This window comes from Salvia splendens, chromosome 18, assembly GCF_004379255.2.
Source record: "Salvia splendens isolate huo1 chromosome 18, SspV2, whole genome shotgun sequence".
NCBI classification, from domain to species: Eukaryota; Viridiplantae; Streptophyta; class Magnoliopsida; order Lamiales; family Lamiaceae; genus Salvia; species Salvia splendens.
Window position 1 is genome coordinate 5,384,743 of NC_056049.1, and position 71,299 is coordinate 5,456,041.

A 71,299-nucleotide genomic window follows, 5' to 3' on the forward strand; every position below is an offset into this window, starting at 1 on the left:
TCTGCAACATCGTCCTTGCCATCGACGCTGTTGCTAACGACTCAAACGCGGTGGCCGTCTGTCACGCCCGCATTTTCTAAGGATAGAAAACACGGTTTATCGCGACTAGGGGAAGATTAAAGAAGCGGGGAAGAAAGGGGAAAATAACAGAACTCGACCATAGCTCGAAACAAATGGGAATATTTCGAAAAAAATCAGAGTATCATTTCAACAATCAACAACTCCCAATGAAAATATCTCAACTATACACGAACTCAAAAGAAACAATATTTAGCATCACGATCAGATGTGATTGTCGCTGGAACTCCATGCAAGCGTATAATCTCCCGTACATATACCTTAGCCAACTGGTCGGATCCATAAGTAGCGCGAACCGGTACAAAGTGGGCAGATTTGGTGAGACGATCTATAATCACCCAAATCACCGTGTTCCCTCGCTGGGATTTTGGCAGTCCTATCACAAAGTCCATTGCAATATGTTCCCACTTCCATTCCGGAATCTCGAGGGGTTGCAATTTCCCATAGGGCCGTTGGTGTAGCGCCTTTACTTGTTGACATGCCAGGCATCTCTCCACAAATGCCGCAACATGCTTTTTCATACCGTTCCACCAAAACTGTCTTTTCAAGTCTTGATACATTTTGGTGCTCCCTGGATGAGCAGCGTATGGGGTTTCATGTGCTTCTCTCATGATTTCCATCCTCAGGCCTTCATCCTTAGGCACACACAACCTTCCCTTGTATGTGAGACCATTATCCGCTGCCTCACGAAAATTTCCGAGTTCACCCGTCCTCACTTCTGAGCGAATCTTTTCTAGTAACGTATCTCGCCGTTGAGCTTCTACAATTCTGGCTCTTAAGTCGGGTTCCATCACCAACGTGGCTACTATCCCTTCCACAGTCTCGGGCATTCTCACCACTTCCAAGCGCATCTTACTGAACTCTTGGATTATACTCTCCTCGATAGTAAGAAAGGTGGCCAGCTGAGATTGAGACTTCCTACTAAGAGCATCGGCCACTACGTTTGCTTTTCCCGGATGGTAATTTATACCACAATCGTAGTCCTTCACCAACTCGAGCCACCTACGTTGGCGCATATTCAGCTCCTTTTGCTCAAAGAAGTACTTTAGACTCTTATGGTCCGTGTATATCTCACAACGGACTCCATAGAGATGGTGTCTCCAGATCTTCAAAGCATGCACCACAGCTGCCAGTTCCAAGTCATGCGTCGGATAATTCAGTTCATGGGGCTTCAATTGTCTCGATGCATATGCAATCACTTTCCCCTTCTGCATAAGCACACATCCCAGTCCCACCTTCGACGCATCCGTATATACCGCATAGTCAGTCTCTGGCTCCGGCACAGCTAGGATTGGTGCGGTGGTCAATTTCTCCTTCAACAACTGAAAGCTCGCCTCACATTCTGGCGTCCAAATCATCTTGACTCCCTTTTTCAGTTGTTGCGCCATTGGCCTTGCTATCTTCGAGAATCCCTCGATGAATCTTCGATAATAGCCCGCCAGTCCTAAAAAGCTTCGGATTTCGTTTTGTGTAGAAGGTGACTTCCACTCCTGCACCGCTTCTACCTTGGCCGGATCTACACGAATTCCATCTGAAGTTACTACATGTCCAAGAAAATTTACTTCCTTGAGCCAAAACTCGCATTTACTGAACTTGGCATATAGTTTCTCGTCCCTTAGAGTTGCTAGGACGGTTCTCAAGTGCTCTTTGTGCTCCTCCTCGTTCTTTGAGTAAACAAGCACGTCATCGATGAAAACCAGGACAAACCGATCCAGAAATGGATGGAACACGCGGTTCATAAGGTCCATGAACACTGCCGGGGCGTTCGTCAGTCCAAAAGGCATTACAACGAACTCATAATGACCATATCTTGTTCGAAAAGCTGTCTTGGGTACATCTTCTCGCCGAACCCTCAGCTGATGGTACCCAGACCTCAAATCCATCTTAGAGAAGACTCCTGCCCCTCGAAGTTGGTCAAACAAGTCGTCTATCCTTGGTAGTGGATACTTGTTCTTCAGCGTTAGTTTGTTTAGCTCCCGATAGTCGATGCACATCCTCATCGTTCCATCCTTCTTCTTTACAAACAACACTGGTGCTCCCCATGGTGACACGCTAGGTCTAATGAATCCCAATTCCAGTAGCTCTTGCAGTTGCACCTTAAGCTCCTCCAACTCTTTTGGCGCCATTCTATAAGGTGCTTTGGATATTGGTGCCGATCCGGGCTCCAGATCGATCGTGAATTCTACTTGCCTGTCGGGTGGGGGTCCCGGCAATGCATCGGGGAAGACATCGGGATATTCACTCACTATCGCCACATCTTCTATCTTCCTGTCTTTCTTCTCCTCCCCATTCAAATAAACAAGGTACGCTGGACATCCCTTCCTCATCATTGTAGTGGCTTGCAGCGCAGAGATAATGGACTTGCGTCGGCTCATTGGGACTCCGTGAAACTTCATCGGCTCTTTTCCGGGGGTTTCAAACGAAATTTCCCTTTCTCTACAATGAAGGGTAACGTGGTTCTCCGCTAACCAATCCATACCCAAGATTATGTCTACGCTACCCATCGTCATTATTTGCAAATTATAAGCCACTAAACTGAGTTCACCTATTCCAAAGTTCACACATGCACAAGATCGGGATATATCTATAGCCCCGCCTACCGGTGAGGTCACACTCATAGTGGGTTCGGTCTTAACAGTAGGTAATTCCAAAGTATCCACACAAGACGTTGATATAAAGGAATGCGACGCACCTGTATCAAACAAGACAACTATAGGCATATTGAGAAGTGTGCCCATACCTGCCAAGTTTCCTTGCTCAAAGGTTTCTTTCCCGTTTGCCGGCTGTTTCCCCTTCAAGGCGTAGGCCCTTGCTTGCGATGGTAATCCTTGGCGGCGTTGTTGCGGTGGAGGTGCAGGTAGTGCCTGGGATTGTGGACGGAAACCTAGCTGGTTCTGTCTCGTTCCCGTTCCCCTGTTCTTATTTGGGCAGCTTCGGAAGTAATGGCCACTTCCACCACAGTTGAAGCACCTAGGGTCTCGACACTCCCCGGCGTGGTACTTGAAGCACCTTCCACATTGAGGGTTCCTCGGCGGAAAGTTTGCCCTCGGTTGGAAAGTATTCTGTCTCCCGCCATTGTAGGGTGGGTTCCTTATGTGTTGTGGCCTCTTACCACCATACTGAGCCTGGTCACCATCCCACCTCCTCTTCTCTTGGTGGCCCGGCTGAGCTTGTAGAGGTGTCGCGTTTGTTGTTGCCACAACTCTTGGCTTAGGGAGTGCATCTTCCACGTCCAGTGCACAAGTCAAGATCTCCGAGTAGGAGAGTTCTCCTCGACAGGCCAATGCGGCCTTTATCTCATCTCTGAGCCCGGCCCGGAACTTCACCGCCCATTTCTCATCGGTGTCCATCAACTCGGGCGCATATCGTGCCATCTGCGCGAGGGCTCGGTCATACTCGGTTACAGTCATTCGGCCTTGGCTTAGTGTGTGGAACTCTACCACCTTTGCCCGTCTGTACGTCTTTGGAACATACTTGTTATCGATCTCTACTTTAAACTCCTCCCATGTTAGCGCCTCCAGGCGGGCAGGATTCATAGTTCTTTGCCGAGTCTCCCACCAGTAATCGGCAGCACCTGACAGTTGAAAGGTAGCACCAGCAATGCGCTCCCTATCTGTGCACTCCATGACCCTGAAGATACGCTCGAGGCCGCGTATCCACTCTTCCGCTTTGGATGGGTCTCCTTGTCCGTCAAATTTTGGGGGATTCTGCCTTGAGAACGTAACTATGAATCTTTCTTGTTGAGGCGGGGGTGGAGGTGGTGGTGGTGGAGGTGGTGGAGGTGGTGCCTCCACGTTGGGTCCTTGTCGTGGTTGGCGTGCACGTCTTGGCGGCATTCTGATTCAATATCCAAAAAGTGTTACTACAATTCTCATCCAAAATTACCACTTTCTCAAAATTTTCTTATAAAATCTTCATGTAGTATAAGATGCAACACATAGGATATATATATCAAAATCCAAATTCTCATTAAAAGAAAGAAGGCCAACATTGTTCCCAAGAGTAGATCGTACTGAAAGCAAAAACTGAAAAGACAACGAACTATTCTAATTCTAGACTACGACTCTATCATCCTCATCCATAGGCCCTTCCTCCGGGTCTTCGTCGTCGTCCTCCTCGGAGTTCCCTGGCAGAGCCTCCTCATAAACATCTTCATACCCTTGTTCACCCTCGTACATGCTCACATACTTGTCCTGATACACGACCCTCTCTTCCACCTCCTGTGGGGGCTGCTCCTCTCGAGAGTCCACCAGTGCACAATACACAGCTTTCCGAAAGCCAGCCATGTCACCCACCATGTCATCGGTAGCGGGCTCATGCCACGTGTACCTCCTCGCCGTTCTTTCGGCCCACTCCTTCCAGCTATCGGGAAGCAAATCTATTAGCTTCTCAATGCCGTCATGCTCTGTCACTCCGAACTCCTGAGCTGCCCTCCAGAGGGTGTCGAAGTGTGCCACGAACTCGATCAACGGTACGTGATCCTTCTTCCGGTACACTCTATAATCCCTGAGCACCCTCTGTGCCCTAAGTCTATCGCGATCACTCCGTCGCGCGGTTCGGAACATACGCGCCATCTATAGAAAAACAGAAACAACCGCCTCGCGTATAAAAACAGAGTGCATAACCGAAGAAGAGAGAGAGAGTGTGTGCAGACGTATCGATGTTCTAAATCCAAGCCCGCTGGTGTTCAAAGGCCAAAAGCTCTTATCTATCATAGGTCCAAGAAGCACTAGTGAAATTCTATCACGTCTAAGTTCAAACATTCAAAAGGCCAACACATACTCACATAAAAGCTCACATCAACATTCACGTCATCATATCATCACACATCAGCCACATGCTTTCATATAAGTTCATCATACATCAACAGTTCATAACACCATAACAGTTCATAACTCAAATAATTTCCAACTTTTCCACATCACTTTGTACCCTTCCACATGTCTCAACATTTACTTAAACTTTACATAAAAATCATCTTCAACACCAAAATCACAATTTCCTCCACTTCCATATACTTTCCAAAATTTCGAAATTTTCATTACCTCATTTCAGGTTGAGTGCGATGAGTCGGATGTTGAGCCAATGACACTTTTGAAAACTTACTCCAGTCAGAAAAAGAATTTTTTGGGTCCAGAGCAGAAAGAGAAAACCTGGCTTTGATACCACTCTGTCACGCCCGCATTTCCTAAGGATAGGAAGTACGGTGGACCGCGACTAGGGGAGGAATAAAGAAGCGGGGAAGAAAGGGGAGAACAGGAATATTTGACCCAAAAGTATTTATTAAAAAGAAGTTCACTTCAAACATTGTACTAAGAAGACATTTCTAAAGTTAATGTAAACAGAGTTAAATAAAAACAATGTATCGGATTACAAAGCAGCGGAAAAGACCAAAAGACAGATGATGCCGGGTATGACGACACGACACCATCCAAAAGACCAAGTAAAACACTCATTTGGCTTTCACTGCTCAACATCCGTCATCCCCATCGCCGCTCAACCTGCACATTAAGAAAACAACATGCAGGGCTGAGTACTTATTGCACTCAGTGGACACACGCCAAAATCATAGTTTGTCATGCCACATCAGTGTAACCTTGGGGTTTTAAGTGTAAGAAAGTAACCCAAGTACACAAAATATATTTCATAAATTCGACTGCGCAGTCATTTTCAGATATTGCCACCCTTATTCCCACTATCATACACTATCTGATCCAACCATGACAAGGGGCGTGGCCACACCCCAGGTCAACTAGACCGGCCAACTTGCTCTCAGATGGCTCCCGGTCTCGTGTACACTAGCCTGAGGGTTCGCAGCCCAACAGACCCGAATTCGATTAAACATATGTGGTAAACCACTTCAGATAGGTTTCAAAACAAAACAATTGGCAAGACAAACAGTTCACCTCCATAAACATTTCCGGAACAAAGTCCGTATTTAAAGATAACCCACATAAAAGTAGGGTAGAAAAGCCCACCTTGATTTATTTATCTTTCAAAAAGGGTGATCTTTTACGAGGAAAGTGTGGTTGAAGGGAACTGTTTTAAAAGCTAAGCAATCGAGGTGGGCTTTTCTACCCTACTTTTATGTGGGTTATCTTTAAATACGGACTTTGTTCCGGAAATGTTTATGGAGGTGAACTGTTTGTCTTGCCAATTGTTTTGTTTTGAAACCTATCTGAAGTGGTTTACCACATATGTTTAATCGAATTCGGGTCTGTTGGGCTGCGAACCCTCAGGCTAGTGTACACGAGACCGGGAGCCATCTGAGAGCAAGTTGGCCGGTCTAGTTGACCTGGGGTGTGGCCACGCCCCTTGTCATGGTTGGATCAGATAGTGTATGATAGTGGGAATAAGGGTGGCAATATCTGAAAATGACTGCGCAGTCGAATTTATGAAATATATTTTGTGTACTTGGGTTACTTTCTTACACTTAAAACCCCAAGGTTACACTGATGTGGCATGACAAACTATGATTTTGGCGTGTGTCCACTGAGTGCAATAAGTACTCAGCCCTGCATGTTGTTTTCTTAATGTGCAGGTTGAGCGGCGATGGGGATGACGGATGTTGAGCAGTGAAAGCCAAATGAGTGTTTTACTTGGTCTTTTGGATGGTGTCGTGTCGTCATACCCGGCATCATCTGTCTTTTGGTCTTTTCCGCTGCTTTGTAATCCGATACATTGTTTTTATTTAACTCTGTTTACATTAACTTTAGAAATGTCTTCTTAGTACAATGTTTGAAGTGAACTTCTTTTTAATAAATGCTTTTGGGTCAAATATTCCTGTTCTCCCCTTTCTTCCCCGCTTCTTTATTCCTCCCCTAGTCGCGGTCCACCGTACTTCCTATCCTTAGGAAATGCGGGCGTGACACCGTCTGGGTCGGGAGCTCTACCGGGACCGGAGCTTGGGTTGCAGCGGTCGACGATGAGGTCGCGGTCGCCTTCCCCTTGGCCTTCGCAGCCTTGACGCCGGGAGGACGCCGGACGGACACCGGTGTGCCGGAACTCCCTTCATCCACATACGTCCGGTTGAGGTCAACCGGGTGATTGCCGCTGCCGCTGCTCGTGTAATCACCAGCTTAAGTGGTCTTCGTCCTCTTCGGTGCACCAGTGTGCAGAATTCCACCTTGGAACTTCTGCTTGTCCCTCAAGAGCGCCCAGATGGCCTCGTGCTTGAAGTCGGCCGTACATCGACCGGTACGATAACAGCGCTTTAGCGCGCACGTCGCTCGAGCTCTCGCCGCTCCCCTGTGACCTCGTGAACTTCTCGAACTCCGCCGCGTACAAGTTCACTTGCTTCTTGACTTGATCCCAGTGCTTGGGGAGTTGCTCACGCTTGCGCTTGTACGCGGTCGGCGACTTGACCGAATTGTAGAGGTCCGTGATGCGTTCCCAGTACGCGATCTGTCGCTGGTTGTTCGCGAATATCGGATCTTCCGATATATCTACCCAACACCGGGCCAAAGTGAGAGTTTCGTCGTCGTTGTAGTTCGTACGGCCGGGGGCGTACTCATCGCAATCACCGGGAGGCGGCAACTCCTGCGCCCGTAGCCGGTTCCGCTTCTTTCTGGCTGGGGCGGAAGCGGTCGCGGCGGGGTCAGGATCGGCCGCGATTGATCGGTATTTATAAATGAAATCGAGTGAAATGAAATCGCGTGCCATCGTCCGCGGTTGATCGTCCGTGGTATTTATAAAAAAATGAAACCGCATGCCATCGTCCGCGGTTGATCGTCCGCGACCTCCACAATGGGGCGGACGATGGTCATCGTCCGCGCTATCCTCCGCGACCGAAGTATAGGGCGCGACTATCGTCCGCGCCCTATGGCGCGCACCCGCAATGGGTGCGGACGATGGATGGCGCGGACGATGCGCGCCATCGGGCGCGCCATCGTCCGCCCATTGCGGATGCCCTTAATTTGTGCCTAATTGAGCACCGCAATTAGATTAGTCACGCCTTTTTACGCTAATTTTGCAAATACACTGCATCATCAACAAATATTTTATCATAAACTATTCATATTAACTCGATATGACTATTTCTTTCATTGTGGTTTGTATTTTACCCATTTCTTATTTTAGAGTGGGTTAGGCATATTTTGACTGCTAATTGCTATAATAACACGTCCCAAATCTTAACCTAACTCAAGCTAATCAAATCAATGATAGTATCCATCATAGTAATGTAGTTCATATGTTCACATAAAATAGTCATAGAAATTGCCGGACCTTATTAGAGAGAAAAACTTATTAAAAGTAGATATAAATTTATTTTAGTGAAAGACTAAATTGGAAAATCGAGACTATTTCATGGAAGAATGTAGTATGATATGGTCTCCCAAATTCCATTATAATGTTTCTAATATAAGCACGATAAACCTCAATAAGAAAAATTATAAATCAGTATAATAACAAGATTAAAGACAAACGATTAGGAGATTGTTAATAATGTGGTCGGAAAGATAGGGCCACCAAAAAGTTATTTTCTAAGATGTTAATTTGGGACTATAATTAGTTAGCTAAGTAGGTGGTTTAGGTTACGAGGAAATTATTCGAAAATTGCAACACTATTAAAGTCAAAAGTAGAGTCCCTTTTGCTTGTGTGTGTTCCATAACACGTTCAAAAGTCCATTCCTTTAGGTGCAAATGCCGACCTAAATCGTAAATTAATTTGACTTCTTAATTAATACTGCTTGTAAATTTTTTTTGTTAACGAAAAAGTGAGCTAACTTCACTTGAAAATATTATCGTAATCAAGTGTAACTTTCCGTCGAATGAATGAGGAGTTTTGCTCTTGGAATAAAATATCTCCGACTAATAATTTATTTACTTTCATTCAAACATCATAATGAAGTGGCAGGCAAAATAAACCCACAATCATTTTCAATACTTTTTGGTATTAATATATTTTATGCAATACATGCTTTGTAAATCTAACAGACTATTAATGAAGGGATTCTCATTGAAAATTAATATATAGATGAAATTAATCAAAATACAGTACATTATCTTTTCTTGTTCTTATTGGATCTAGTATTTTGAATTAACCTAGCTCTTCAGTCTTAAATCGATATAAATTTATTGTGATGTGAAAATGATGCAAAACTTGTCCAAAATTTGTCGCTTTTAGCCGATCCACTTATAATGAATATCTACAAAAAAATGAAAAACTTATTATTTAGTCTTTTTTATGATTACTTATTTTTCCCTTTCCTTAGAATACCTAAAACATTACCACATGATCAAATTTAAATACTCCTAAATAATTTCCCAATAACAAAATTATTTTGAACCAGATAAATACACACACGTGTTTAGGAGTGTGATCAATTGCTAACTATTTAAGTTGCTAACTATGCTAACTTATCAACGCAGTGTAATAACAATGTCAACACGATGAAATTAAAATGTCAACACATAATTTTGTTGAACTTCAATATACTGTGTTGATATTATGTGTTGACATTTTAATGTCACCGTATTGATATTTTTAATACACTGTATTGATGAGTTATAGAGTTAGCAACTTAAATAGTTAACAATATATATATAACACATCGCCACGTGTTTATATATATAAAAAGTACACATAATTTATGATTGATTAAAGCTCATAATTCCACAAACCAAGAACCTAGATTTCGTATATAGAAGTTTGTCATTATCACAAAATCTTCACTGTCAATATACAGATTTCAAGACTTTGTTATCAAAATTGGTACTACTATTCAAGAACCGTTCCAATTACTTTTAAAAATGAATTTTGAATATTTTTACTATAGGGAAAACTATATCAAGATCTTAAAACAAATCCATGATTACAAAGTCCCTCAACCATTGAGGAGAAGTCTAGTCCAAATAAGCGGATTAAAAGTAACAAGCTGAAAAATATTAGCCAATCTATAATCTTGTAGGTGAATTTTAAGGCTTGACATAACAAATAATCAAATAAGAAACATTTATTTAACATTGTAAGCTTTACAATCATATTGTAAGCCCACTAATCAAATAGTAAGATTTATTAGTGGGCCTTGCTCTATTGTGTGACAAGTAGAGGTCTGCCTAGCCCACACATGTACATTTTCGACCCAAAACTATCGCCGAGGCCTATAGCATTAGCTTAATAAACATCACACGATAATCTCCTGCAAATCATGCATACAAATGAATTGCGCCAAATAAGACTTGGCTACGAAAATTGCAGTGACTAATATTAGAAATATTTAATTATAAATTATCCTACAAGTCTAAACTTTAAATTAAACATTAAAACATATCTATGCATTATAAATTTGATTTATCACAATCAATTTCACATATAAACTATCAAAAAAAAACAATTTTGAGATTTTTCTTCATTGGATCATGATTTTGTGAACAATGCAAATTCATTTTATATTATGCTTTTTTTTTTAATTTCATTTTATATTATGCTATTATAATAAACTGTGTAACTTTAGTTTTTAAAATATTAAATAATACTAGGAGTACAAATTTAATCTTTTTTTTTCTTTAACAAAAATGTTAGATTTAATAAACATTTTTAAATTTTATTTCAATCTCACACTTACAAATGTGAAGAAAATCTCACTGTCACTAACTGATTTTCCATCTTCAAAACTCCAAAGGCAAAACTGACTGGCTATAACATCATTCACAATCTTTTAGCTAGTGTTCCAAAATTTCCTCATATCTGGCTTTGGAATTCTCTAACAAGTCAAAGATAATCTTACAATTACAAGTTTGATAACAATTCTAGGACAAGGGGGGTCTCCTACTTCTTGAAGGTGTACATCTACTCTCCTCGAGGCTCCCCGACGTGTCCGAACTGCTGTTCTCGTTCGACCACATCTTCTTCGCCCCGGCCTTCTCTGCCCCGCCTTTCAGCCTCAGAGAAGCCAGCTCCTCCGATGTCCAATCACCATCCCAGTCATCATCTGTGTTCGTAGTAGCAGATCTCGAGCTCCCATACGACCCTACCGGAAGTAAAGCCCTAATAGACCCGGGAAGGTCCGGCATTGTGTGATCACTGCTCCCTCCAGCTGCTGCCCGGCTATGCTCGAAGAAGAGCACCTGCATAACAACCCGCAGAGGGAGCCTCTCGTTTTGCACAACGTGCGCACACGCCTCACCCGATAGCTTCCTGCAATCCATCAACCGGCACATCTTCTTCTTCTCGCTCTTACTCATCTCCGGGTGCTCCTGCAGCAATCGAGCACAGCTCGGTTTAGAAACATCGAAAACAAATAGATTAGTTACCAACACGGTGTATGTATAGAGACGGACCTTTAGGTACATGTCGATGGCACGGTAGATTCTATCACATGTCTTTCTTGGAAAGCTCGAGACCATAGCTGCTACGTCGAGAAATCTGGATATATGCAACGAGGAATCTCGAGCAGCTTCAGCCAGATAACTATCGACCAACGTGGCCACATTGGCCTTGGCAGCATAGAGCTCAGGACCGAGAGAGCAGTCGGTATGCTCTTGCATCACAAACTGCTCAACCAAGTCGTACACTAAGTCTATGTTATAAAGGGCCGTTTCACCATTAGGCGAACGGATCAGAAAATCATCCACGGTTGCCTCCCTGAGCTGCTGTGAGATTTTCTGCATCAGCTCCCTTCGTCCTGCCTCTCCACATCCCAATACGAACGATGCTTGCAGTAATTTGAGCAGGAAGCCACACGGCACAGAGCTTATCTCCATTGGCAGCAACTCTGTGATGGTTTCAACCAAGTATCGGTACTTGAGTGTGTCTCCGCCTCGTATAGTGCCTTTGCTGAATCCGGGGAGCCTTCTCGTGATATAAGTTTGCAACGCCTCTCCGATCACATCAGCAGAAACTCTGCCTTTAGCTCGTATCGTTGAAATCACCCGTTTGTATAGAGCAACATGAAGCTCACAAAGCTCCTTCACCCACCAGTCTTGAGGCACGGTTTGCTGTTTCATCACATCGTTCTCAGACAGAAGCATCTTCCGGTTATAGGTATACGACCAATCAACTCTGGAAGGGTCGATAGAAGCTTTGGAAGCTATGGAATCGAGGCAGTGGCTGACGATCTTCAGCTCCTCGGACCAGGGGAGATGAGACCTTGTGGTCTGAAGAACAATTATAGAATCTTTCCAGCTTCGGAAGATACTAGAGCTGAGGAAGACATCGATTTTGTATATGAGATTTCCCTTCTCGACAGTCTCGTACATTTCAAGATACTCTGCTGCACAACGCGCTGCCACCACATTGTAAGCGTTGAGCGTGGAAACCATGCCATAGCAGAACTTGACACATATTTCGAGCGCAGTAGGTCCTCCTGGAATGTCGTCTATGCGTATCTCATCGTGTTCTTCATTTTCACTACTAACGAGCCTCTGAAGGTGAGAACTCTTGGAGAGAAGAGGAAACTGCAACAAGAAGATATACTTCACCACTTTCTAACATAGAAGCATAACAATAAATATTGATGGACTTTTGAGTTTTTAAACAATTGTATTAGGAATATGTTGAGCAACAAAATGTGTATACCTTGTGTAGATAAAATTTGATATCACCAACATTTATGATGAAATCAGTGGCCAACTCTGTAGCTACATATCTAAAAGAAAAATTTGGATCAGTCCATTTTTAGTACTAACTCTTATTTTGTGCAAATTTATACAATAAACATTGGCGCAGAAAAGGAGAACAACTCTATGAGAAAACCACCAAGCATATCATCTCATCTTCAATACACATATGAAACAACATATAGTACTATGTAATGAAATAATGCAGGTGGAACTATAACTAAAACAGATGAAAAAAGTTAATGGTTAACCTGATATTGTCCCCATCATTCTGAAACTGATCAGGTTTGGATCCCAGCTTCATAAACTTCATCGTTTCGATATATATTTCCTGCTGCAGGTTTGGTTAAGACCAAAAACAAGTTATCACTCCTCAACTGAGAAGGAAGTAGCAAAGAGCAAGTTGTGGAAGAAGATAAAGCTCTCCCAAGTCTAGCTCTCAGTAACAGAGAATGCCTAATTGCTTCTCTCACTCATATCTCAAACTTATAGATTAATACCAAATTCAATAAGAAGTCAAAACCCCTCAAAAACCCACATTCCTCCAACAAAGATTTGCTACAATGAATCAAGTTTGAAGCACCAGTCAAAGCCAACACAAATCTTGGTATGAGTGTGGAGCATCACCAAAATCTCAGACAATAAGCTTCAACTAGATTTGGAGGCTAATCGAAACATATCCCACCTAAATCACACCAACCAACATACTTGCATAAAAAACTTCAATTTCCCAAATCAAAAACGCATCACAACCAATGATAATACTCAAAATCAAGATCACATTTTTAACATTACAAAATAGCACAACAAAGTTGAATCAGAAACTTGAATACATACTCACCTAATCAAGAATGGCTGAAGCAACGCTCAATTGGTAGGAAAATGTAAAGAATTTAGAGGAACACAAAACAAGGAAAGAGAAAGAGCACAAAAACAAATGAAAAAAAACAATAAAAGATGTGTAGTTGGTAATGTTTGGCAGCCACCATGGCAACATAATGTTCTCGCAAAAAGCCAAGCTCAGAATGTTCCCACACTCATGTATCCCTTGAGAATCAGCACCACCGCCCCCACCAGGCCACCACTGCTGCCTCTTTCTCCCCTCCCCACTTTTTATTGGCCTTTCCCTCATATTTATGCAAAACTATCTAGATTATTTTTACCTTGGAAAAATCTGCATCACTTTAGATCATTTCCCATTTCTTCCAAGATGGTAAAGGGCTTGAATTCCAAAGTTGAAAATTACTACTACTATAGTATGTATATATATAATCTTTTTTCAATGAATAAAGAAATGCTACTATATAGTATAAAGTACACAGTGTTAGGCACGCCAAACTGACACTATTGTTGCCCCATTCATGCTTTTATACTTTTCTATTTTCATAGTTCTTGGAGTTTAGTCAAATGTTTTTTAGTATAATACTCTATTTTCTATTGAAATATTGAAATCGAAAACGACCTGCCATCTTTTATCTCTCGTACTTTGATAATAATGGCATCAACTGGTGGATCTATATTAAGGGTCCGTTCCACCCCAAGTATTTTTAATAACATATGGTTTATATCAAGGGTAACACGAAATTAGTTTTACTCAAAATAATTAGTACTCTTAAAAACAGTTAAATGTACATGTAAGCGAAGAAATCAGATCAGATAACATCGTCAATTGATGGAAACCATCGATGTTTCTTCATGTGAATAGGAATATGATATTCCTTTTATAAATTGCATATTTGGCTATATGTATTAAGAAAAATGTGATTTTTGAGGGTAAGCGATAAAACTTACTACTACTACTACTAAAGTTGATTTAACTTTATACCCCTGAAATATCTTTTTTTTAGCAGGTCACGTATAGTGAAAAATCCATGGAGTAGTAATTTAATTGATTACATTAGAATAATTAAATTTGGTGCAACAGTTTTTCAGCCCTAGAATATCATTTTAAATGTGGAAGGATCGTGTAGGAGGTCACGTGTGTAAGCTCTTGACTTACTCTCAATTTAAATATAATCCAACACAAAGACAAACTTAAAACATTTTAATTATTCGAGATTTATTCAAATCGAAAGCAATATAAAAATAATACTGATATGACATAGAATTGAAATTTGATCTAGACAAAAATCTACGCAGATGATTAAGTAATCGGTTGATGATAATACTTTTTAAATTGGGAGAGATAAGAATCGATATTTGAGCAGAAAATGTCGTTTGAGAATTGAGATTGTCTGAAAGAATATCCAAAAGATGCTCTTCATTTGAGCAATCGAAGCGTGACTGCACGTGCAAAGATGCACCAACATACTATGTTCTCCACTATATTTAGATTCCTTAATTCTGCCATTTTTCGAAAATAACATCTCTTATTTGTGAAATGGGTTGCATCTCATTCTAATAATTATGTCAGCTCTCACAAAAATGAAACCACATATCAAGGAATACTGCCAAGTGCCAAGTGTCCTTCACTCTCAACCCAAAAGCATGCCTTTTGTCATTGGTTGCTCAAAAAAAACTCGTAACTTAAAAAAACTTAATCAGTTGTGAACTTGTGATATTATCGAATAATGAAAGATTGACCCGCTAAACATAAAAGTATGACCAAATAGATGCGCGCCCGCAGGGGCATAGGGCAGTTGGCAACGGAGGGGCAGATCTTGCTGCAATGAGCCTGGGTTCGAATCTCACTGCTGTCGTGTAGTTGCTTCCATCTCTCAGGCACAAGTGTGAGGCCTTGAGAGATGGACTTCTGGCCGCCAGTGGGTTAAGGTCTCCCTCTTAACGGGCTACTGCGTACCCTGGTTGAACCTCCTCACATGATATCGGGCCGGAGTATGGGGTAGTTGCTTCCATCTCTCAGGCACAAGTATGAGGACTTGGGAGATGGGCTTCTGGCAACCAGTGAGTTAAGGTCTTCCTTTTAACGGGCTACTGCGTACCCTGATTGAACCCCTCACATGATGTCGGGTCGGAGTGTGGGGGCCGCCAAGGCGACGGAATCGCTTTTTTGCTGCAATGACCAAATAGATGCGCGAATAGAAAAAATAAAATAAAAGATACGTAAAAAACATAGTGTTGTTAGTAGCGTGGGTTTGATTAGTGAAATCCCAGGCCATTTATATTTACTATTAGGAAAACCACGTGGATCTAGTCTACTTTCACTCTCAATTCACAAGTATCAAGACCAAATGAATGTGTTCCGTCAAAGAAAAATTTCACTTCTAACATCTCAGGAATGAATGATCCGTCAAAAGAAATACTTCTGGGTAGCTCAAGCCCAACTCATTTGGGTTATCGACTATGGGCCATTCGACTTATATTTTTTTTCGCGTTATAAATTTTCAACTCCAACCCTAAATTTTAAGGGTTCCGGGTACGGATTTCAATGAGAAATTGATAAAAGTATAAAAAAATGAGGAAAATAGGTAAAATAAGAGAGATAAGTATAGGAGATAGGAAAAAAAGTGGTTAAAGTATGAGACAGAAACTTTCCATTTTTAAAAATGAGACTATTTTTTGTGGACATCCTATTAATTCATGGATTTCGAATTGAATTGATATCTCTATTTTTTAGGTGACCGATCGGATCTAGCTACGAGGAGATGCTCTATTTTAAATATACAACGAAGTAATGGAAAATATAGAATTCCATAAAAATGGAATTCAAAATAGGGATATTGATCCCTAAAATTATAAATTTTGACCAAATTCTGGTATTTTCTGGTATGAATTTTAAAATTATTCTAAAATATCACAAACATTACATTTTGTTTATTATTTCTCATGACATGTAAATCACCATATCTGACTAAATTAACGTAGTTTTTATTCTACTTGTCACGGACTTAAAAATTATCTGAAATATCATAAACATTTTACAATTTTCTAAGTAGACTAAGTTTTTGTCGAAAATATCTTATTTGAATCGGTTTGAAAAATAACAAATGACATATATTTATGATATTTTAAATCAATTTCAAAATTTATAGAAAATACTCTCTCCGTTTCATAGTAATTGAGACGTTTCTTTTCGGTACAAAAATTAAGCAAAAATTGTGTTAGGTGAGTTAAGTAAAAGGAGAATAAAGTGGAAAATGAAAAAGGTAGAGAGATGAAGAGAGAAAAAAAAATAAGAGAGAGGAAAGTCGGTGTGGAAAAATATATTAACTTTTACTAAAAAAAAATGACCCATCTCCTTCCTTAACCCCAAATTCAGAAATCAAATCATGCGCCCTAATTCCTCTCCACCCTCGCCTTCTCTCTGCCTCACTGATGCTCGACCTGACTATTGCTTCCGAATTTCGAGCGCTCGCCCAGTTTGCTGGTTCGTACAGATACCCCTTTTCCAAATTCTTCTTGTTAGAGCATCCAATATGGTTTTCGCCCAGCCATAGCCTAGCCACAAACTCCTCCTGCCACATCATCAGCACTAAAAATCCTCCTGCCACATCATCAAAACAAGCAAATAGTCCGGCCATAGCCCAGCCATAGCCCAGCCACATCACTCAAAATTATATAAAACAAATAATGAACAATCACACAAAATACGGAATTAAATTTAAGCCACAGATACGGGAAACTGCAACAATTTTATTTAAATTTTAAATAAATTACATTTTAAAAAATTACATAAATTTAAATAAAAACTAACGTCTTGCAATCCTCCGCGCCCACAACTCTTCAATTAAATCCTTTTGGAGTCGAATATGAGCATCCGTCTGACGCATGTCGGCATGTGCTTGGAGGAGGGCTTCTTCATCTTGAGGTACTCCACCTCGTACGTTGGCGGCGGCGACGCCGTGGCTTGGACCGGCTTCATTATCGTCGTTGGCCCAATCAGTCAGTTGTACACCTTCATCTTCGACAATCATGTTGTGCATGATAATACAAGCGATGTGGAGGTACTCGTCCCACATGTCTGCCGCGCCTCCGTAGGCCAACTGCCGGATTGCCGCAGTGCACTTTTGAATAGGTGTGTGGCCGGGTCTGCCAGCCGCATCGTGCCTGAAGCGGAAATACATATATCGCTGCTCCAAGGCGTTAACAATACGCATAAACAGAGCTCTGCTCATCCTAAAACGTCGCCTGAAAAGGTTGGCGTTGAACAGCGGCTCCTCTGCGAAGTAGTCTTCGTATAGGCGCTGATGTGCAGCTACGTGATCACAATCAATCGCTTGTCGGCGATGGACAACTGGCCGAGGTCGAGGTACCGCCGGCTGCAAGGCGCTTTGCATCCATTGGTCTATCCCGCGGTTGGTATATGCCTCAAGCGCTTTGGCCATTCGACGTTCGTACTCTTCAGCGTCCCCCCACTACCTCCACTACTACCACCCGCGTTACTCATTTTTCGGTGTTGATCTTGTACAGAAATTAAGATAGAGAGAGTACTCGTTAATACAAGTGGAGCGAATGAAAATGAAGTGCAAATCGCGTATATATAGTGTTTCGAAAATTAAAAAAAAAAAACCGCTGGGCTATGCGCTGGGCGATCCGGGCGCTGCAATGGCGCCGAGCGGATCGCCCAGCGCATAGCCCAGCGGTTTTTGACCGCCTAGCGCTAGGCGAAATTCATTTCCGAAAAACCGCTCGGCGATTTTCGGCTTCTGCAATGGTTCGCCTAGCGACCGCCTAGCGCCGGCGCTCGGCTAGGCGGTGCGCTAGGCGCCATTGTGGATGCTCTTATATAATTGTATTTTACACATGCCGCCCGATTAAGCTAAATTGCTAATTTTGAATGACTACGCCTTATTTGATCCTTTATAGTTTGTTTGTGAAGCTAGATTGGGGGTCGACACAAATTGATTCAAAATTATGTGAAAATAAAATATCATGCTTCTGCTTTGCATCGTAAGCTTAACTACACAATGTTATTAAAAAGCGGAGATGGCGGCGCCGTGGCGGATGGCGGTGGCAGTTTCTAGGCTCAACGCCACCGCCACCATGTGATATGGCGGTTTACTCCCTTTTTTGAATGGCGGCCGCCATTCGCGAAGCGCCGGCTTTCATGGCGGTCGAGATGCCTTTTTGCCTTGTAAAACAATCCAAGTTATCGTCTCTCCAGTCTCCACATGCACAAGGCTCCAGATTCTAGATTTTCATTCACGATTCAAGATAACTGAAAATTTTTATGTACTGCTACTTGGACCTACCGCCATAAGCCGCCATACGCTATTAAAACACTGTTAACTGTTAGAATAAAGAAAAAGATTTCATTAAGTTAGGAAAGAATAAATCAAGAATCAATTACCTATATCAAGGGATTGATTATATCATGTATAGAGTACAATGATTTAGTTACCATATACAAGACTTGTAATCATATATTTAACCTATACGTTGGTAATGAGAAACAATCAAGCTTTTACCCAAATCCTTTCCTTTGCCGTTTAACATGGTATCAGAGCCAGCAACGATTCTGGGAGCTCAGAATCAATATCATCATCGCTCATAATCCCTTCCCAACCTCTTGACCAAGAACCTGTGAAAGAAAACCATGTCAGATCCCGAAAAAGGGGCAACCGGCGGCCAGAACACATCCGAAGCGGATGAGTTTGCACGCCTCTTTTCTAACTTCATGCGTAAGAATCTTATGCACAACCAACCACCAGAAATCCCCGAAACCAAACCAGAAAAAAACAAATACAGAACCGATTCTCAACCCTTGACAGTAGGGTTCAAACTCAACGGAGACAACTACTCGATATGGTCCATCCTGATGCATAACGCAATAAGCGGAAGGGGGATGGTATCTCACATCACTGGAGTCCCATCCCCACCACCAAGAACAGATCCAACGTTTACACAATGGCAGGAAGCCGATCATTGTGTATTTACGTGGCTTGTTCAAAACATCGAAACCAAGTTGGTCAGCCGAGTCGCTCAACAACCGACGGCAAAACATATATGGGACAGCCTGGCTGTAACATACAAGAGTGGCGGAGATTCATTGCAAACCTACGACCTTCACCGAAGAGCAAGCACTTTAAAACAGGGGAACTCCACATTGGAGGAAGTGTGGAACGATCTCAACGAGATCTGGACTGCAATCGACCAGAAACGGCCAAACCGAATGCAGTATCCGGAGGATATCAAAATCTACAATGAAGAGACAGAACAAGACCGATTATATCAATTCCTCACTGCATTGGATGATAAGTATGAATTAGTAAAAAGAGAGGTGCTAAAGATGGAGCCACTTCCCTCAGCCGAGCAAGCATACAATATAGTAAAAAGGGAGGATATTCGATCGGAGATCCTTCGCCCTGCAGACGGACGAACCCAAGCCGATGGAATCGGAGCAGGGTTCTTCACGGCGCGAAGGCCGAACCACTCCAATGCTCCACGCCGCGGCGGCGGTAGTGGAAACGGAGGATGGAGTCAACGAACCCCCGATGAACGGAGAATGGATGAAGATCGATCCAAACTAGTGTGTACAAACTGTGGAAAACGAAAGCACACGAGGGACCAATGTTTCGAATTAGTGGGGTACCCGGAATGGTGGGAATCGAAACATAAACCGTCAGCCGCTCGCCCACCGTGGAGCAAGGGACACGCCGCCGCGGCTGTCGGAGCAGATGGAGGAGCAGCGAACCACGCCGCCACCGGGGGCAACCGCGATGCGGCCGCTCACGCTCGGGGCAACGAACAACCGATTGGAGGACCACCGAAGACAGCCGGAGTTGCCCAGTTCGCCGCTGCAGGGGTCCGACCAGAAGAGGAAATGGACGAAGCGGCGGGAGGTAACGGGGTATTAGGGTTAGGTTTACAACCTAACCCTCAACCTTTATGCTATTTCGAAAAATTACCCCATATCAATTCATCTTTCAATTCTGCCCCAAACACTTTCCGAAATATTAAATTGACCCCCAGTTGTGTTGAAAAATACAAATCAACCCCAATTGAATGTAAAAATCAGTTTCAAGTACTAGAAAATTTTGGGACTGCGTGTACAGCATCTGTAGGGTCTGAAAAAATTAATAGGTGGATTTTTGATTGCGGGGCTACTGATACAATGACTTATGATGAGTCGGATATTACTAAACCTCATAAACCTCATTTATCTCATATTCAGACTGCTAGTGGGGAATTTACTGTTGTAGAAGGGGCAGGGACTGTGAAGATTTCTCCAACTTTAGAGTTATCTAATTGTTTGCATGTTCCTTCACTCTCCCATAAATTATTGTCGATAAGCCATGTAACACGAGAATTAAATTGTACACTGCTGATGCAACCAAACTTCTGTCTATTACAGGATATCAGGACCGGAGAGATTATTGGGCGTGGCACTGAAAGCAACGGGCTGTACTACGTGGATGAGATAGCCCAAAAAGGAGCTGCCATGCTAACTCACGGGCCTGCTGACAGGGAAGCTTGGCTTTGGCACCGACGCTTAGGACATCCTTCTCCGGGTTATTTAAAAATGCTATTTCCTAATATTATTCCAAAATCGAACATGTATTGTGAGACTTGTGTTTTGGCCAAAAGCCATAGAAACTCTTATCCTTTGAGTAATTCTCGTACTGAAACCATTTTTGATTTAATACATTCGGATGTTTGGGGACCCGCACCAGTAATCGGGGGGCAGGGCTTTAGATACTTTCTTATCTTTGTGGATGATTGTACCCGTATGACTTGGGCATATTTTATGAAGCATAAATCTGAAGTTGTTGAACACTTTATCCACTTCTATAACCTTGTCCAAACACAATACCAAAAATCCATCAAAATCCTTCGATCTGATAATGGGGGGGAGTTCATCAATTCCAAAATGAAACAGTTCATCCTAGAAAAGGGAATGATACACCAAACCACATGTGCCCACACTCCCGAACAGAATGGGGTAGCCGAGAGAAAAAACAGAATCCTACTAGAAATGACCCGAGCCATGCTCATCGAGTCACAAGTTCCAAAAAACTTCTGGCCTGAAGCCCTTGCCACTTCCGCCTACCTTCTAAATCGGCTACCTACCCATATCCTACAATTCCAAACACCAACCGATATCCTAGCCCTACAGACAACTGTTCCCCAACACCTTTCTCTGGCACCCCGTGTCTTTGGCTGCTCAGTCTTTGTCCATATACCGAAACATGAACGAACAAAGCTATCCCCTTGTGCTATTAAATGTGTATTTGTAGGCTATGGGGTAAACCAAAAGGGTTATAGGTGCTTTGACCCTAAGTCTAACCGTATGTACACGACCATGAACTGTGATTTTCTTGAATCGGAGTACTTCTACACCCATCTTAGTAGTCAGGGGGAGAGTGATAATAGGGAAAACATTAGTGACCCACTAAGCTGGGTGTCAATGCCAAGTGTACCAGAAGCGGACCTACCAGAGGAAGCAGTACGCAACTCCGCTGGGCAAGTCTCTGATGTGGTGCAGACTGAAGCAGCAGGTGACACAAGTCCTGATGACGACTCTCCGCTTCTGATATCGGATGTAAGTACTCTTGCTCCTGTCAATGAGATTATTGGATCTAATGTGGTGGATGAGACTCAGGGGGAGGATAACGTCCAACCTGAAGAGGTTGAAACAGATGAAATTGAGGGAATCGATCCTGACACTGGGAGATATATACTACCTCCAAGGGCGAACAGGGGAGTACCACCGAAGAGGTACAGTCCAGAGAGAATCAACAGAAAGGCGAGATACTCTATCGTGAATCTCGCAAAAGGTCACTTAACTGAGATGGCTCAAGCATTTGAGGAAGCCCTCTACGATGAGGAAGAGATCCCACAGTCGGCAGACGAGGCTATGAGGAACAAGCATTGGAGAGACGCCATGAAGAAGGAGATAGACGCTCTAATGCGTAACCACACTTGGGACAAGTGTCAACTACCCGACGGAAAGAAGCCAGTTGGGTGTAGATGGGTGTTCACCATTAAGCGGAAACCGGATGGAAGTATAGAGAGGTATAAAGCTCGACTGGTGGCTAAAGGGTACACTCAGACTTATGGAATAGATTACTCTGAAACTTTTTCTCCAGTAGCCAAGATGGACACAATCCGAGTACTACTCTCCATTGCCGCTAATCGAGATTGGCCACTATACCAGTTCGACGTCACAAACGCCTTCCTTCATGGAGAGTTGAAGAAAGAAATTTACATGGAGGCACCACCAGGTTTTTCTAATGAATTTAAAGTAGGTGAAGGATGCAGATTGAGGAAAACTCTGTATGGGTTGAAGCAATCACCGAGAGTCTGGTTCGGTAGATTTGCTGACGCAATGAAGAGCTATGGATATAGACAGAGCAACTCAGACCATACACTATTCTTGAAGAGGCACGAAGGGAAGACTACCTGTTTAATTGTGTATGTTGATGACATGATTATTACAGGTGATGATGCAGAGGAAATAAAGAGTTTGAGGGAAAAGCTTTTCAAAGAATTTGAGATGAAGGATCTAGGTAATCTGAAGTACTTCTTGGGAATTGAAGTCCTCCGCTCACCGCGAGGGATATTTTTGCGGCAGAAGAAATACATCTTGGACATTCTAGCAGAGACAGGCCTACTAGAGTGTAAACCAGTCGAGACCCCGATTGCGCAAAATCATGGCCTAAGGATACAAGATGGAGCTGAGGCAGCAGATCGAGGGCGGTACCAGCGTTTAGTTGGGAGACTCATCTATCTATCTCACACTAGACCTGATATTGCCTATGCTGTAGGGGTGGTGAGCCAATTTATGCATCAACCCCAGGCCGAACATTTAGAGGCTGCACTGAGGATAGTTCGATATTTGAAGGGAACCGTTGGTTATGGAATAGTGTTCAAGAAAAATGAAAGCTTAGAAATCCATGGATATACTGATGCAGATTGGGCAGGTAATCCAGTGGATAGAAGATCGACCTCAGGCTACTTCACATTCGTTGGAGGAAATTTGGTAACGTGGAAAAGCAAGAAGCAGAAGGTGGTAGCTCTGTCTAGTGCAGAGGCAGAATTTAGAGGAATAAAGAGTGGTCTGACTGAGATCATGTGGCTAAGGAAATTGATGACAGAGATTGACTCTACTCCAAGTAAGTGTCAGTTATACTGCGATAACAAAGCCGCTATAAGCATTTCAGAGAATCCCGTGCAACATGACCGAACAAAGCACGTTGAGGTGGATAGACACTTCATCAAGGAAAAGATTGAAGAGGGAGTGGTCGAGTTCCCATTTGTGCGTTCGGAAGATCAGTTGGCAGATATACTAACCAAGGCGGTTAGTTCGAGGAGTCTTGAAGATGTTCTTGGCAAATTGAGTATCGGGGATCCCACTACTCAATTTGAGGGGGAGTGTTAGAATAAAGAAAAAGATTTCATTAAGTTAGGAAAGAATAAATCAAGAATCAATTACCTATATCAAGGGATTGATTATATCATGTATAGAGTACAATGATTTAGTTACCATATACAAGACTTGTAATCATATATTTAACCTATACGTTGGTAATGAGAAACAATCAAGCTTTTACCCAAATCCTTTCCTTTGCCGTTTAACATTAACTGCACAGTGACACTATAGTGTGCTGAAACAATTCCACATATGAATATACTTGCATACGATCGCTCAATTGTTAAGAAATTTCAGAAATTTTCATTGTTTTTTTGTTTGTTTGTTTGGGTTAGTTTTTTGATCGAACTAATTGTATGCTCACCCTTAATCACCTGATTACGACACGGCCACGACACCGCTGTTTTGTGCTGTGCTCCTTTTTTTGTACTACTAGTTTTTGCTATCCAATGTAGTATGGTTTATTATCTTCATTTGGGTTTCTTATTAACCTTAGTTTTTGACTTGTACTTCCTGAATCAATTGTCTTCTGCGATTATAACTTCTCAGACTTCTTCCTATAAGTTTTGTTTTTCAGTTCTACCTTTTTTCCCTCTGTAAAAATAAACAAGTAAACTTACATAACTGGGGATATCGGCACGGACACCACTAATAACTGTAATTGCTGATGCAATGGGAGTTTTCTTCAGGAGCTTGTGTTTTGAATCTACACCAACATGGATCCTAAGCACTTTGGAACGGTTCTCAAGTATATCTTCTTTTCCCGACCAACCATTCTGTTTCACCCAATTTCTTCTTGCTATCCTAAAAAAACTACTCTTATTTGGTTGCTAATAATTGGCAGGCATTTGGAGAAGCAAAAGGAACTTTTGATGGAAGCATACAGGTCGATGTCTCATGAACTGCGTGGAATGCATGTGATTAATGAAATTATTTGTTGCATAATGTAGGCTTTGATGCTATTAATTGTAGAGTGGTATATATACATGTAAAGAGGAGGTGCTGACTTAATTTGTAAATGTATGTAGGTAGAGGAAGAAATGTTAATGCGCAAGTATTATGAGTTTATGACTGCTCAAGAGAAGGTATGCTTCTTTCTTCCCTCGCATTACTATTTTGTGAACTATATGTACTTAGGGTTCCGGACTGCTTTTGTTACATACTGCACAAAACATCTTGTGTGGTGATGATCTTGGAGTGAAAGACAGTATATGTGTTGCATCTTTTGTTCTTTCTTGCATAAATTTTCCATGGTATGTGTAAAATTGTATGGCAGTTGATTTCTCTAATGATTTTGGTATCATGCTTGTTAAGATTATGCATTCTCCCATTAAGCACCTTCTTGATTTATTCAAGAATCTAAATTAGAAATATGAGGGCAACAATCAGAATGAACTTTAGCAGAACGATAAATGTGCCCCTACTCCCTTCTCTAACATTCGGCCAAGTAAAGGATTCTTGAGAGTATGTTAAGTTCAGAGGCTCTACACTTGCATATGGCTACAAACCTTTTTAGCTCAAACAGGTTTAGAAATGGTATATCGATATTTGAATTTAACACGACTGTAACTGCTCTTTTATGGAGTATTTACATTAGGGAAAGATGGTGTCTGCATTGGTATGAATATATCATGTCCCAGCTAGTACCCAAAACACCATAATTTCATGGCTGGAAGTTGAGAGCATCTCCTGATAGTGCTATTGTTAACTCATGCTACTCAATTTTAACTCCATTGCTAACAGGAAAAATGGACTTTCTGCAGAAAACTAGTGCCTATGTGAAAGAGAAAGAGAACGAGAACGAAGAACCTAGTGAAGCTGGAGCATTGGTTGTTGCTAGCAAGGAAGAACAATCATGAGCCTTATGGTTTAATCAAGAATGACTCTTCTCAATCGTAAAGCAGTATTACGTCTGCTGCATATATAATGAAAACAACAGAGTATTATGTGTAATTATATATGTAACAGATAGGGGTGGGTCGATACGAGATATCGTATCGAAAAGGTTGTATCGCATATCGTATCGACAATATCGATATGAAAGAATTTCATATCGTTATCGTATCGAAAGTTTTGATATATAGAATTTCGATATATCGAACTTTCGATATATCGAAATATCGATATCGTATCGAATACCTGTATATCGAAAATTATAATTTCAAAACTTAAAATTCACACAAAAATTAATAAAACTTCAACACAATAAAATTAATAGTGTTCTTATCTCCATAATCAAAACATAACACAACCAAGTACAATTAAATGGATTTATATATATTTATAATTTTAAATTTTAATATATTGAATTTCAATATGTTTCGATATATACGATATATATCGTATATTCGATATAAAACGATATATCGCGATATAAGGAAATTCATATCGTTATCGTATCGAAAACTTACGATACGGTATCGTATCGAAAATTACGATATATCGAAAATTCGATAATTGTTCAGTATTTTTCAATACGATACGAACGATATATCATTTTATCGATATTTTTCCCCACCCTAGTAACAGATTATAATAGATGGATCAAATTTAATAATATTATTTTTATATTTATAGAGAATAATTACTATTCATGAACGAATTACTTGAAAACTCAAGCTGACCTTCTTCTCAAATGAAATTATGACAATAATATCACTTGTTGAGATTTCACAGCATAGGGCTTATACGATTGCGACAAAAATAACAAAAATAATGCCAAATTACGTGCAGCAAATAAATTCTATTACAATTAATGGCTCAAATATATCAAAACAATTAAGTGGGACACCTAAATTGATTGAAATTGCGATTATAGCCTGGCATCATTTTTGTTCGAACCTACATTTGACCAAGTATAGAAGCACTAAATAAACAACTTAACTATTCACAATAAATGAATATACATCCTTAATGTCTATCTATTCAAATAGTTTCATCTTCCTCCATGCATTGGCAAAAGAATATGATCCCTTGAGATGCTGTCATATCCCACACTTGAGCTCACATCCCCATTATCAAAGTGACTCATTCCATCGTCAATTCGAATTAAAGACTCCATCTCTTCTTCATCGTGTACATTAATTCGTGCCCAAGAGTGTTTTCCTCCGAGTATTAGCCCTTCGAGCTCCATCGCTACCTCCTTCATACTAGGCCTATCTTCGCCTCTCACGTTCAAACACTCTTTCGCGAGCTTAGAAACAACAGATATTTGCTCCATATTTTCCAACCCCACGATATTTTCATCAAGAATTTCAAACAAGAGGTCTTGTTTGAGTACGGAAAGGAAATAGTTGGCTAGACTCTTCTCCTATATCAGCCTATCAAAACTCAATGCTCTCCGCCCTGTAACTAGCTCCAACAGAACAACTCCAAAACTATAAACATCGCTCTTCTCTGTCAACTGGTTTGTTTGCATGTATTCAGGATCAAGGTATCCGAAAATTCCTTGCACCATTGTTGATAGTTCATCGAGATCAATAGGAACCAACCTTGAAGCTCCAAAATCCGACACCTTTGCTGTGAAAGTATGGTCTAAAAATACTAGCTACTGTTGGTGAGAAGAAGGCTAATATGGAGATGATCTTCATCAGAATTGATGTCTGCATATTGATAAATTTCTCAACCATCATCATGCTTGTATTGTACTAATACAAAATGTGGACATAATTATTGAGCAAGTCAATGGACGTCTAAGTCTTCAATATTATTCTCACCTAAAGACTAAAGTTTATATTTTAAACATATTGTATCACTTTTACTTTCTGTTTTAAATTTATAAAAAAATATGGAGTGGGTCATCAAAGTTGAAATAGAATATGACAATCTTATGTGAACACGTTTATAAAACAAAAGGCTAATAGTCGAAAATACGTTATTACCACCAACATTAGATGTGATGAAACAATACACGAACTTTTAGCATGCAATCAATTCCCAAAAAAATGAATTTCCGAGAAATTGAATCCAAGGTGCATGTCAGGCATATCGAAAACGACATTGCCTCGTCAAAAATACATGAAAATTCAATATACATATAAGTATTCTACCTAATTATTCATCAAAAAGGACATTTGTTTGATGTGTTGATTTTTCTATTTCAATACTAATTTTGTTATGTCATCTACTGTCACTAGACACGCTGTATAGGATTTAAGTTTGCAAGAATACTTAATTTTAATTTTGAAAATTTACTACACAATAAAACAATAAAAGTTCATGTAGTTTTTCACCATGATCAAGGGTGAGGTTAAAGACCTAAAAATGGGTAGCAACAATATAACCTTTTGAAGTTAATGCGAAAACAAAAATTTGTCGACTCAAATTATCAAAGAATGCGTCCAATTTGAAAATTTTAATTACAAAAACAAAAGGTTTGAATTTCATTCAACCATGTTTATTCGGGTCTAAATCTGATTAAATGTACTTGTTGACTATTTTCTTTGGAAATGAATAAATATGACTTAGTCAGGGTTTACTCTTAAACCGGGGGTAATTGCATATCCTTTATTTGAGGTTTGTTTGAGAAAAATAATTGCAAAAAAATTTAGTATATTTTAACCTAAGATATTTTAAAAATAGTAAAGAATTAGAAATTCTAGAGATTTAATATGCTAAGTTCCAACTAATTAACTTATTTCTCTTTCTTCCTATCTAAAATTTTTTCTTTCCGTCGATACTGATTTTCTTCTTTAATTTCTTCCATAGTTCTAATTTTCATAAAGGTCATGCTGTTCCTTCTGACCAATTTGTTTTCTATGATAATCAAAATTAATCTACACAATTTTTATCACATACAAATTCATTTAATTAATTCACTCCTCGTCAATTTTTCTCCCAGTTGCAATTCCACAACATATCATCGTCTCTTGATGGTTCCTACTCAGCAATTTTCTACATGTTAATAGATTCTCTCTCTGTAAATTCCCAAATGGTATTAATCCATGCAACAAATGAATTCTTCGTCATGTCTTAACTTTTCAATTTGGCAAGCCCCAATTTAATTAATTTAACCGTTCCAGTGTTGAAATTGGGAGAAATATAGAACAGAGATATTAGGAAGTTAGAATACGGTAACGATGAGTGCAATAATAGAGAAAGATTAAAGGGATGCTCCATTCTCACACACTGCTGTTGGAATTGCTGCAATTCATATCACATGACAGAGGCTCTCTCTTTATAAGGTTGAATTGAGAGAAATTGGTGAAATATCAAAATTTAATTCAGGCTCATAGATTTCGAATTCAAAGAGTCCCGTAATTTGGGATAATATATACTATTCGATAGGTAGTATAAAATGCAAACTCAAACTCTAAATATTATAGAAACTCATAAACAGCATCAAATCGAGAAATATATTAAAATTTGATCAAATCCATAAATAAATAAAATTTTCATGTATTTTAGAATTTATAAAAAGTTGTATAACAATAAAAAAAATTACAATACAATGTAATGCAATGTATGAACGGAAAAATTGAACTCAAAATGACGCTCAACCCAATTGGAAAATGAGAGAGATACTGCGAGGAAGCTTCTTATATTCGTCTGTATTAATCAAAAGAAGAATAATTGAATCGAAACCGCTACAACCAGCAATTAGCAACGGCGGTGCCGGCAGACTACTGAACGGCGGCGGCGGCGCGGCGTGTAACTGTGTAAGGTTGTTTATGTTTTTATTTTGTTGTGATATGTATTTTACATTACATAATTCAGGCTCTCCCCTCCTTCCCTAACCCCCGAATTTCACAAATCAGAATCACTCGCCCTAATTCTTCCTCTCCACCGTTTCAAACGGAGCCTCGATTGCTCGAACTGGCTATTGCTCAAATTTATGTGAAAATTTATTGTCTTCTTCGATTATAACTTCTCTCACTTCATCCTGTTAAGTTTTTTTTTTCAGTTCCACCTTTTTCCCTCTGTAAATATAAACAAGTAAACATAGATAACTGGGGATTTTGGCACGGACACCACTAATAACTGTAATCGCTGATGCAATGGGAGTTTTCTTCTTCAGGAGCTTGTGTTTTGAATCTCTACATCAACATGGATCCTAAGCACTCCGGAAATGTTCTCAAGTATATCTCCTTTGCCTGATCAACCATTCTGTTTCACCAACTTCTTCTTGCTATGCTAAAAAACTTCTTATTTGGTTGCTTAACAATTGGCAGGCATTTGGAGAAGCAAAAGGAGCTTTTGATGGAAGTATACAGGTCGATGTCTCATGAACTGCGCGGAATGCAGGTACTCTCATTCGTCTTGATTTCAAACTTTGCCTCTCCTGTCTCCTCCTACGTCACTGCATTCAAATAGATTGGCACTAATTCGAATGTGATTAATGAAATTATTTGTTATGTAGGCTTTGGTGCTATTAATTGTAGAGTGTTATGTATATACATGGTAAAGAGGAGGTGCTCACTTAACTTAATAGTAATTTGTAAATGTATGTAGGTAGAGGAAGAAATGATAATGCGCAAGTATTATGAGTTTATGACTGCACAAGAGAAGGTATGTTTCTTGCTTCTCTTTGCATTGAGTATTATTTAGTGAACAGTATTGATTCTTAAGGATCTTTGTACCTTGGTTTAGTTAGATGTTCCTGTAAGTTCTGACTTCTGCATTATGTATAACGTAGGTTTCAGGATAGCTTTTATCGCATATGGAACTGAATTTGTCTTAGAAAATCTCGTGTGGTGATGATCTCGGAGTGAAAGAAAGTATGTGTTGCATCTTTTGCTCTTTCTTGCATAAATTGTCCATGGTATGACTGCAAATTGTATTCCAGTTGATTTCTAATGATCATGGCATCATGCTCGTTAAATTCTGCATTTCCATATTAAGCACCTTCTTCATTTATTCAAAATCTAAATCAGAATGATATGGTTGCAGTTTAAATATATGAGGGCAACAATCAGCAAATGAACTTTGGCAGAACGATAAATGTGTCCCTACTTCTTTTTCTAAGCATTCAGCTAAGTAATGGATTCTTGAGAGTATGTTAAGTTTAAATGCTCATCTTGCATATGGCTACAATCCTTTTCTAGCTCTGAGTAGGTTTAGACATAGTGTATTGATATTTGAAATTAACAGGACAATAACTGCACATTTATATTCACATCAGAGGAAAATGGTGTCTGCATTGGTATGGATTATATCAGATCTCAGCTAGTACACAACTCCATAATTTCATGCTACTCGTTTTAACTTCACAGCTAACTGGAAAAATGGCCTTTCTGCAGAAAACTAGTGCCGATGTTAAAGAGAACGATAACGAAAACGAAGAACCTAGTGAAGCTGGAGCATTGGTTGTTGCTAGCAAGGAAGAACAATCATGACCCTCTTTGATATGCTTAATTCCTTCAATGTAGTGTTAGCTTAACCAAGTTTATTAGCTTGTTTCTTTGCATCTAAAAGTGAGCAATCTCTGTTCCATTTCTTTGGGTGTTAAAAACGAGCAAAATAGATCAAACTAGGGCTGTGTGCTTTATCACTTTTCTAACCAGACAATAATTTGAACTTTGCTTTTGCTTTTTAAAACTTTGCTCCCAACTTCATCATAGTTATAATGCAATGCATGATTGTGTACTAAACTTATAATGCAATGCATGATTGTGTACTAAACTATGTTGCTCATAAAATTTAAAACTACTTGAAGCTGAACAAAGGTAAAATAAAGCACATAAGAAACAGTACTAACCAAGTACAGAACAAGATTACACATATATCACACGGAATATCAAAGCAATCCTAAGCTCTATGATTACTGATAATTGATTCAACTAAATACCGCAAAAGTTGTCACCAAAAGTCTGCAGCTCCAAGACAGAAGAAGCCCACAGCTCTATCTTCACTTCACTAGGAAAGGGCGAATCTGCAGTGACCATAACCTGCAATTAACAGAATCAATTATGCAGGTAATTAGGCTCATTTATGTGCTCAAACAGTAATGAGATGGTTACTCGGATCAGAGGTGATGATCATGGCCGTGCCGCCGAAGCCACAAGTGCCACCATTGGCCTTCGTCTTCTGCCAGTAGCTATTGAAGGCATACGAGGCGTGAGCCACCACCGTGTCCGGGTAATAGCAGTTCCCGTCTTCCTTGATTGCATCGCAGTCGACATCCCCTTCCCCGCACGCGTAATCCAGCGCCTCCTGCAGCGTCTCCGCCGGCACACTGGGCTTTGCCACGCACCACGTCCCGTGGACGTGGTGCGCGTGCGGTGGGAGCGGCGCCGGCGCCACCCCCACCGAGCGAGACGGGTCGCACGGCGGCAAATGCGGCCCGTACAACGGAGGGCTCGCCATCGGCGAAATGTACGGTGCCGGCACGTGGTAGTTCGGCTGCGGCGGGATGGTTCCCACCAACGGAGGCAGAGCGAATGTCGGGATCGAAGGCGCCGGCCGCGGTGGGAATGGATTCGGATTCTTCACCTTGTGAGTGAGCTGTCTCCTTACATTGCTCATAATCATAGAAACCCCAAGATTTTTCATGGCGTTGGAGTGGGATTTCTCCAGAGCTGGTTGTGGAGGGTGCACAACATAAGGAGACTTGACTCCTTCCAAGAAGGTAAGCAAGGGTTTGATGTAGCTCTGTGCCACGTCATCTCTGTAAGATTTTGACAGTGGATCCAGACAGTCGGAGGAGAAGGCGGCGGCGGGTTTGATTTGGTGGTGCAGAGCCCATCTAGTGAGGGAGTGGTGGAGGTTCTTGACAGCTGGAAGGAGCAAACCGAAGTTGTGGTGCTGGTCTCTGCGGCATAGCACGTTGCGGCCGACGACGATGGTGGTGATGTTGGTGGAGGGGTAGTGGGGAAGAACGTAGGTTCGCAGCCAGTTTTCTGCGGCGAGGACGCTGGCTGAGACGTTCTTGAGGTGGGGGAGTTCCACGTGGACGGCGGCGGAGGGGGGCTCTTGAGAGTTAGCTGCAGAGGGGGGAATGAGTTAGTTCGAGGAGAATGAAGAGACAATGTGAAGAAGATTCTTACCGGTGAAAGTGAAACAGAGGAGGGAGAAGAAGAGAGAGAGCAAGACAGCCATTTTCACTTGCTGGGGTGCCGGAGAGTGGAGAACAGCTTGAGGAAACACACACTCTCTCTGAATTGGTGTGTCTGACATTCAACGCTGTACTTTATTTGGAGGTACGAAGGGGTGGGTGAAAAGTAAATTTGAAATGGTGAAAAGTTGGATATTTCAATTAGTTACTGCATGCATAAAGTAAAGGGAGTGGTAATGAAATAACGAAAAAAGTGATGGGGCGGTAAAAAGAGTGAGACGAGACGATACAATAGAAAAAGAAATAAAGTAGTGTCAGAATGCAAAGGAGATTTGGGGAAGTGTAGAGGGAAAGACATATTTGGGAACTGTGTATAAAGCCCAGGGCCCATGCCACACAGCCAAAAACATAACACAAATATGGAGGATAAAAATATGTTTACCGATGTTTTTCAAATATATCAACATTCAAATTGTATCTGCCTTTCATCATTGTAACAATAATGTGTATAGGAAAATTCTTTGAGCTTGGATATACTATGTATTAGGGTGGACTTAGGAGCATAACATTGCACAAGAGATAGCCATCCATCCTGACTGAAAAAGTGCATTAGGTTGTCCACGCGGTCCACGACTCCTCCACGTGAGACCAATCCACCCCACACACGGCGAAATGCCGTGCCACCCAGTGGTGGCCACGGCTGCATTCTAAAGGTTACTACGGCCTCCAAAGCTCTTTAAGTGGTATTTTATTAGTATTATTTTAAAAAATAATAGCACTAAAAATTTACAAGGACTCGTACTTAAAATTAAGGCCATATACGCCATCGTTAGAAGAATATGTTTGATGATGGTTCTCTTTTATAGAGTATTTTACTATGTTTTCTTCTATTTTTCTATTGTGAGACAAAACTCTTTGTTTCGTAACTACATTTTACAAAGAAGTTGGTTTTATTTTTTAATGTGGGAGAAAGTTGGATTTGCAACTACATAACTTCTTTCTGAATATTATGTCAAGTGTATCATATCTACCACTTCAATCAGTACAGTATGCATGCGTAATATCATTTCTTATAATATTATGGCATAATAATTAAAATATTACGTGCATCGGTATACATGCACGATATGCATCCATCTCCATTCTCCAGTAAGACTTAAATAATTGGCCAAGTGCATACATGCGAAGATATATTAAATTAAAGTCTTATATGCTATATAAAGGGAGACTTGTTTGGAAAATTTACAGAAGTGCTACTGGACCCACATTTGGGCAGAAAACATCATAAAATTTTGTCAGCATCTTAGCTTAATTTTTAATATCTTATTGTAAAAGTCAGTTTATTCAATGTGGATCTTATGTGTGATTAGTGTTATATGGACCGATAATACTATGTAGGTGTGCAGCCTATTTCTATTAAATTTGCATAGGCTTCATAAAAAACATCACAATTCTATTACAATATATATATATATATATATATATATATAGGGTTACATTAGTGTGCTAACTAATTTATAGAAATAACTTTCAATATTGTGTATTAAAATTATCAACACAAAGACATAATTTATCAACACAAGAAAGATTGATAAATTTGTGTATTTGTGTTGATAAATTTATGTCTTTTTGTTGATATTTTTAACATACAAAATTGATATTTAATTATTAGTTATTACTATAAAAAGTTAGTATTTATCATATATATATATATATATATATATATATATATATATATATATATATATGGGAGCGTTATTCTCCTTTTCACATCTTAGATCATTTTTCCTTCTTAATATTACGCGTTAGATCTAAGGCATCAACGGATCTGATTGATTCTATAAAACTGGTTCCGTGTTGCATTATAGAAGGTGGTTGTATGCATTACAGGGTTATTATTGACATTTGACGGAAAAGTAACTGCCACATTTTGGTATCTGCGAATAATGCACCACATGGTCACGAGTAATGCATATAATTGACTATATAATGCACAATGCACAATATGTGAACTGCAATGCATACGAATAAGATGTACCATGTTATGATGTTTGGACACACGTTTCTTGTTTCCCCTAAGAGTTTAATAAGCTTAGGGGCTAGGGTATAGTACGTAGACACGTACGTAATCTTCACATGATAACGAGTAATGGATATAATTGACTATATAATGCACAATTTGTGAACTGCAATGCATACGAACAAGATGTGCTGTGTTATGATGTTTGACACACGTTTCTTGTTTCCCCTAAGGGTTTAATAAGCTTAGGGGCTAGGGTATAGTACGTACGCATTAATAACAAATTATAAAACGATACGAATAATTCACCAAATTGTCACGAGTAATGGATGTTATTAACTATATAATGCACAATATGTGAACTGCAATGCATACGAATAAGATGTACCATGTTATGATGTTTGACACACGTTTCTTGTTTCCCCTAAGGGTTTAATAAGCTTAGGGGCTAGGATATAGTACGTAGACATTACTAACAAATTGTTGTTATTGGAATATACGTATGTGCATTATTTGGTTTAGGTAGTGCATTATGTAGCTGTTAATTGTCATTATCTCAGTATATTATGCATTATTAGAGGTATTGTGTATATGGGTTAATCAACGGATTGAAGATTACATACGTGCATTTAGTAATGTCTACGTACTATACCCTAGCCCCTAAGCTTATTAAACCCTTAGGGGAAATAAGAAACGTGTGTCAAACATCATAACATGGTACATCTTATTCGTATGCATTGCAGTTCACATATTGTGCATTATATAGTTAATAACATCCATTACTCGTGACAATTTGGTGAATTATTCGTATCGTTTTATAATTTGTTATTAATGCGTACGTACTATACCCTAGCCCCTAAGCTTATTAAACCCTTAGGGGAAACAAGAAACGTGTGTCAAACATCATAACACAGCACATCTTGTTCGTATGCATTGCAGTTCACAAATTGTGCATTATATAGTCAATTATATCCATTACTCGTTATCATGTGAAGATTACATACGTGTCTACGTACTATACCCTAGCCCCTAAGCTTATTAAACCCTTAGGGGAAACAAGAAACGTGTGTCAAACATCATAACACAACACATCTTGTTCGTATGCATTGCAGTTCACATATTGTGCATTATATAGGCAATTATATGCATTACTTGTGACCATGTGGTGCATTATTCGTAGCGGTTTCCAGCCATTATTAGATTACTATTGTACCCTCATAATGCACAAAATAGGACAAATAATGCAACACGGGATTAATTACCCAATGTTGATCTTGACCGTCCATTTCTCTAATCTAATGGCTGATATTAAGAAGGAAAAAGGAGGAAATATAGGAAAAGGAAATGAATACATCCCTATATATATATATATAGTCGTGATCATATGATAACCCCTAAATATCGTAATAACCCTATAACCAAATCTGGACCACACATATTTCTAATCATGCGGTTGAGATTCAAACTTAGATTTACTTCATAAAAAAAAAGCGCGGGGCTCATTTAATTTCTGAATTTCGCCAAATATCACGTAAAATGATAAAATGATAGGTTTATTGCATAGAATGATAGTTTTGAATTTTACTTCATAAAAAAAAGCGTGGGGGTAAAATTGTCATTTCCCTCATTTAATTTCTGAATTTCACCAAATATCACGTAAAATGATAAAATGATAAAATGATAGGATTATTGCATAGAATGATAATTTTGCCGGATAGAATGATACTCTGGGTTGATAAAATGATACTTTTGACTAACTGATAAAATGATAGGTTTATTGCATAGAATGATAGTTTTGCCGGATAGAATGATACTCTGAGTTGATAAAATGATACTTTTGACTGACTGATAAAATGATAGGTTTATTGCATAGAATGATAGTTTTGCCGGATAGAATGATACTCTGAGTTGATAAAATGATACTTTTGACTGACTGATAAAATGATAAAATGATAGGTTTATTGCATAGAATGATAGTTTTTCCGGATAGAATGATACTCTGAGTTGATAAAATGATACTTTTAGCTTATAAATGTTAGTTTACTGCATAAAATGATAGTTTTGCTGGATAGAATGATACTTTCAGCCGATAGAATGATAGTTTTGCCGGGTAGAATGATACTTTCAGCCGATAGAATGATAGGTATTTTTGGTGTATAAAATGACATTTTTGTTTAATAAAATGATACTTTTACCTGATAAAATGATAATCTAAGCGGATAAAATTACAGAAACCTTATAAAAATGATAGTTTTTCGGGATAGAATGATACTCTGAGTTGATAAAATGATACTTTTAGCTTATAAATGTTAGGTTTACTGCATAAAATGATAGTTTTGCCGGATAGAATGATACTTTCAGCCGATAGAATGATAGTTTTGCCGGGTATAATGATACTTTCAGCCGATAGAATGATAGGTATTTTTGGTGTATAAAATGACATTTTTGTTTAATAAAATGATACTTTTACCTGATAAAATGATCATCTAAGCGGATAAAATGACAGTAACCTTATAAAAATGATACTCTGAGTTGATAAAATGATACGTTTACTGCTTTGTAGGTTTGTATATTATGTATTGTGCCGATTATATTAGGTTTATTGCATAGAATGATAGTTTTGCCGGATAGAATGATACTCTGAGTTGATAAAATGATACTTTTGACTGACTGATAAAATGATAAATTGATATATGTTAGGTTTATTGCATAGAATGATAGTTTTGCCGGATAGAATGATACTCTGAGTTGATAAAATGATACTTTTGACTGACTAATAAAATGATAAAATGATAGGTTTATTGCATAGAATGATAGTTTTGCCGGATAGAATGATACTCTGAGTTGATAAAATGATACTTTTGACTGACTGATAAAATGATATATGTTAGGTTTATTGCATAGAATGATAGTTTTGCCGGATTGAATGATACTTTCAGCCGATAGAATGATAGTTTTGTCGGGTAGAATGATACTTTCAGCCGATAGAATGATAGGTATTTTTGGTGTATAAAATGACATTTTTGTTTAATAAAATGATACTTTTACCTTATAAAATGATAATCTAAGCGGATAAAATGACAGTAACCTTATAAAAATGATACTCTGAGTTGATAAAATGATACGCTTACTGCTTTGTGATAAAATGATAGGTTTATTTCATAGAATGATAGTTTTGCCAGATAGAATGATACTCTAAGTTGATAAAATGATACTTTTGACTGACTGATAAAATGATAAAATGATATATGTTAGGTTTATTGCATAGAATGATAGTTTTGCCGGATAGAATGATACTCTGAGTTGATAAAATGATACTTTTGACTGACTGATAAATGATAAAATGAGCGAAATTCAGAAATTAAATGAGCGAAATTTGGATACGTAAATTTTATCATGAGCGAAATGACATATTTACCCCAGCGCTTTTTTTTATGAAGTAAATCTAAGTTTGAATCTAGACCGCGTGATTTTAAAAATGTGTGGTCCAGATTTAGTTATATGGTTATTACGGAAATTGGGGTTATCATTATAATGCACCCCTATATATATATATTAATTAACACACACACACATACACATATATATATATATATATATATATGTATATATATATATACCCTATAAAAAGTTAGTATTTGATTCAGTTAAATGTTTGGACAATATTTATGTGAAGGACCCTAACACAACCTTATATATATATATATATATATATATATATATATATATATATATAAATGACAGTAACCTTATAAAAATGATACTCTGAGTTGATAAAATGATACGCTTACTGCTTTGTGATAAAATGATAGGGTTATTTCATAGAATGATAGTTTTGCCAGATAGAATGATACTCTAAGTTGATAAAATGATACTTTTGACTGACTGATAAAATGATAAAATGATATATGTTAGGTTTATTGCATAGAATGATAGTTTTGCCGGATAGAATGATACTCTGAGTTGATAAAATGATACTTTTGACTGACTGATAAAATGATAAAATGAGCGAAATTCAGAAATTAAATGAGCGAAATTTGGATACGTAAATTTTATCATGAGCGAAATGACATATTTACCCCAGCGCTTTTTTTTATGAAGTAAATCTAAGTTTGAATCTAGACCGCGTGATTTTAAAAATGTGTGGTCCAGATTTAGTTATATGGTTATTACGGAAATTGGGGTTATCATTATAATGCACCCCTATATATATATATTAATTAACACACACACACACACACATATATATATATATATATATATATATGTATATATATATATACCCTATAAAAAGTTAGTATTTGATTCAGTTAAATGTTTGGACAATATTTATGTGAAGGACCCTAACACAACCCTATATATATATATATATATATATATATATATATATGGGAGCGTTATTCTCCTTTTCACATCTTAGATCATTTTTTCCTTCTTAATATTACGCGTTAGATCTAAGGCATCAACGGATCAGATTGATTCTATAAAACTGGTTCCGTGTTGCATTATAGAAGGTGGTTGTATGCATTACAGGGTTATTATTGACATTTGACGGAAAAGTAACTGCCACATTTTGGTATCTGCGAATAATGCACCACATGGTCACGAGTAATGCATATAATTGACTATATAATGCACAATATGTGAACTGCAATGCATACGAATAAGATGTACCACCATGTTATGATGTTTGGACACACGTTTCTTGTTTCCCCTAAGGGTTTAATAAGCATAGGGGCTAGGGTATAGTACGTAGACACGTATGTAATCTTCACATGGTAACGAGTAATGGATATAATTGACTATATAATGCACAATTTGTGAACTGCAATGCATACGAACAAGATGTGCTGTGTTATGATGTTTGACACACGTTTCTTGTTTCCCCTAAGGGTTTAATAAGCTTAGGGGCTAGGGTATAGTACGTACGCATTAATAACAAATTATAAAACGATACGAATAATTCATCAAATTGTCACGAGTAATGGATGTTATTAACTATATAATGCACAATATGTGAAATGCAATGCATACGAATAAGATGTACCATGTTATGATGTTTGACACACGTTTCTTGTTTCCCCTAAGGGTTTAATAAGCTTAGGGGCTAGGGTATAGTACGTAGACATTAATAACAAATTGTTGTTATTGGAATATACGTATGTGTATTATTTGGTTTAGGTAGTGCATTATGTAGCTGTTAATTGTCATTATCTCAGTATATTATGCATTATTAGAGGTATTGTGTATATGGGTTAATCAACGGATTGAAGATTACATACGTGCATTTAGTAATGTCTACGTACTATACCCTAGCCCCTAAGCTTATTAAACCCTTAGGGGAAACAAGAAACGTGTGTCAAACATCATAACATGGTACATCTTATTCGTATGCATTGCAGTTCACATATTGTGCATTATATAGTTAATAACATCCATTACTCGTGACAATTTGGTGAATTATTCGTATCGTTTTATAATTTGTTATTAATGCGTACATACTATACCCTAGCCCCTAAGCTTATTAAACCCTTAGGGGAAACAAGAAACGTGTGTCAAACATCATAACACGGCACATCTTGTTCGTATGCATTGCAGTTCACAAATTGTGCATTATATAGTCAATTATATCCATTACTCGTTACCATGTGAAGATTACATACATGTCTACGTACTATACCCTAGCCCCTAAGCTTATTAACCCTTAGGGGAAACAAGAAACGTGTGTCAAACATCATAACACAGCACATCTTGTTCGTATGCATTGCAGTTCACATATTGTGCATTATATAGGAAATTATATGCATTACTCGTGACCATGTGGTGCATTATTCGTAGCGGTTTCCAGCCATTATTAGATTACTATTGTACCCTCATAATGCACAAAATAGGACAAATAATGCAACACGGGATTAATTACCCAATGTTGATCTTGACCGTCCATTTCTCTAATCTAATGGCTGATATTAAGAAGGAAAAAGGAGGAAATATAGGAAAAGGAAATGAATACATCCCTATATATATATATATATATATATATATATTACTTTAATATATTTATATTATATATAATTCGGTTTTTAAATTTTTTGGTTTTTTTCTCGTCTGAATCGAACCGAACCGAAAAACCAAAATTTTTGAATTTCATAAACCGAATTGTACCGAAAAACTAAAAAAACAAACTGAATTTCAAATTTTCGATTTGGTTCGGTTCGGATATTCAGTTTTCGATTTTCGGTTTTTTTCTCACCCCTATCAATCATAAGTAGTTTTAAATAAAGTTTAAAAGAAAAGACTAAAGAAACAAGAAGGAAAAGAGTGTCGGTGGAATAACCTTAAAATTAAGTTTTTGATTTTAGCACAAACAATGTTGAGGACATTTCGAACAACATAAGTTTTGCCTTTTCTATTCTTTTATTGCACTATATACTAATATAAAGTATTGTCGTGAGCGATACTTCACCTGTAATAGAAGTGATTTAGGATTATTGTCGAATTTTCACTTCATTTATTTTGGGGTGTGATGTAGTCAACATATAATGTTTTAGGCTTTTAGCACATAATTATGTATAGAGTAGGAATTACGTATAGACTTGTGAATTATTACCCTTTATAATTCTTCTATAATGGTACGTATCTAAGAAGCAAATCTTGTTGTCAAACCAATAATGTGATTGTAAATTTGTAATTGCGAGTTTAAGAATAGGAACAAAATCTCTATTTTAATTTGCACTATTATTTGGACCTATGATTGTTTTACAATATTTATTTTGTACTTTTATTCAATACTATATTATTGTTAAGGATAATCATTTTACAGTTAGGAAGGATATATAGGAAAGTTAAAGTTGGGTGCTTAACTTGCCTAATGCATAATGATTATCGAATATTTGGAATTAATGCCAAAGACGAGATGTTCTTTCTAGTTTATTTTAATTTACGTCCTTGAAGTAATGTGAGCATTGTATTTGACTATTTGGAAGAGAAAATAATCTCTCCTTCTATTAACATAAGATCATTTTTACCTGGCTCATATTTGAAGAAATATAATAAAAAATAGTAGAAAAAATTATGTGAATGTGAGTTTCATTATTAAAAATAGTAAAAAGTAAATAGGACAATTATTTAAAGACGGAGAAAAATGATAAATTGGGACAATTAATGGCGCATGGAGGAAGTAAAAGACTAGCTACACATATGGTCCAAATATATAATGTTTCATTTGTTCTAAAGTAGTTGAGTCGTATTCTTTTTCGGGTCGTCATAAAATAGTCGAGTCGTTTTATTTTTAAAAAAAATACTTTATTCTCTTCTACTTTATTATCCTCTCTCCCATTTAACCTTTATCAATTTCTTAAATAAACTATGCTTTATCAATTTTTTAAATAAACTATGCTCTTATACTATGTTGAATAAACTATACTAAGATCCAACCCGACACCCAAATACCCGATACTCGTAAAACTCATTATAGATCGAACTATTTCTAAAGTATTTGATTTTTTCTCTTGGATACGCCATTATGTTGGGCATACAGGCACAATCAATTTGATTAGATTCTTGTTACTAACCAGTAGTCCAAAAACTCATCACTAAAATACTACCCCCATGATCAAATCATAGATATTTGATTATAGTCTCACATGAATGTTCTCCACAAGTACCCTGAAATCCTTGAATTTCTCAAATGATTCTTACTTGTGACACATCAAACAAACATATAGTGCAATCATCAGTGACGGTGATGATATTCTATCATATCTAGTTTGAGTTGACATTGGGCCACATACATCAATATGAATGCGCTATGGTACTTTCTTAACCCTATGGCCTATTCCGTTTGACCTTGAAGGGTTTTTTGATCGTCTTGCCTTCCAAATAGGATTTCCATGTATCAATAGGATCCATTTCTAGATCGTTCATCTATTAAATCATTCTTAGGTTAGTATGACAAAGTCTAATGTGTCATAAGTACATCTTATTTATTTGATTCGACTTTAATGCTACTTTTAACGACAATAATAATACACTGACACCTATGCCAAAAAAATATCACACAACTATTAGCAATGACTTTGACCATCAACATTAAAATCCTAATTCCTATGCCTTTTTATTTAAATGTTGATTTTAGTTTGCACGCAATAGGACTAGTGTTAAAATCTCACACTTCCCTTTCCAATTTCAAAGTTAAAAAATAAGTTATACTCCCTCCATCTCAATTAAGTTGAGTCAAAATTTTCGGGTGTGGAAATTAAGAAATTGTGTTTAAAAATAATAGAGAAGAATATAATATGAAAGATAAAGAGATAGTAAGTACGTAATAGAATAAAGTAAGAGTGATTAGATGTTTTGTTTTTTTATCAAAAAAAGAAAATGATTTAACTTAGTTAAGACATCTCAAAAAGGAATGCGACTTAACTTAGTTGAAACAAATGGAATGAAGAAAGTACTTTAAAGTTACTCAAAAGTTATAGACTACTATAACTTGACTTTCCTATCCTCCTCGTGTACAGCAGAAATTGTTTCCTTAGTGTAAAAAATTAGGACTTGTTCAGTGTATTTTAAATGGGATGTCCTACATAAATTGCTTTAGAATTGATATGGTAGGACCCACCAAATTGGTGGACATATGCTGTAATTCAGTGTTTTAGATATGGGCCGACATTTACCATCACAAATTTGGCATTTTTTTAAATGTAATTAGATAAAGACGGATCTGCCCCCTAAAAGTGTGAAAAAATTGAATTTACGCGGCTGAATCAAAATTAGCGCGGCAGAGTGGGATAGTTTCACATAGATGTTCTTAAAATGATAGTTTCAAATGATAAAATGATACTTTTGTTTAATAGTGATAGTTTTAGATTTTTTGGATGATACAATGATACTTTTGTATCATAAAATGATAGTTTGAGGGGATAAAATGATAGTTTCAAATGATAAAATGATACTTTTGTTTAATAATGATAGTTTTAGATTTTTTGGATGATAAAATGATACTTTTGTATCATAAAATGATAGTTTGCGGGGATAAAATGATACTTTTGTTTAATAGTGATAGTTTTAGATTTTTTGGATGATACAATGATACTTTTGTATCATAAAATGATAGTTTGAGGGGATAAAATGATAGTTTCAAATGATAAAATGATACTTTTGTTTAATAGTGATAGTTTTAGATTTTTTGGATGATAAAATGATACTTTTGTATCATAAAATGATAGTTTGCGGGGATAAAATGATACTTTTGTTTAATAGTGATAGTTTTAGATTTTTTGGATGATACAATGATACTTTTGTATCATAAAATGATAGTTTGAGGGGATAAAATGATATTTTCAAATGATATAATGATACTTTTGTTTAATAGTGATAGTTTTAGATTTTTTGGATGATAAAATGATACTTTTGTATCATAAAATGATAGTTTGAGGGGATAAAATGATACTTTTGTTTAATAATGATAGTTTTAGATTTTTTGGATGATAAAATGATACTGTTGGATGATAAAATGATAGTTTGAGGGGATAAAATGATAGTTTCAAATGATAAAATGATACTTTTGTTTAATAATGATAGTTTTAGATTTTTTGGATGATAAAATGATATTTTTGCATCATAAAATGATAGTTTGAGGGGATAAAATGATAGTTTCAAATGATAAAATGATACTTTTGTTTTAAAATGATAGTTTTAGATTTTTTGGATAATAAAATGATACTTTTGCATCATAAAATGATAGTTTGAGAGGATAAAATGATAGTTCAAAGATACGCCACTCTTTTTTTTCTTTCTGTTTAATAATAAATGTCAGTAGTAGTAATAGCATTTTTACTGATATTAATAGTGGTTTAGTAGTACTCAATTATTTTAATTGATATAAAAAATTATTAGTGGGGCATTGTGTATAGCATTTTAGTCCATGGAATATTTTGAGCCGTAAATTAAATCAAGATTAGATGTGGTGCTTGAGATTTAAGAGAACAATTCATCTTCTCCAAATTACCTTGTTTTCGATACACCTAAAATTACATATTAATGTACAATAATCATAACTACATCAAAATATTAACTTACATAATTGTTTTACGTCAGCTAAAAACAGAGCCAAACAACATACTAATATTCAGCTCAGTGATAAACTAGCATTACATTAATTTCCCAATCAGGATACACGCTGCGACAAGCAATAAACAAACCAGACAAATCAACACATTAACCTTCATTTCAGTATTTGAGCTCGATTGGGTCCCGTGCGCACGCGAACCCTTCGAGCAACGATGATCTCTTACAGCCGCCGGTCTGCCCTCTCGGATGTGTTTTCCTGTTACCTCTTTGTTACGACGCTTGTTGTCATGAAGGAACTCGTCGAACCACATGAATAATTTGGGATGGTTGTCATTAGCGGGGCACTTTAAGTAGTACCTTCCCGCATTCATTGCTTTCAACCCTGCACACTTAGGAAATAATTCATCATCGACACCCCCAAATTTTACCACCAAATCGGAGCAGGTGCTGACGATCTACTCCAAAAATGGGAGAGTATTCCCTCTAGGGTTCCCGCAGCGGAAAGGGGGGAAGTGAAAAATGCGATCGAAAGAGAGAGAGAGAAAAAGGGGGGAAGTGAGAAAAATGAGAGGGGCGATTCAGTAAAAGTTTGCTCAATTCTGGGAGTGCTTCCCGATGCAAGATCAAATCTTACCGTCTTTGTAAGAAATGATTTTTGGCAAAAACTGAGATGAACAGTGCGGGCCGTCTCTTTCTGGTCGGGCTCAATTGAAATAACCCAAAAACACTGAATGCCCATAATTCGCTGGAAATGGGCCCATTTCTCCCTATTTCTAAAACATTGAACACGCCCTTATACTACTAATTGCTAAGCGATATGATATTTTTGTAATCAAGTATAGTTCTCAATAAAAACTAAAAAAGTTGTTGTCAAGATTGAAACGAGAAATTAATCATTCAACTGTGAAATTAAAGGAAATGAAAAAGATAGGAGTAATACATTTCGCCACATGTCACCATCAGTCTGATTGTAATTTCATTTAGAGCACCATCTTTTTAAACAAAATATCATTTAATCTAGTATTTGGAAAAAAAACAGCATCAGCTATTAGTCTCCAAATCTCCAGTAGTGTTCATTGACCATTGTGTTAGATGATATAGGTCTAGAGGTGAGGAAAATAGTGAAATAGTGAAATATTGAAATATCAGTCTTATCATATTGAAAAATAATTGAAAATATCGAATTTTTAGTATGCCGTGATTTTTGATACGATATGATACCTTACCTCGGTAAGGTAACGGTATGAATTTTCATATACCGCTGCATAACGAAATTCGGTATATACCAGGAATTAAGGTATATACTGTAAAATATAAATATAATTATATATAAAATATATTTTATATATTTTTAAATTATAAAATCTATGGTGAAATATAAATATAATTATGAATAAAATATATTTAATATATTTATTCAATTATAAAATATAAATAATATTCTAAAAACTCAAATGATCTATTTTCATTAATGTTGCGATATACCGAAAATGAGGTACAACATCGGTATGAAAATTCATCATACTGAAAATAAGGATACCGAAGTTCAGTATGCTGAAAATTTTGATAGAGGAAAGGTATGATTTTTTCGCATACCGAATTTATAATAAGGTATGCGGTATGATGGTTTCGGTAAGATATAACGTACCTACTCATTGACAAACACGGATTTTGCATGTTTTGAGGGCTAGATCTGACTCTTTTTAAATGTCAATCATGCAAATTATGTTCTTAAATTGCATATGTTGTACATGTTGATATTTTTACGTGTCTGTTGAGAAATGATAGAAAAAGGCAGAAAAAGGTGCAAAAAGTCCAAGGTGCAAAAAGTCCAAGGTGCAGTAGCCTCGGTTCAAGTTGAGTTTCCTGGCAATTTTGAAGTTCAATTAGTGATTAATGCATACCTCGGTTCTCTAAATAGTATATGACGCTTAGTATATGATAGACAATTACAATCTTATTTCGTGTGTTTGAAATTACGGTACTGTCCTTTTGATATATTAGATCTACCTTATATGCTTGCAAGTATTTTTAGTGCTAATAAATAGTGTATCACACTCCTATATCCATCATATGTGTAAAAATGTTAAAACATTAAAATAAATATTAATCTGTCCTTACGAAATATACCGGACATTTAAGATTAAATCATTCAAAGTTTATTATGTGTCGATGAGCTGGAGATGGATGTGAAAATCAATGAAAAAGTAGGAGAATATTTAAAATAATAAAAAGAGAAAAGAGAAAAATGAAATGTGATGAAAACGGCATCAACAAGGAAAAAAGTGTCGGCCTCGGCAAGCACGAAAAGCATCAAAATGGGAAGAAAAGATATTTTAGACAAAAAAGAGATAGAGGAACGTGGTCCTTTAGCCCCAAGCACTACGCAGTCTATCATCCTCCATTTATTTCCAAAAGCACATAAAATAAAAAGGGATCATTCCATCTAAGCATGCACAAGGGTCGTAAACCGCCGGTTCCGGGCTCGAACCGGCGGTTCAAGGGTCGAGAAATTGCCGAACCTGAACCGGCCCGCCTAGCTCCCGGCGGTTCCGGTTCCGGTTCAAAAAACCGGCGGGTTACGCGGCGGTTCAAAACTGCCGGTTTTCGGCTTAAACCGCCGGTTCCGGGCAGGTTCGACGGTTCGACGATTTTTTTTTTTTTTTTTGCATTTTTCAACTTTTCAATTTTAATCAAATTAAATTACACTTTTCAAGTTTGTTTTTGTATGCAATGTGAGTAAATAAAATTGAAAAAAATACGGCTAAAGTTGCAATTTTATTGAAATTGCATGTTTACAAATTACACGTTACAAGTTACAACAATTACAAATTGAAAACATATGGCGGTCTTGAAGTCTTAAACAAAATTTAAGTACAAATGAGACTACTAGTGAAGAACTAATTACAAATGACAAGAAATGACGTTGAAGTTCTTAAACGTATAAGTGTATTATATATATACTCTTAACCGGCGAAGAAGATCTTTCTACATAACTAAATTAAGGACACCTTTAGCAATTCAACTTTAAAAAAAATTCAAATTTCAAATTTTCAAATTTTCGGCCGAACCGCCGGTTTACCGCCTGAACCGGCGGTTCAACCACAAAACCGGCGGTTTTTCCACAAAACCGACGGGTTGGTCCACGGTTTTCCGACACAAACCGCCGGTTTCTGACCTCACCTAGCCCCTACGCCTGAAAAGCTTCCGGAACCGGCGGAAACCGGTCGGAACCGCCGGTTCAAACCGGCGGTTTTCGTCCAAACCGGCGATTTTCGCCCAAAACCGGCGAACCGCCGGTTCATACCAATCCCTACTTTGAACCCCTACGAACCCCTACGAACCCTATGTCGTTCGACCCTTTGAACCGGCGGTTCGAACCGCCGAACCGCCGGTTCACGGTTCATGATATTGCCGAACCTGAACCGGCCCTTATGACCCTGCGACCCTTCTGCCGGTTCAACCCGCCGGTTCCGGGCATGGTTCCGGTTCATGAACCGGCGGTTCCGAACCGCCGGTTAACCGTCGGGCCGGATCGGTTTGTGCATGCCTTCCATCCATACCCCATGTGATTTATACCATTTAATCAAACGACTCACCTTCTTTTTTAATTTATCCCATTTAAAATGATTTATTATTAAAAATATTTATCTGTACTTTATTCTCTCAACCTTGCACACAAATACAATTGAATAAAATTTCGTGCTGCTCAATGAAGATGTCATCTTCCTTATCTGAGGAAATAGTAATATATCATTTCCATGAATACAATATCTAATACCCCTCCTCTCGTAGAAATAGTCTGAATTTTAACACGTAATTAATAAAGTAAAAACGAATAATTAAAATAATAGTATTAGTGAATGGTGAAGTCTATATTAATTAAGTGTAGAAATATTTTAATAAATGAGTATTGACTATTTCTATGAAATCAGAAAAATTAAACTTTTAGGTATGGAGATTAGAGATTGTGTTGAATGAATAAAATGAAAATAAAACAAAAATTAGAAGCAAAGTAGAAGAGATAAAGAGAGTAAAGTAGGTGATTGAATTAAAATAAAAATATTTAAATATATATATTTGTTAAATATGAAAATAAATCAATTCAGTTAGAACATTTCAAAAAGGAACATGATTCAATTAGTTGAGAGTGAAGGAGCAAGGCATATTTATATGGGGGTAGGAAGGAGTATTGACTCAATTAGTTGAGACTGAAGGAGCAATACATATTTATATGGGGGTAGGAAGGAGTATTATAACTACTCTTACTAAATAAAATTATTCTAGTTATCAATAACGAATTACATCTTTCACTCGTAAAAGTGTTAAATACTCGGAATACTTATACGGAAAAGTGCTGACTAAACAGCATCTAGATCTTGCAGCACTCCCAAGCTACCCTTTACAGTTTACAGCCTTTCTCTCTCACTCTCTCTCTCTGAATTTAGGAACAAAGACTAGAGATGAATAAGGTTAGAGGAAAGAACATAAGAGAGATCACGCGATGAGAGCTAATTGTATCATTAGCATTTTCTTGACCCTATCATTTGTTGCACACTCCAAATTCATTGGTGAAGAGGAGAAAAACAACAGGAGGATTCTGCATCAACCGCTCTTTCCATACACTTCATCTCCGCCGCCACCGCCTCCTCCGTCCCCGCCTGCAGCTCCGGACCAAGACCATCCCTTCTTCCATGAGCTTCCGAATGGACCCCCAGTGGATCAGGGCCAGCAAACGCCATCCACCACCACCACCAGCACTGCTGCGGCAACCCCACCTGTCCCCCGGCAGACCAATTCGATCAAAAAACTCGCCATCGCTGTCTCGTCTGCGATGCTGTCACTGGCGATGCTGTCGGCAGTGGTGTTCCTTCTCTACAAGTGCCGCATCAAGCGTATGGATGAGTCGCAGAAGCTTGTTGGAGGGAATTCGCAGAGGATGAATGAGGAATCCAGAATGCCGCCTTCGAATTTCCTGTACATTGGCACGGTGGAACCGTCTGCAACGAGCATAGCCAACGACGTGGCCGCCTCGCCCTATCGGAAGCTGAACTCGGGGAAGCAATCTAGTCGTTATCGGCCGAGCCCTGACCTGCAGCCACTGCCGCCATTGACGAAGCCTCCGCTGCCGCAGCCTCCGAGCATCAATTCGCTGCCACCGATGTCGTCCTCCGACGACGAGAGCCACGACACCAACTTCTACACTCCACAAGGGTCATCGATGAACAACGAGTCGCCTAGCTCACGCCACAGCTACTGGACTAACAGCATTAGCCACACTAATCGAGTTGCTCATTCCAAGAGAACTTCACCTAAATCTCGCCTCTCAGCATCATCTCCGGATACAAAGCCGGTGATAATCCCCTCAATTAAGCAGTCGGTGCCGCCTTCTCCGCCACCACCGCCGCCAAATTCTTCATTGCAGCCCAGCAAATCAATGCCATTCACTCCCAAAAGGACCAAATTTGCACGACCTCCACCACCACCAGATATGGCACGGCTCCAATCAATAAGCGATGATGACCAGCAGACATCTGTAATCCCAGCTCCAGCTCCACCCCCACCCCCACCCCCACCGCCACCGCCTCCTCCTCTTCCTCCATCGCTGCCACCACAGCTGTCATCTATCCCAAGAAAATTTGGAGATGTACAACAATATAGACCTCCACCATTTTCCAATAAAGTGATAAAACTACAGTCAAAGAATACTAGCCCCAAATCAAACCAGAGTCCTACTAAAGGTGTCAGTTTGACAGAGGAAGTAGATATAGAGGACAAGAGTGGATCTAAACCAAAACTTAAGCCTCTGCATTGGGACAAAGTACGAGCCAGCTCAGACCGAGCCACAGTTTGGGACCAGTTGAACTCCAGCTCCTTCCAGTAAGTGGAAATATGCTTTCCTTGTATGTATAGAATTGATACTCATGTGGATTGTGTGCATCAGGTTGAATGAGGATGCCATGGAGTCGCTTTTCGGATTCAATTCTGCAAATTCAGTCGCAAAAGATGCAACTAAAAAGTCAGCTACGGAGCAGGAGATCAGAGTGTTGGATCCAAAGAAGTCCCAGAACATCGCGATCCTATTACGCGCATTGAATGTCACAAAAGAAGAGGTTGCTGAAGCACTTCTAGATGGTATGCTACACTCCTTCGCCTTTCTTAAGTTATAGTGTTATATAAGTGGATTCGATAAAATAGTTGTCTCGATCGAAGTGATATGGTTAGCTGAGAAATAAAATTTAAAAGTTTATACTTTATAGTAAAGAAAGACAAAGTTGAGGATATTTGCATCTGAAAGAGAGCATTCTCATTTTCAAATTGAATGCATATCCAACCATAAAATAGTGATATTAGCAAGAAAAATAAGCCACCTCATTATTGCAAGAAAACTCAGAGTATCACTCTTTAGGGGTGTTTACTTTGAGTGATAGCCGGATAGGAGGATAAATAAAAGATTATCCATGCGATATACTGTTAAATTTGATGGATTAGGTAATTTTGAGCTTGTTTTTACTATCTTAATATTCAAAGAGCAATCCTAGTTTTATCAACTAATCCTATCACTTTAAGTAAAAACTCCTACACTGAAATAGCATGCATGGCTAGTGACTCTTTCTATCTAGCAATTTATTAGCTACACCTTGTTCATTCATTCATTTATCCACCTAGCACTTTCATGCGAGCGGATCTTAGTCGTTCTCATGGAACCTTCGTCACCACTCACTAGAATATAAAAAGGCCTCATCAAATATACATGGCACCTGATGCTTTACAGAGAATTATTCACTCTGACTCTCATTCCTCAACGTTGTTAGAGAAATAAAAGTCAACAAATATAACTAGATAACTAAAATACTGTACATGTTAGTATTTATGATTCTCTGTAAACATTGTATACTAAAATTGAAGTCCAATAGAAGAAACTGAATTCAATAGGAGATTTGAAACAAGACAACAAAAACCCAAGCAGCTGGGAAGAAGGGTTCATAATGTCACTCCCTCTGAATGTAATCTGGGAGACCATATGGCATCAAAGACAAACACTTTGATAAATAACAAGAATGCATCTTTCTTGGAGTCGAAGTTCAACCCATCTACTTCAAACATCTTTAATATGGTAAAGATTTAAGCAATTAAACTGGCGTACTGGCAATGGCGTACTGGCAAATTATTAATATTTGGGACACCATCATGTGCTACTTGTATTTTTGTAGTAGAATAGTAAGCATACAGCATGGCTAAAGAAACTTTATATTTCATCATTATACACCAGTAACTGTTACTATTTTGGTGCTGCAGGAAATCCAGAAGGATTGGGTCCTGAGCTCTTGGAGACTTTGGTAAAGATGGCACCAACCAAGGAGGAAGAGATAAAACTTAAAGACTACAAGGGTGAATGCTCGAAATTGGGGTCAGCAGAGAGATTCCTCAAGGCAATTCTTGATATTCCATTTGCCTTTAAAAGAGTGGAGGCCATGCTTTATAGAGCCAATTTCCACACAGAAGTAGCATACTTGAGAAAGTCTTTTCAAACACTAGAGGTAAGATAATATTCTATTCGGCTATTGCAGTAACAAGTTATTGAATTAATAAATCAATCAACTATATGCATTGACAGTAGTCATCAAGCTACAAGTTTTTAATGAATGTGTACAATAGATGTAAAATCTTCCAACACATGGCTCATTTCACTATGCAGGAAGCAAGTGAAGAATTGAAGAATAGCCGCATGTTCCTAAAGCTGCTTGAAGCTGTTCTACGGACAGGGAACCGCATGAACGATGGCACAAATCGCGGTGATGCGAGAGCCTTCAAATTGGATACATTGCTAAAGCTAGTAGACGTGAAAGGAACAGATGGCAAGACGACCTTACTTCACTTTGTTGTCCAAGAGATAATCAGGTCAGAAGGCACAGATTCAGATCCATCAAGTGAAACCAAAACGAATTCCCAGTCTAAGGAAGAGGAGTTCAAGAAGCAAGGATTGCACATTGTGTCCGGGCTAAGCAAAGAGATCGGCAGTGTCAAAAAAGCCGCAGGAATGGACTCGGACGTACTGAGCAGCTATGTCTCTAAGCTTGAAATGGGACTCCAAAAGGTCAAATTAGTCATGCAATACGAGAGGCAAAGCACTCAAGGAAAATTCTTTAATTCAATGAAAGAGTTTCTTAAAGAGGCTACTGAGGAAATCACAAGAATTAAGGACGAAGAAAGGAAAGCCTTGTCGCTGGTGAAAGAGGTAACAGAGTATTTTCATGGAAATGCTGCGAAAGAAGAGGCTCACCCTTTCAGGATTTTCATGATCGTGCGAGACTTTCTGTCTATACTGGATAATGTGTGCAAAGATGTTGGGAAGATGCATGATAGAGCAACAGTGGGAGCCGGGAGATCATTCAGGATGCCAGCAACTGCATCGTTGCCGGTACTCAATAGATACCACATGTGTCCAGACACAAGTCCGGGGGAAGATAGCATGTAACTTAGCACCTGTTAATCGATCCATCGATGGGCGCCTTAATAAAGACCTTCGACACTTGATCAGGGGATGCTTATGAAGTAGTAAAATGAGTGCCGGAACAAGCATCATGTACATACCACAGCCAAACTAGCTTGGTAGGCCATGAAACTGCGAAAACTAGGTCGAAATTTACAGAATCTATAGGGCGAAAGAACTCAACGAGCAGCAGAAATTTTGAACGATATATAAGTGCAATATCTAGCGAAACTATAGCAAACAGAGGCTTTGTTAATTTGTTTTCTAGGGCTTCAGGTGAACAGGCTTTTCATTTCATTTCATTAAATACATAAATATTGATCTGGAAACCAGATACATAGAAAATTTACTCCCATGCAATTTATCAGTTCAATCAATCGGAAGCAAAAATCATAACAAAGAGTAATGTCATATGTAGAGAAGGCAAAGACGTATGACCTGAAGGTGTATGATGAAACGCCGCAGTTGGAATTGCACTCAATTTCAATGTAGACTGGTGAATAGCAGCAAATGATGACAGAATCAACGAGGAAAGGGTTAGAAATGGAGGTCTCAAACACGAATTGCGTGAAACCAGCTTCAGGATGAAAAAAGCTTGAATGCAACGGCTAATCAATTAAATGTGCTCATTCAAATTTCAGGAAGAAAGCTTGTGTGCAACGGCTAATTAAAAAATGCGTATCACATGAATAATTATTACGGACTTACAAAATTACTATGCACTTCATTATGATTTACAAATTCTGATGGATGAAATGATAATAATAATAATAATAATAATAATAATAATAATAATAATAATAATAATAATAATAATAAAACTGGGGCACACTTACGCATATACCACTATTGAATTGTCCGACAATTGTATTGAAGATTAATGAATTCTAATTATAAATTGTGAGACATTGGGATGATGTGAATATTTTGTAACTAAAATCGTAAAATTGAGTATATATATTAGGACTAACATATGAGGTTATTTAAAAATTAAATCCAACTTCCATGTACTTATGCACTTTAAACTCATTTTTCTGCATTTTAGCCTAACATCCTTTTAATTTTTTAGAGGGAACATCATTTTAAGTCTATGAACTTTGCCAAAGTATCATTTTAGGTCCGTGAACTTTGAAAATCTTATTTTAGGTCCGTGAACTTTGAGTTAGTTTCATTTTAGGTCCTTTTTACTATTTCCAAGTTTTTTGGACGAAAATACCCTCAATACCTTAAAATATATATATTTTTAATAAATTTATCATATACTCATATTTTTTTATAAATATCTTTACAATATATTTTTGTCAAATTTTCTAAATATAATTTGACCTTAAATATTATCACTTAATTTTGTGACATGCAAGTAAAATTGCTTCTTCAATTTTTTATATTAATTTTTTTAAAATTGAATAAATAACTTTTCTCTAATAATAAAAAATTGAATAAAGATCTTTTCTTGCATGTCACAAAATTAAATTATAATATTGAAGGTCAAATTATATTTAGAAAATTTGTCAAAAATATATTGTAAATATATTTATAAAAAGATCTTTATTCAATTTTTTTATTATTAAAGAAAAGTTCTTTATTCAATTTTTAAAAAAATTAATATAAAAAATTGAAGAAGCAATTTTACTTGCATGTCACAAAATTAAGTGATAATATTTAAGGTCAAATTATATTTAGAAAATTTGATAAAAATATATTGTAAAGATATTTATAAAAAATATGAGTATATGATAAATTTATTAAAAATATATATATTTTAAGGTATTGAGGGTATTTTCGTCCAAAAAAAACTTGGAAATAGTAAAAAGGACCTAAAATGATACTAACTCAAAGTTCACGGACCTAAAATAAGATTTTCAAAGTTTACGGACCTAAAATGATACTTTGGCAAAGTTCATGGACCTAAAATGATGTTCCCTCTTAATTTTATTCCTTTCTAATTTGTACTACTTAGCAGCTAGTTAAGTTTGGTTAGGTGAAAGTTGTAACCATGAAGATGACATTTGATGGCTTAGAACATCTGTCACGCAAGTGCTTTGAGCATTATACTTTGCCCCTTCTGTTATATTGAACTCGTAAGATGAAATAATGCTATGCCCAAGCTATATTCGTCTTTTCAATAATGAAAAAATATATAGATATATGAATTCACAAAAAGGGATATATACAAATATGAAATGAGCTAATCAAAAAATGACAAGAGAAGGGATAATATCAATTATATCATCTTCCGTTCCCTGTATTAAGTTGAATCCAAAGAGAGGAAAGGGGCTCCAGTTATACTCTTTGATCTCACTATTTTCTTCACCAAAATTCTCCATCTAACATCTTTTTTGTTCTGTTTTCTTCTTCTCTGCCTAAACTCTCTGCAATTCCAAAACTCATAATGTTAGGAGATGCATCCAATAACAACAATATTTAGCAACATCATCCAACAAAGTATGAAGGTGAAACAAGAAATGACCTGCACAATGGCACTCTGCAATCGTCCCAACTGGGGCAAAGGCGCGAGTGCAGCTCCAAGATTCGCCACATTCGCTTGCATTGGCCGCATCCTCCTGTGCCTCTCGTCTTACATCCAGCAAAGTGGCGAACGAGTGCTTCAAGGCCCTTACAAGCCGAGTATTCACAAGGGCCTTGATCATCGCATAGGGCCTTGTCGTGTGGCCCTATAGTCCGGCATCCATCTCTGCATATGTGAACTAACGCCTCCATTGCTTCGTACAGCTGCATGTACATCTTCCTCTCGTTCTGCTTCCGCCTCCTGTCCTTTTGTAGCTGAACAAGTTTTGAATGTTCCTTGTTAGTTACATGAAACAGAAGATATCGTTCGCTTTGTGAATATTTCTGATACTTACAGCGTCTTCATCGGCCAAAGACTGAATCAGTTCTTTCTCCAGGACTGGATGGCTTGTTCGCATGTCCTGCCACCCATCCGTGGCTTGAACTGCCTTGATGTGTGTTACAATGAAGCGATGGCACATGACGCTCAGACGAGGAGCATCACACAGCAAGGCAAGTTGAAAGATATCAACCACATTTTCGCTGTTGATCAGTTTCGTCTCCAGCCAATGCTCACATACACGCTTTAGCTGTCCAACGGCATATGCATGAGACAGCACCAACAAATGCATCGCGAATTCCCTCATCTTTTCATCTTCGTAGCTACAAACAGTTAAAAAAAATTGGTGAGCAAGATGTATGCACATAACTAAGCTGATTTTTCTTATTACACAAATTTTCTTGTTCCAGTATCATTAATACGAATCGCGTGTATGTTTCTGATGTCGTCCATACGCAGATGGAAGGCGCATAAACAGTAGACAAGAAATACTCTGTATAATTAGAAATGATGAAACTATCTAACAAAGATAAACAATTAAATGTGACTTCATATTTGCACTAGAATGGTTGAAGCAACTATTGAACAAATATGATGAATCAATGTGGTGTTACTTACCATGATGAATATAGGAATCGGATGAAGACACAAACAGCTTCAGATGGAACCCCGCGAATTAGGATTGATGGCGGTTTCCTCTGACCTCGGCCTTTCAATTTGGTCAGCATAGCCTTCAAGACTGGAGAAGCCATTCCCTGCATTCATCAAATCAACTTATAACTTTTACATAATGGCATACATATAAATTTATGTGTGTTGTCTTGAAAAACTTACAAGAATACTGGAGTGAGCATAGATGATGCCACCATCTTCAGTTGAAACGGAGATATCAGCTCGGTAGGCCTCATCGAAGAGACGATCCAACGAAGTGTTTACAGCATTGTGAGCACAGAAGCAATTCTCCCTTTTCTTCAATCCACTTGTTAACAATCCTGTTTTGCTAGAGGGCAATGGAGGGGGAAGAGGCAGTGAACATTCTTGATTTTTGCAATTCATTTCACTTATGCATAAGAGAAATAACACAACCAGCTTCAAATTATTAGGAAATTCAGCTCTTATGATCTACTACTAACAAAAGTCAATTGTGAATATACTTAAATAGGGTGAAGGTGTTAGGTGTATGTATGATTATTGACAGTAATGCATTGGGTGTGAACAGCCTATGGATTATGGATAATAATTATAAAAGATGTGGAAATGAGTCAGCATTAACACCGGTGTTTTGCCCCTTACAAAAACGTGTGGTTTCCAAATCTATTAATCACACTGATTCCAAAAAGAAATTTTCTAATTTGTGGCTTGTTATCATTTCGTGACCCATTTGATTTCTTTTTGGGAATTTTTAAATAGACTAATTGAAGGTGCACACATCAAGTAGGATACAAACCTACAAATTAGGCGATTATAAATTGGACGCTTTAATCATGTTCTGTCTGGTAGTGTATATCCATAATAAAAAAGTGAATATTCTGAAAGAAATGACAAAATATGATATAGTCCTATGAAATTTCGATTTGAAACGATGTGGTAGAAAACTAGAAATCAATTTGTTGTGTATTTTTACGTCCACCATTTTTAATGTCTTTCTCAATCTATGGTTTTAATTTTTTTTTAATTTGTTTAATCCAGCGAAAGTAAAATAAAGTAGTGCCCCTTATTCTTTATGCTACTGAATTCGGCTGCCACGTCAGAAAACAGATGTCCAGTACAATGTTGGCATCTATCATGAATTCATAATCCCTGAAACTAAGCTTTACAGCATCCACAGTGGTGCGGAATTCTCAGCGAAATTCCCCGCGAAATTCCCAAAAACACCTCCTGCCACGTCATAAAGAATTCTCACTACACTGCCACGTCATAAGGAATTCCCACTGCACAATGACGGAATTCCCTGCGGAATTCCCACAATTAAAAAAATCACAAATTCACAAATTAAACAATTTTCGAAAGTAATAAATTTACGGAATTAAATTGTCGACACAAATAGGGAAAAATATTCCATTTAATGCATTAAACGGGATGTATATATAGGAACCGAAAAAAAACATTTAATGCATTAAACGGGAATTCCGCGCGGAATTCTGCGGGCGTCAACACAATGGCGGACGTCCGCGCGGAATTCTCTGCAGAATTCCGCCGATGGCCGCGGAACTGCGAATTCCTTCGCGGAATTCCGTATCCGTGGAAGGGACGCGCAATGGCGGACGTCCGCCACAGAATTCCCGCACGCCGGTGGGAATTCCGCATGGACGTCCACCATTGCGGATGCTCTTAACGTTTTATGGATTTTTATATTTAAATAATATCTTAAGTAATTTTATCTTTTATTTAATCATTATTAAATTTTTAGTAACACAAACAATAACGATCGGTCATTGGATATCATTACTACATATAATTGGCTAAATCGAGTAACTCCACCTTCTTAACTAGGATTTAACTGTTCCACTAAAAATGAATGGACTATATTTAATACTACTATTACAAGTTGGCTCATTTTCCTGTGATGCAGTTTGCACCATATGAATTTTTATTGTTGAGCGTAATCCATCCATCTAATAAATAAAAATGAGTAAGTTGAAGTTTAAAGCCTAAAGAATGAAGTTTAGCAAAATAATAATAGACTGTCGGTGGAGTTATACATTAACACATGCTCCCTCCGTCTCATAGTAGATGTCACACTTTCCTTTTTAGTTTGTCCCACAAAAGATGTCACTTTCATCTTTTGGAAAAAGTTTCCTCTCGCATCAATTATCAAGTTATATTTTCTCTCACTACTTAACACATAAAACAACATATCCTAAAATCTCGTATCATCTTCCTAGTATGTCATCTTCTTTGGGACGGAGGGAGTACATTATAGGCGTAAGTTTATTGGTCCAACAACATTCATGTTTCAAGTTAAACAAATAGCACCTAATATTCATATAGTATTTAAAATCCAACTCATTATATCGTCTAGTCTCTACGAATATAAAGTTATGGTAGACTAATATTATATCCATTTAATCATGTGACCTTAGTATAATATTCCATTCAATTCTTTGCAACCTACTATTAATCTATTTAAATTCTAACTCATTATATCCATATCTTTCAACTTTTTGTCACTAGTTGAGTATTGGTTATTAAAATAACAGTCGCAAACATACTCAAAATCAGAAATTGAATTATTGGTATGGTGTGAGACGACAGCATATCCAAGTTGTGGTCGCGCACCAGCAACCGCCTCGGTAATAAATAAGCAATATTTTTGCAGAATACACACTGATTCAGTTCTGAGAAAATAACGAAGAAATCCCCCTTAATCCGCAAAATAACGAAGAACATTAACAGCAAATTCACCGCAATACAAATTAGTCCACGACACAAGATTATGGTTTGGAATGATACTATTATTATTAAAAATCGGGATAGTTAATGATAATTCAAGAATTTTTAAGAAGAATGGGATAAAAAAAATTATAGAGGAAGAGTGAGATAAAGAAGGGGTCCGTAGATATTAGGAAAAGAGTGAACTGCACCAAAAGACCCTGACTTTTCGCCTTGTAACATCGGAGGCCCCCAACTTTTAAAAATACCGCCACAGGGATCTGACAAAACATATAATCACAAATCGTGTATATTTTGCCATTTTTCGGACGAAAATGCCCAAATGGGGTGAAGGGCAGTTTAGACCTTTTGATTGCATTAGGCTGCACCCCTATGACTGCATTTGCAGGTGCGGTCTTGTCAAGCACCTGTGTAATCATAATTCCATTTATATTTTTCAATTCTGTTTCATTATTTCTTCCCTCCATTTTCGTTTCATCTACCCCTTTCAAGTTCTACTCAAATTCTGATTTCCCTCTCAAAACAGTATACGCGATTTTACCTTCTTCGGCATCGGGCAATTTAGGGGATTTCATATCTTCGCCAGCCGTTCGGGATCTCGAATTTAGTGGATTTCATCTGGATTTTGCTGAATTTAGGGTATCAAAGAGGGTTTTAGGCGATTTTCGTTGGAATTTTATTTTGCAATTGTTGGTTGATTTTTTTTGGTTGTATGGTTACTGTCGGGCATTTGAAAATTATTTTTGCAATTCTTGGTCGATTTGATTTTTGTATTGTCGAACTGAATTCAGGTCGTTACGCAATGTCTTCTTCTTCTTCTTCTTCTCAATCGTTCGGCTCAAGCTTCAATTGGAATTGGCCTCGTCCAGAAATTGTGAAGTGTAATCACGATCTTGAGGCCGAGCTCGTTACATCTAGGACGACTGCTAACCCGGGTAGACGTTACTATCGCTGCCCTATATGGAAGGTTAAAACCATGTATTTTGATCGTGTTGTCCATTAATTTTGTTGGCATAAAGATTAATGAGAAATTATTATGTAGGACGATGACTGCAAGTTTTTTCGATGGTTTGATGCGAGTCTATCCCCAAGTCAAGACAGTTATTTTCAGAGAGTGAAACTTGAGCGAGACCAATTCGAAGCTGAACTTCGAAGCAAATCTTTACTCGAAGGTGTGCTGCACGAGAAATTGCGCTTGAAAACCGTGGAGTTTGAAGACTTGAAGCTACAACTGGGTATGAAAACTGAAGAGTGTGATGCATTGGCGGTGAAAATTGGTCAGATGGCAACAACTCTCCGACGCTTAAAAATCACAATCTTGTTCTTATGTATTGTAATTTTTCTACTGTTATAACAATGTTATGTCGTGTTCACTTTGTGGTTCATTTCTGAAATCACAAACTGAAATCCTGATCGACTACGCTTTGCTTTGTTGCTATTCATTTATGTCTGAAAGCACGAATAAGTTTACACAACTATGACTGAAATCACAAACCATGTACACAAATGAATACTACCAAACTGAAATCACAAATGAAGTTACTCAAATATGATTGAAATCACAAACCATGTACACAAATGAATACTACCAAACTGAAATCACAAATGAAGTTACTCAAATATGATTGAAATCACAAACCATGTACACAAATGAATACTACCAAACTATCACTGAAATCACAAATGAAGTTACTCAAATATGATTGAAATTACAAAGCGACGTACGCTATCCACAAAAATACCACCACCAAAATTTTTCCACAGAACTTTACTTCCACCAAAATACTAGTCTGTTACAAAATAGTCTGTACCATACAAATCATACTATTCATATCATCACTGACACAAATTGTTCAACCCATCCGAAACAAACCAACGTTAATAAGTAAAGGCCATCAACCTTGATCACCGCGGCGGCCGCATCTCTGAGGATGAGTCCTTGTCCGACTGCTTGGTCTCGGATTCAAAACATTAGGCTGCAACAATTAATAGTGTAGTAAGTATACATGCTTAAGCACTGTGTACAATTACATAATATAGTTGCATATGCTTACTGCATAGTACCTCTTGGCGTTAGGGGATTGTTTGACGATTCAGGTAAAGTACTGTCACCATGTTCACGCGAAGTCTCCCCAACCAGAGAACGGGCATCTGTCCGAGTATCATTGCTGCATGTCCTCCTATTATGACCTTCTAGACTGCACCGACGACATTTCATCACGAAGGTGCGACGCAATGACTCACCTCCATCTACATGAAGACGAATCTGGGGCTCCTCACGTCTCAGTTTCTTCGGCCTACCACGCTGTCGCTTTGACCTCGGGGGCGCCATTTCCACTGAACCATCCGCAGTACTCTTCGGCCAACTGGCTACCCCATTGATGGGGTAGAGGACATTCTCGTACAGCATGATCATTGTTGACTTCAAATAGTATCGGGAAACGAATCGCGTCACGTCGTCGCCGTTCTTGTTGATAGTTGTGATAGCATGCGTGCACGGGATTCCGGTTAGCTGCCACAATCTGCAAGAACAAGTAAAATCGCGCATGTTGACAACATATTAGCCAGACGGCCCAAACACTTGGTACGAAGACTGTCTGTTCGGTTTACTCTTCGGCACAATTGGGTTCGGTTCGTCAAGTTCTTCAATGACCACAATGGGTTTTTTACTATCATTCACAAATTTTAGCAACTCCTCCGCTTCTTCTTTTCGCTTCTTCAGCAAGGCGGCCGCCTGTGTTATCTCGACAACATATATGTAAACTAGCTTTGTGCTAGTAGCCGCGACTTTGAGAAAAGGACCCAGATGTGCATCGTCAATTATGGGCAGCAATGAGCCTCCTATTTCCACGCCACTACAACCAGCACTGTACGTTGGATGAACGTAATAGAACTCACATATGAGGTTCCTATTGTAACCCAACCGCACTACCATGCCTGCCAGATCTACGAAATTGAACTGACGAATCCAGCAATAGTCAAAGAATGTCAATTTCCCCCCAACATACTTCTTCTTTCCATTGATTTCGAAGATTGACCCTCCGTGATGAAAACCGATGGAAAACATCCCGGGATGGTCTCCTGTTATGGTTTGTACAGAGTTAGCAAACGTCCAAATTTAAACCAACTTTTTTCACATATAAAGTCCTAAATCACAGTCCAAACAATTTCCCAAACGAGGACATCAAAACAGTTTCACAAATCAACCAATTTTTGGAGCCCTAAATCACAATAAAAAACCTTGAAACCAATTTTAAATTTGAACTTACTATATTCTTCTTCCGGATAGAAGAAATCAAGCAGAGGATCGCGAATGCTCCACGTTTCTGGGTCTAAGTCGATTATCTCCGGTCCCCGACCCCTTCTACTGTGTCTAGGTGATGCCGGCGGTGATTGTGACGAAGACGATGGCGTCGCCGGCTTCTTTTTTCGCCTAGAAGAACTACGAGCGGAGGACGCTCCAGCAGCACTTCGTCTCCGTTTTGGAGCCATTGATGAAAATGATTAAAATGGCGTGAAAGGCAGAGGCGATAGGCAGAGGCTAATTATTTTGGCGAAATGACAAATTGATGAAGTGAAGGTGGAATTGGAGGGAAAAAATATAGAGAAGCCTGGCGAAATGTTTTGGAATGGCAAAAATTTGTGAAATTTCAATGCAGGTCCGATTGCAATTCATGCGTGTGAAAATAATAGGGGACAACAAGCAATGCAACCTGTCACACCAATTGCAATTCGATGTCCCGTCAACAGTGCTACAGCTGACACAGCACTGACGGCCATGCAAAAGCCCGATTTTGCCCTTACAGGCCCTAAGGGTCTAATGGTCCGAAAAAACACGATTTGGGATTATATGTTTTGTCAGATCCCTGTGGTGGTATTTTTAAAAGTAAGGGGCCTCTGATGTTACAAGGCGAAAAGTCAGGGCCCTTTGAAGCAGTTCACTCTTAGGAAAATGGCATTATTTCTTCTTCCATTAGTTTCTATGAAAGACACCACATTTTAGTCATAGGGTTGTCCTTGGCGAGAAAGTGGCAACATTTCTTGAGTTTCATTACATAATTGGCAAGTGCTTTCTGCATGATGTTGATTTTTAATTAGTTGGATTATTTGATTTAACTTATAGTAAATGTAACTATTCAAATTGTAATTGTAATTGTAATTTCCCCTTTTCATAGTATAATCGAAATTTTGGATTTTGTAGTAATTGTAATACTAAGATCTATCACATTGTTCCATTTTTCAACTACCATATTCCACAAATTAAGCATACCCATACCTGTAAATTTTTTGATCACAAAAAAGTCAGCTCTATAAATTTTTATTAGTATTATAACTCAAAAATGTGCATTTCCTCTTTGTTTAATCTTCTTTTATTCTCTCTAAGTTGCGGTCTATTTTCCTTGTATAATATTCTCCTCTAATATAGTTGAGTATGTACAGTACAGAGTATTACAAGAAAGATGGGAGTCGATACCTTCGACGGCAAACAGCAACAGTACCGTACCCTCTCCCATCTACAGATTGCTCGGAAGGTGGCAAGAATATCTGAGGCTCCTATGCGACGCAAGCACACGTTTTAGAGCAACATCAACTCTGGCACCACCCTCATACATTGATTCGTACAACTTGCTCACAAATTGACACAGTTCCTTCTCATCGTCGTCCCATAAACTCATCGGCTGCTCCCCATTTTTGTCAGGGTCGCTGTCTTCCCAATCACTTACTGGACTGGAGGGTTCAGGGTCGTCCTCTTCTCCTTCGTCGAATCCAATCTCAAACTTGCCATTCTCATAACTACTAAACTCACCTGCCCCATAAAATGATGTCAGCTGCAATTCTTCAGGCTCAGCAGAAGGGCATATCACAGCTTTGGCACCGGAATCAAGGAATGCTTTCGTCAAAGCTCGTGTAGGACCATATATCCCTCCTGTGAAAATTATAATTCTGTCCCTCCAAGATCCAACCTGCAAGATACACAAGTCAGCATCATGGCATTCTTGTACTCCGTACTTAACAATTCGACATATTAATGTCACAGAATCTATGCATATTTTCTGCAATCAAGAGCCCCTTGTGTTGGACAATTGTAAAACCGGTTCTTGGAAAAACACTCTTCGAGGGACAACCTCATCTAGACAATGTTGAAGTTTCTGACAAAAGCGATTCTAGGTATTACCTTCATTTTTTTCGAAATGAAGAGATTTTAGAAAGTTGGCAAATTTGCAATTTAGGGTTTAAGTTCTAAGGGAGTCGACCAAATTCGGGATTTTCCAATGTTTTGGCCAGGTATATGCTCTAACGACATAAATGTGACATCTGTTGGACAGACCTCAAGGACATTAACAGGAGGGATAATGGAGGAGGGTCCAAAGATGAACTGATTTTTAAAGTTCAAGAGTTTAAATGTTTGATTGGACCCAACAACTTTTTAAGTAAATTTACCAAGGAAATTTTTACAACAAAGTTATCAAACATCTTATAGACTTAAAAGAGATCAAGAGTGCTTAAATTTTTAGTAACCCCAACATTTCTAGAAGCTTCCATCAGAGGATGAAATCAAGCAAGACTTAATATTACTAATTTACCAGCTCTATAGAGTGAAGAAAGAAAATAAATTAAGAAGTGCATAATAATATTAAAAGTTATCTTAGCTCGTATTATCATCCTCCATTTAACAATGGCAGCCTAGATAAACGACTCAAAATAAATTTTTATTACTCATTAGCAAGCTACCATAACAGAAAGATCTGTACACATACCATACAACGGACATCTTCTGGAGTCAAGTGCATGGAAGGAACAGTTCTGCGGAACATGTAAGCACCAATTTCTTGATCATCTTCCATGACCTTCACAATATCATACCAAACATATCAAAATTTTCATCCAAGTGAAAAATAATACTCCCTCCGTCCACAAAATATAGGACACATTGTGAATGGCACGGGTTTTAATATGGAATTGGTAAAGTAAGAGGGAAGTAGTGTTAGTGGAATGTGTGGTCCATATTATTAGTAAGAGATAGGGAAAAAAGTAAGAGAGAAGTTGTTGAAAACTTTCCCTTTTTAAATGTGTTCTATTTTTTGTGGACAACCAAAAATGGCAAATGTGCTCTATTTTTCGTGAACGGAGGGAGTATGTAATACAAAGAAATAGTGGATCTACCTGTGTTTGGCGCCCTATATATCTGTGGACCACACCCCCAATCTGGAAGTATGGCCTACAAGAAACAAGATCAGCAACAGTTGAGATGTTGGAAATTACTGATGTATAATTCCTCTTCCTTCCCTTCATCATTGATAGCAAGCTGTATTTCACATTCTGCAGAAACTTCTCTGCTAATTCTCCAGGTTCTGCTACCACAAATACATCATTCTGCCAACTAATTCAAAAAGGAAGAAAAAAAAAAGATTTAACAATGAATCCAACAAGATGAAACTGTATTATAAAGAAGTAATGATGGGTTATAAACCATACCATAAAATGGAGCCTCTTGTGTCATTTTGCAGTGCCAAATGAATTACTCCAACCTGTGGTGAATTTTGTATTTTCTCATGCAATGATAGAATAGGCACCGCAAGCTGTCTCCTCTTAGGGGGAGACTCAGGGGGTGAAGCAGTTGATTTTGCAGAATGGACTCCATCTAAGCTCAAAGGTGGGACTAAATCAATTCTACCCACCTGCTGGGGGCCCATGTCAGGACTGTAAACTAGAGGACTTGATGGGAAGCTTCCAGTGAACAAAGGTGATGTAAATAGAGTTGGAAGTGCAGATCCTGGAGCAGCCTTCATGGTCCCAAATGCCCCATTGACAAGTGATAATTTTATCCCATTACTACCACAAAATGTCTCAAGTGTTCGTGCATGGTGAAAAACTCTACCAGAATCGGGACTATTTGAAGCCTCTATAAGAAGTACACCACGTCTCCAGCCCAAACAGGCAGTGTTATCATTTGACACTATCACACATACAAAAAAACCAGCTCAATCATTTATAGAATCAACTCAAAATTTGAGGGAAGAAACTAAATAATGATTCGGAGTAAAAGGAGACTAGTACCATTTGCTCTGAAAATCTGCCGAGACTTAACACTATCTGAAAATTTATCATCAAGAGTACTCTCGAGCAATCTTTCAGTGAGATCCTTGAATGACATAGAATTATTCTTAATGTACTCATCTGTAGCGCCCTCTAACTTTAACCAGACTGCTGGATCAGTCTCATCGAGTTCCATGTCACAACGTTCATCAACTGTACAAGCAATCATACTTAGGGATAACTATTAAACAAAATAAGTGGGGCATAGTCCTGAAAAAAAAATATGTGCGTTACTCAGGTATTTCGAACTCTGAAAGAAGAATGGATCCATAATTAGCCAGAAATGATTCAAGTTCAATTGATTAAATTATAGATTATATATGCTCCTCAATATTTCAAATTAAGTTTTGCTTGTACTAACAAAGTTACATCAGCATTAGAAGTACATGAAATGAATCAGGAACCTTTCTTTCTAATATTTCATCTCTCTTTTATCTGCTGCCTGTCCAGAACTTGTTTTATCCAATTTATTCTTGTACCCTTCTAAACACAATAGTGGCAGAGTGGCAGTCACAAACTACTCCCTCCGTTCCACAGTAGTGGAGTCATTTTGCCATTTTGGTTCGTTCCACAATAGTGGAGTCATTTCCCTTTATAGCAAAAGTCAACACATTTTTTCTCACTTACTTTACTCTCTCTTACTTTATTATCTCTTCATCTCTACCTTTTTCATTTCCTACTTTATTCCTCCTTTATTTAACTCACTTAACAATAGTTTTCTTAAATCGCGTGCCGAAAGAAAAAACGCCTCCACTACCGCGGAACGGAGGGAGTATTTGATAATAACAGAATTTATTCATGATGATATGTATATTTCTCCTGAACCATCATATAGATCTAATTTGTGTTAAATCTTAGTATCATGTATTTTGTCTGTCACAACTCACAAGATAAGATGTCTAATATTTTGATTGCAAGATTATATTCAATCTACAATATATTAAGTGGGAATAAGTTCTCAAGTTACAGTGAGAGAGATTTCTACCTTGATATCGAGCTTAGCGACATGGCATAATATTTGTAGACTCATTAGAAGAGACTTAAAAGATAATAAGTCGTGAACTTTTTATCTAATAATAAACTTTTGCACTTTAGGCGAAGAGTTGAGGACCTATATTTATGTCAAAAATCTATATTTTTCAAATACTCCACATATTTCAAATCTTTAGCGGGAAATACAAGTTTGCTTAGTGGTCCTTACAACAGCAAAGCACTATAAGCTTCTGTTAAAACTTTACCTGGATTGAATCGAAAATATTGTACATCTGGCAGCATAGGAAGCAATGTAGTTAAAGTTTCCTCCACGCGGTCAACAGAGCAAGCACTATCAATCAAAACTTGTCCAGTGTCCAAATAGCGCCAGCCACCTTTGCGAACCTAACAGGGCAGAAAAACAGAGAACTGAGTACCTATTGCTGGAAAGGCAACACAACCAAATCTGACAGAAGTAAAGCATAGAAAATAGCAAGCAATATTACAATGGCTGGGGAAAAAGGGGGGAGAGGGGGAATCCATATCAGTATCTGAAGGGAAATAGAGAGTCCTTTGATACCTTTGCTGGAACAGACCCACAGCCAATTGAAACTAAACAATCAATTTTAGAATCAGGCCACAAAAGTTGTGCTTCTCGTATGGCAAAAATTGTAGGATTATTAGCTACAATAGCCCCATCTTGCCAGCGATATATACCTGTGGCATAAAAAGTTAAGAAAATGTAGACAATGAAAGTTTCCGTTGAGATCCATCTATCATATGGACAAAATAGACAAGAAAAGTGTCCCAGAAGGCACAAAAAAGGAAAGTACCATCATAAAAATCATCTAAATAATATGGTGCCGCGGATGACGCTCTTATAGCCTGCCATACTTGATGCTTGCAACTTCCAATAAAAGCATTTCTCTTGTATCCAACCTGAGCTCCAGTAGTCACAACTCCTTGTACCCCACTTATCAAGTTCTCAGAAACTGCAAAAGAAAGCTCTGGTGTTCCAGCAGGGTACTGCGATTAAGAGGATATAGTCATTATAAGGCAACTAAAAGAATCCCCTCAAACACAAGAAGAACAACCATTAACAGCTACTAAATGGAAAGCACCAAACCTGGTAATTACGAAATATAAATGGCTGAGCTGGTGCGACACTGACCAGAGTAGACACAACAAAAACTTTGGGAACCTTTTTAACAGATGACTCTATCAGGAGATCTCCATCCTCTTCAGCACACATCTCCTTCAGTAGCTTCTCGAACTGATCTGCACTGTGCTGGAAGAAGAATCCAATTAATATGGAACCTCATGATGAATTCTAAATGGTGGTTGGTATGTAGGTTTGGGAGACAATAGATGAGAGTGACAAAAGAGGATTGCTTGGTGTGGGGGAATCATTCCACCACCAACACTTCCATTCCCAAAAGTATGTATGGGCCATAAAACCTACAAATAGGGGCATGGAGCACCAGAAGAGAGACTACCAGCAGTATAACATACTTTATTGTGTCTTTTCATTGGACTAAAAAAATGGCTGAATAGCCAAAAAGTATTGTACAAAATTTGGAAATTAAAGGAACGGAAGAGACGAGAAGAGAACAGCAGTATAACATACCTTAGATCCATGAACTACAACGCGGAAACTCTGTGATGAGCTCTTGTAAAGTTGGTCCAGTTTTTCTCTCCATGTTGCTGCTTCATTTTCCTTATGAACAGATTCAGCAAACACAAGTTTACCTTGAAAAATGAGAGAAAAATTAATTATGTGACAGAAGGAGAATAATAATGATAAAATGTGGTCGGGAGAGAGAAAAGCAAAAAATGAGGCTCCTTATGGGGAAAAAAAGAAAAGAAAAATTACCAAGGTCTTTGTATATTTCTTCACACTTTTCCAAGGACATTAATTTTATTCCAAGAGCAACAGCAAGCATACCACCGGTAGATGTTCCACAAATAAGGTCAAAAAGCTCATGAATTTGCTTTCCAGTGCCCTTCTCGATTTCTCTTAGCATCTTAACTGTCGCCAATCCTTTCATTCCACCACCATCCATTGTAAGTATGCGTAATCCTCGCTTGGGAACCTGTCTTGCTTTTATAGCACGGCGCAGAATCTCATTCTCCCCTAAAATGACAAATGTGAGAGATGTAAGACACTCTGCCCCAATCTATGTTAGATCATTAAATTATTCTTGCAAGAACACACCTAATATTGCAAGAGCACGGGCTGCAGCTTTACATACACGTGGCTCAGATGCAGCTGTTAGTCGCAGAAGAAGTTCGCGCAGACTTTCTGATGTGACAAGAGCACGTCGGTTTTCCAAACAAAAGGCAAAATTGCCAATAGCAAACAGCGCTAACCTTTGGACCTAAATCAGAAAACCTTCATTTTGAGCTAAACCATTGGCAAGAGATGATGTGAAAATATACACGTAAAAGAAACACTAGTGGAGCTTGCCTCTGGGTTCTTGTGAGCACACAATAACTTCAGTGACTTCAAAATTTCTTTTGTCAGCATTTTCTGAGCTACAATATCTGATGTAAAAGCTAACTTGACCATAACTTGTAAGACAGAGATAACTTCCCTTGACCCAGTGGATTTCAGCACTCTCTCAATAGGTTGCATGATGTCAGATTTCATAAGTTCCATTGCTACTGAACCATCTGAAGCAAGATTTGAGAGTGCAGAGCAAGCTTGTTCGACCTTACAAAAATAAAATAAAATTTTAAGTAAGACATATTAGCAAAAATTACTGCATTTATTTATGAACCGGAAGCATACCACATGCTGATTTTCACTACTTATCATACTTATGAGCTGCCGTACTGCATTCTCATCTTTTCCCACCACCACACGGTTTCCCTCATCTTGCATTATCTTAGCAAGAGCAGATGCCAGCAAGGGGTGATGGCAAGAAGAAAAACGGAATACGAGAGAAAAGAAGGCACTCAGTTTATGCCGAGAAGCAACAAAATAAGAACTATTCTCCATCTGAATCAACCAAGAAAAGGAAGGTATAATTCAACTTAAGAGCCTTTACACTTGGTTTGGCTACTAATTACTGAATGGTTCATCATCATACCTCAATCTGTACATTAACTGTTACCAAGTTCTCATCGGCCACAATCCGAATATTTGCAAGGGACAAGTGTCGAAGTTCATTCAGTGGCAAAATATCAGGAAGAAATTCAAGGGGGTTCCCGAAAAGTCTCAATACATGCAACTCTGACATAGCCCTGTCAACGAGCTGAAGACAAGTATTAAGCTTTGGAAAAATATCCAAGATATCACCAGGGAAATTTTCTATAAATAAAGCATGGAAAAAAGTACTACTTATGTGCACTTTTATTTGTTAGAATTAAGCCCGTATACTAGCCTATATGTTAAATATGAGTGACACCCTATACTTTCATTTGTGTTAAAGGCTAGGTCCTTGTGCTACATGAATAATAATGGACTAACTAGCTTTAAAATAAAGAAAAGTAGAGGGTCT

At 38.2% G+C, this 71,299-nt stretch overlaps 6 protein-coding genes across 21 annotated transcripts in view; 2 read left to right on the plus strand and 4 right to left on the minus strand.

The window, feature by feature from the left end:
• Window positions 1-10,604: 10,604 nt before the first annotated feature.
• Window positions 10,605-13,877, minus strand: LOC121776099 (BTB/POZ domain-containing protein NPY4-like). Of its 5 annotated transcripts, XM_042173231.1 has the most exons (6): window positions 13,803-13,852; window positions 13,481-13,494; window positions 12,891-12,973; window positions 12,599-12,668; window positions 11,362-12,477; window positions 10,605-11,277 (listed from the first exon to the last, which is right to left on the minus strand). In XM_042173231.1, exons 3-6 carry the CDS (start codon window positions 12,950-12,952, stop codon window positions 10,831-10,833), a joined length of 1,695 nt encoding a protein of 564 aa, XP_042029165.1. In that variant the 5' UTR covers window positions 12,953-12,973; window positions 13,481-13,494; window positions 13,803-13,852; the 3' UTR covers window positions 10,605-10,830. The 5 variants fall into 5 exon arrangements, with proteins under 5 accessions (XP_042029165.1, XP_042029166.1, XP_042029167.1 ...); XM_042173232.1 differs by lacking the exon at window positions 13,481-13,494 and having other exon boundaries at window positions 13,803-13,877; XM_042173233.1 differs by lacking the exon at window positions 13,481-13,494 and having other exon boundaries at window positions 12,891-12,970; window positions 13,803-13,867.
• Window positions 13,878-29,361: 15,484 nt separating this feature from the next.
• On the plus strand, window positions 29,362-31,447 carry LOC121776215. 11 transcript variants are annotated; one of them, XR_006045261.1, is made up of 8 exons: window positions 29,362-29,573; window positions 29,928-29,988; window positions 30,082-30,154; window positions 30,362-30,418; window positions 30,546-30,671; window positions 30,800-30,903; window positions 31,001-31,052; window positions 31,150-31,447. XR_006045261.1 is itself a non-coding variant. In XM_042173375.1 (5 exons), the coding sequence occupies exons 2-5, from the start codon at window positions 29,957-29,959 to the stop codon at window positions 31,243-31,245; spliced, it is 258 nt and encodes an 85-aa protein (XP_042029309.1). In that variant the 5' UTR covers window positions 29,362-29,568; window positions 29,928-29,956; the 3' UTR covers window positions 31,246-31,447. The 11 variants fall into 11 exon arrangements, 4 of the variants coding, with proteins under 4 accessions (XP_042029309.1, XP_042029308.1, XP_042029310.1 ...); XR_006045259.1 differs by having other exon boundaries at window positions 29,364-29,573; window positions 30,546-30,627; XR_006045260.1 differs by having other exon boundaries at window positions 29,363-29,573; window positions 30,800-31,052.
• Window positions 31,448-31,566: 119 nt separating this feature from the next.
• LOC121776214 (glucan endo-1,3-beta-glucosidase 12-like) lies at window positions 31,567-33,122 on the minus strand. The gene is made up of 3 exons (XM_042173372.1): window positions 32,896-33,122; window positions 31,870-32,832; window positions 31,567-31,797 (listed from the first exon to the last, which is right to left on the minus strand). Exons 1-3 carry the CDS (start codon window positions 33,023-33,025, stop codon window positions 31,766-31,768), a joined length of 1,125 nt encoding a protein of 374 aa, XP_042029306.1. The 5' UTR covers window positions 33,026-33,122; the 3' UTR covers window positions 31,567-31,765.
• Window positions 33,123-49,204: 16,082 nt separating this feature from the next.
• LOC121777674 (formin-like protein 6) lies at window positions 49,205-53,814 on the plus strand. The gene is made up of 4 exons (XM_042175013.1): window positions 49,205-50,871; window positions 50,936-51,126; window positions 52,291-52,532; window positions 52,691-53,814. Exons 1-4 carry the CDS (start codon window positions 49,496-49,498, stop codon window positions 53,468-53,470), a joined length of 2,589 nt encoding a protein of 862 aa, XP_042030947.1. The 5' UTR covers window positions 49,205-49,495; the 3' UTR covers window positions 53,471-53,814.
• A 1,784-nt stretch (window positions 53,815-55,598) lies between these two features.
• Window positions 55,599-57,464, minus strand: LOC121776172 (BTB/POZ and TAZ domain-containing protein 4-like). Its single transcript, XM_042173317.1, has 5 exons — window positions 57,168-57,464; window positions 56,952-57,088; window positions 56,350-56,656; window positions 55,956-56,269; window positions 55,599-55,857 (listed from the first exon to the last, which is right to left on the minus strand). The coding sequence occupies exons 1-5, from the start codon at window positions 57,387-57,389 to the stop codon at window positions 55,734-55,736; spliced, it is 1,104 nt and encodes a 367-aa protein (XP_042029251.1). The 5' UTR covers window positions 57,390-57,464; the 3' UTR covers window positions 55,599-55,733.
• A 6,497-nt stretch (window positions 57,465-63,961) lies between these two features.
• LOC121777434 (phospholipase A I-like) overlaps window positions 63,962-71,299 on the minus strand; it is a 9,555-nt gene continuing 2,217 nt past the window's right edge. For both annotated transcript variants that reach the window (XM_042174694.1, XM_042174696.1), the window contains exons 5-19: window positions 70,889-71,042; window positions 70,588-70,797; window positions 70,264-70,509; window positions 70,012-70,174; window positions 69,670-69,930; window positions 69,424-69,545; window positions 68,923-69,084; window positions 68,630-68,822; window positions 68,377-68,513; window positions 68,063-68,201; window positions 66,786-66,977; window positions 66,204-66,684; window positions 65,892-66,108; window positions 65,486-65,575; window positions 63,962-64,690 (exon numbers count right to left, since the gene is read on the minus strand). In XM_042174694.1, coding sequence (XP_042030628.1) covers window positions 64,241-64,690; window positions 65,486-65,575; window positions 65,892-66,108; window positions 66,204-66,684; window positions 66,786-66,977; window positions 68,063-68,201; window positions 68,377-68,513; window positions 68,630-68,822; window positions 68,923-69,084; window positions 69,424-69,545; window positions 69,670-69,930; window positions 70,012-70,174; window positions 70,264-70,509; window positions 70,588-70,797; window positions 70,889-71,042 — 3,217 coding nt within the window. In that variant the 3' untranslated portion in view covers window positions 63,962-64,240. The remainder of the gene's footprint in view (window positions 64,691-65,485; window positions 65,576-65,891; window positions 66,109-66,203; window positions 66,685-66,785; window positions 66,978-68,062; window positions 68,202-68,376; window positions 68,514-68,629; window positions 68,823-68,922; window positions 69,085-69,423; window positions 69,546-69,669; window positions 69,931-70,011; window positions 70,175-70,263; window positions 70,510-70,587; window positions 70,798-70,888; window positions 71,043-71,299) is intronic.

Bases quoted from the DNA above. Each gene is read 5' to 3' on its own strand.
- LOC121776215 (XM_042173373.1), top strand. From the start codon at position 29,903: ATGCAATGGGAGTTTTCTTCTTCAGGAGCTTGTGTTTTGAATCTCTAC. The intron at 29,989-30,081 runs GTATATCTCCTT...AACAATTGGCAG, and splicing joins CACTCCGGAAATGTTCTCAA to GCATTTGGAGAAGCAAAAGG. The intron at 30,419-31,149 runs GTATGTTTCTTG...GCCTTTCTGCAG, and splicing joins TTATGACTGCACAAGAGAAG to AAAACTAGTGCCGATGTTAA.
- LOC121777674 (XM_042175013.1), top strand. From the start codon at position 49,496: ATGAGAGCTAATTGTATCATTAGCATTTTCTTGACCCTATCATTTGTT. The intron at 50,872-50,935 runs GTAAGTGGAAAT...TGTGTGCATCAG, and splicing joins TTGAACTCCAGCTCCTTCCA to GTTGAATGAGGATGCCATGG. The intron at 52,533-52,690 runs GTAAGATAATAT...TTCACTATGCAG, and splicing joins AGTCTTTTCAAACACTAGAG to GAAGCAAGTGAAGAATTGAA.
- LOC121776214 (XM_042173372.1), bottom strand. From the start codon at position 33,025: ATGTCAGACACACCAATTCAGAGAGAGTGTGTGTTTCCTCAAGCTGTT. The intron at 32,833-32,895 runs GTAAGAATCTTC...CCCCCTCTGCAG, and splicing joins CCTCTGTTTCACTTTCACCG to CTAACTCTCAAGAGCCCCCC. The intron at 31,798-31,869 runs GTAACCATCTCA...TGTTAATTGCAG, and splicing joins GATCATCACCTCTGATCCGA to GTTATGGTCACTGCAGATTC.
- LOC121776099 (XM_042173232.1), bottom strand. From the start codon at position 12,952: ATGAAGTTTATGAAGCTGGGATCCAAACCTGATCAGTTTCAGAATGAT. The intron at 12,669-12,890 runs GTTAACCATTAA...TTTTTCTTTTAG, and splicing joins AATGATGGGGACAATATCAG to ATATGTAGCTACAGAGTTGG. The intron at 11,278-11,361 runs GTCCGTCTCTAT...CGATTGCTGCAG, and splicing joins CCATCGACATGTACCTAAAG to GAGCACCCGGAGATGAGTAA.
- LOC121776172 (XM_042173317.1), bottom strand. From the start codon at position 57,389: ATGAATTGCAAAAATCAAGAATGTTCACTGCCTCTTCCCCCTCCATTG. The intron at 56,270-56,349 runs GTAAGTATCAGA...AAACTTGTTCAG, and splicing joins CTTTGGCCGATGAAGACGCT to CTACAAAAGGACAGGAGGCG. The intron at 55,858-55,955 runs GTCATTTCTTGT...TTGGAATTGCAG, and splicing joins TGCAGAGTGCCATTGTGCAG to AGAGTTTAGGCAGAGAAGAA.